Here is a 71,602-nt window from a genome sequence, read left to right as displayed (position 1 = left end):
ATCCGTCTCTATTGGTTGCTTTGATGTTTTCGGGAGGCTTGTTCCGATGTTCTCCCCTTCTGTCCTTTTTAGCTGTTGTGTTTTTCTTTTCTGAGTTTTGATGCGGATTCTCTTGCCTATCATCGTCATCCTCGTCGAAAGCAACTGCGTGATCATTTCTTATCACTGAGGTGCTAATAACTCCTGCCTTCATGTTGGATCCTTGAAATCGCAGCATCAAAAAATGGTAACAAAAAAAGATCAAAGTGATTTCACATCACTCAATCAACGCAAGATAAACTAAATACAGCATAACATATATTTTTTATCGAGACATGGCAACAACAGTTATTTGTTTAAACATATGTTAAACCCGTGTTCGTGTGCTAAGTTTGAAACATGCAACTGACAAATTCTTAAACCGCCACATCTTACTCATTTTTTGGGTTATTTGTTCTGTCTGTCTTGCTCGTTGTGCTGGTCTCCCCTTCTGTCATGCAAGATTGAGGTGTCCTTTTCAAATCATGTTTACGACATAGTCTCTTCGCAATGGGCTCGTCGTCATCATCATCGTCATCACCCTCTCTGCGATCAGATCCCTAAATTTACAACACCAAGCTATTCATTTTCAACAAGTACATAGTGGCTAGAATTCACATTAATAACACAAATTAAATGTATACAACTTCTCTTTAAGGAATATTAAAGAGAGTCTTAGCAGCCAAAGGTAAAAAAAGAAGCTGTAACATTCTCTTTATTTTTATTTTACAAATCTAAATAAAAGATTCATTACCTAGCCATCTTAACTCACTTTTTTGTACCCATCAGGACTCATTGTGTGGTCCGCGTCTTCTTTGTTAAGACCTGCGCCCATTGTGTCCTCCCTTGTGGCACCTTCCAGGACCACACCATCGTTTCCTCCGGATTCGTTAAAAGCCTGTTTAGGGCCATCAACTAGTTAGAAGACACATACAACTAAAGCCACATCCAGCACTAACACATGAAAATATGGTTATATGAAAAAACACAGCCATAACCGACAAATCAAAGTCATTAATAATTCAATGCACAACCATAGATGTCAAGTCTTCAAAAGGGTACTTGCAGTTAATTACAAGAGAAAGAGAGCTTCGAAGAGTAAATACATCGAGTTGAATAGTTGCTGCCATTGCGCTAAGCTCCTTGGCAGTCCATGCAGAAAGCCACGACTGAGGTTCTTGACAATTATCGAGGTCACCGTGCTTTAGCTTCTAGAAGTACAACACCTGCGGATATTGCATACAGAACTTATTTTTTGGGATGCAAGGGTTAGTCAGATTAAAATGCATTTTGAATTAAAAAGGTTACCAGCAAGGCAAACATGCAGCCCTCGCAAGACTTGTTATTTTTACATTGGTACTTCCTAATTGTTTGTTCTAATGATTTGAAAATATGCAATGGCTAATGAAATCTCCCAGGATCAGATACATCAAGTATTGTATCGATGTGCCACGGCGAGATGACGTGTTACACAGTCGGACACAGAAACATCTTCAGCACGAGCATGATGAAATGCCTCCTAAACTCCATCCTGTCATCTTCAGTATCCATAGCACACTGGTAAACAAAACGCCTCAGTTGTATAGTTTTTAACCGGTGAAATCTTTTTATTGACACATGGTCAACATTACCAGCATCGAACGGTAGGAAGTCATCAACTGCAACATACATGTGTATTAAATGGGGTAAAACAACCAGCTGAATAGGAATAATAAAGGTAAAATTACGGAGACTGAAACCGTTTTAACCAATAAAATGCTGTTTAACAGATAAATGTATACTCACCACCGGGCGGAATTCCGAAAAGACGTTGGAACAGCTCAACCCCAATGCGGATGACTCCATCACCTACTTTCAAGGTGCTTGTTTTAGTGTCGTAAGCCTTGGCCAACATCACCATTATGCCTTGTTTAACATTCCACTTTGGTACTAGTTTAAGGAAACCAAAACCAATTTCTTCTATCTCATCTAGCTTTGCTTGGGCTTGGTTTGTTTCCAGATCGTGGAACAAATCTGCGATGTAGCATGGTGAACACCGTGTCTCTAATAATTTCTGTCAACATAAACCAAGACCTTCAGAAACAAACCAATGCTAAAATAGAAGGAAACACAAGTTTCTGAATGATGTAATACCAGCTTTCCCATGTCTTGATGTTGATTTCTTGCAACAGTTTCAAAATTCTGTCCAGGTTCCAACTTGTGTTTTCTTCCCCGAACTCAACTAAGTAAGCGGTACAAGAACATGATGAAATATAGATAAGCACTAGATAATTAAACAAAACACAACTCAGCCCCAAAGAAAACAATGCTTTAGCTTTTTATTATCTAGATTAAAGTAGACTCAAATACAACGACAAGAAGACACACAGTAACCACATTTATTAATTAGACAATTCCTGTACCGCTAAAGACACCAGTAACATATGCGAACACATCAATATTTCCAGAATTATAAATAGGTTACAAATTCCACGAACCAGTTACAAGTGAAAAAAGCATAACAAATAATCTTAGTACAGGGAACCATGTCAACAAGAAACCTCTTAATTCACCATTTCTGACTTTCTTAATGAAACATCTTCAATTATGGAACATCTTGAAAACATTTTCAGATACGTGATGATAGGAATTGAGTTCAATGAGATCCATGGAGAGAGACGTAGAAGACATGAAATCGGTGGTTGGCTTGAACGAGTCTAGAATCTCCAACAAGTATCTTTACAAGCTAGTAATCAATTAACACATACAACATCGTGATCGATGCTTTACATTATTTTATTATGCAAGGGGGGCTCGAACTCGAGACAGGGATCGACGCTGGGAGGGCGATGCAGCGGCAAACAAGTTGCGAGGATGGTAATGTCTCCACGAGGCCGGAAGAGTCCAACCGCAGCGTGTCTTGTGGCGGAGCTACTGGAGGGCGTCGCGATGAAGGTTTCACGTGTGGATGCGTCTCCACGACGGCAACATGCAGCCGCGCCGGTTGTCACTTTGCCGGATGTGGGACCGTACTTGTTAGTGGCGGCAACTGGTTTCCCAGCGGCGTTGACTTCGTCGACGAATGCGACCGGCGAAGACGGCAATCTGGCGTGCTATGCGGCGCTGCAAGTGGAGATGGGGAGTGGGTGTGTGTCTCAACGGTAAGAACAAGTGAAAAAGGGATAAAGTAGGGTTACAGGGGTGAGCAAGTGGTATTAGGATTAACTGGGTTAATTTAGAATGTGTTTTTTTGAATAAGTGGGCTTTGTGAAGCAGTCCAATAACCTTTGGCAGATTTCATCTTAGTAACGTAGCACAATCATCATCAAGTATCACACAACTATACGATGCACACATCAAATGCCTTCCTATATATTTGGTCATGAGCTTATGAGTCGATTTTCAGCCACTTAACCGACATTACCGACAGCTAATTCCAATCTAAGCCTATCCATGAGAATGAGTATGAATGTACTGGCAACCAATCCCAGCCCTAGCTTTATATAACATTAGCACAAAATCTATTTCATTTGCATGAGTGCAATGATGTAATACCTTAAAAATTATAGCTTAAATCAAATAAATTTTAATTCCTTGATTATGAGGTTATTAGTAGGTATTTGGAAGCCAGTCGTTGGTCCGTGATTGGTTCGTTAAGGTACTCTTGGCACACGGAAGTCATCTTTCGTGGTTACAATTGTTGTTTTATTTTTATATAGGTACATTTGTTAGCATTTGTATCTTTCATGGGTACAAATGGTAATTTATTCTTTCTGTTGTTGAAATAGCTGCTTGTTGAAATAGGTGATGTTGAAGTAATCTGTTTAGTATGAAACTATGAATATGCTTGTTCTGTGAATTTAAGGTTGCTGTCTTGCTGAATAGGGAATAGGAAATAGGAAATTTTGGGTTCCTGTCTTGCTGAATTTAGTATTTTATATTTTTTATTTACATGGAACCAGTTTTATCGGTTCAACCAGTGATTTATTAGTTGAACTTGAACCAGTCACTAGTAACCTAACTGGTTTGATCACCGATTCGATTTTTACAACTATACTTTTTCAACTAACTAACAAAGTATAAATTCAAAATTTAAAATTTATGTATTCAAACTTCTAAAATTTTAAATTAAAAAATTACACACAAAAATTCAAAATTAAAAAAAAAATGGTACCAAGTTCGCCTGAAACATTACTACTGTGATTTAAATTGCCTGATAATGCTACTATAAGTGAGTGTAATTTTGATTAGTCTATTTTTTTCCTTTTTTTTTTTTTTTTGAAATATGATTAGTCTATTTCTTTTGTTCAAAGTATAGTTGCCACTTGCGATAATGTATCTAACAAATGTTGGAAAATAAAATGGATAAATTACCTCACCGTACAATACATAGTAAGAAAATGATGATACCGTTTCTCCACATCCTAATCCTTTTCTATTTCCTATACATTTCCATCAAAATCATTAATCAACTGTCACTATAATAAAATAATAATAAGCTTATCAGCTTCGTCACCTAATTACCACATAAAAGCTATCCTAGTTCCTATCTTTACAATCTTCTATAGTATATTATATATTAGAATAAATTACCATTTATATTCATAAAAGATACAGACGCTGACAAATGTACACATATAAGAATAAAACGATAATTGTAATCATGAAAAATGGTTTCCGTGTGCTAAGAGTATCCTAACAGACAAATTGCGTAACCAACATTCGGATACTCTTGGCACACGAAGGCCATCTTCTGTGATTACAATGGTCGTTTTATTCTTATATGAGTACATTTGTCAGCGTCTGTATCTTTCATAGGTACAAATAGTAATTTATTCCATATATTATAATTACTTTCCCATCAACAAAATCGCAATGCAAAAATGTTTTTCATTTTTTTTTTCAAAAATCGTTCTCTCTAGTTTGGGCCGTAAAGCAAGTAGAATGCTAAAGCCCATAACTATCCTATGGTTATGACCATTTTTTGTCATTTTTTATGACATAGTTCAAATTATACAAGAAATATAACGATCAACGAAGCCCAAACCCAGATGCTATTTGAAAAAAAAAATGCTTTTGGTGGAATACAATTTTTTTAATAGTGTGGACAAGACGAACAAAAAGATAAAAAGGAAGAAAGAATAGTTTTACAAAAAAAAAAAGCCTCTCTTTTCAAACGGCAATGGCACAATACTCCACACACAATCCCCTTTTTTGAACACAAAAAACTCCCATAACATTCCAAATGCATATCATTTGTCCCATACCTCTAATATTCATATAGTCATGTTGGATAGAATTTTTTTAATTTAATTTAAAGTTTACTCCATCATTAAAGAGAGTAAGTATAATGAACTACAAAAATTTTGAAAAAAAAAAAAAAAACCATCATTATACAAGGGAATAAGTACGATTTTGGTCTCTAAAGTTTTGTGCCAGAATTGAAATCGTCCTTTTGTAATTTTGGATTTAAAATCGTCCTTAACGTTTTTTTTCGTATTAAAATCGTCCTTTTAAATAAAATTTTTAATTTAATTCCTAAACTACCCCTATTTTAATAAAAAAATAAAATTTTAAAATAAAATAAATATAAAATAAAAAAAAAAAGAAAGAAAGGGATCAGAGAAACGGGGTGGGTGGGGACTGGGGAGAGAAAGAAAGAAAGGGGGGCCGAGAAAGGGGGTGGGGGAGGGTGGAGGGGGGGAGAGAAGGGGGACGCCATGCCGCCGCACCGCCGCCCGCTGCCCGCCGCTTCTTCTTCTTCTTTCCGCCACCGCACCGCCGCCCGTTTCTTCTTCTTCTTCTTCTTACCGCCGACCCACCGCCCGCCGCTTCTTCTTCTTCTTCTGTGAATTCTGTGAATTTCTGGATTTCTTCTTCTTTTGTTGTGGAATATTATTGTTGCTGATTTGTTGATTTGTTGCTTCTTGTTTCTGCTTGTGTTAAATTTGTACTTGAATATGTTGATTTTCTGTTTCTGCTTCTCTGTGTGGAGGTGGAGGTAGAGGTGGTGGGGGAAGGGAATACGGGGAGGGGGAGGGGACGGGTGGGGACGTGGGGTGGGAGGAAGGGGGAGACGGGGAGGGGGAGGGGACGGGGTGGGGACGCTGGGTGGGGGGAAGGGGGAGGCAGTGAGGGGGAGGGGAGGGGACGCGGGGTGGGGGTGGGGGGAAGGGGAGGGGAGGGGGACGGCGGTGACGTTGGTGGTGGTGGAGTGGCAGTGGGTGTTGATGATGATGATGATGATGGTGATGATGATGTTGATAATGGTGGTGGCGTGGCAGTTGGTGGTGGTGAAGGAGGTAATTATGTTGGTAGTGGTGAGGGTATTTTTGTCCAAAAAAAATTAAAAGGACAATTTTAATACGAAAAAAAACGTTAAAGACGATTTTAAATCCAAAATTACAAGAGCGACGATTTCGATTCTGGCACAAAACTTTAAGGACCAAAATTGTATTTATCCCTTATACAAGCTAGCTATTATATTGAGACGATCTACAGATTTAATTTATAAGACTCTTTTTCTAGATATTAATTCTCAAATATAAAACTCTATTTCAAAAATTGACCCCACAAAATCTGTAGCAGCAAGATCGAGTTTGGCATGTATAGGAAGTGTTTTGCACTATATGAAGCAAAAGAAAGAATCGTAATGTAGGAACCTGTGATGGTTTTCTTTAATGGAGTCATTGTGAGCTATTCAAGTCATGTTGCTTTCTCATTGTTTTGCATATGCTCTAATATCTTGAACTATAGCTTTCTCACCTCAATTTTTGGATTCTAAGTGAGACTTTGAGAGTATACATGGTTGTGAGAGTTATCCAAGGTATCTAGTTAAGAGAATTCTAATAGGGGTGAGCACGGTCGGTTTGGTTCGGATTTATGGTAAAATTAGAATCGAACCGATCAAAATATAATTGGTTTGGTTTGATTTGGATTTGTGTTTTTTTGTATATGTACCCGAACCAAACCAAACTAATTAAGAACGGATTGGTTCGGCTCAGGTAATTGGGTACCCGATGATTTTGAAATTCATAAAAAAATTAAATTTTTATCTTAAAAATTCAACAAGTACAATAAGCATGTGACATCAATAGAAATAATCCAAACATGTTAAACACCAAATACATTAAAAACTAAACTCATTAAAATCCAAACATATTAATTGTGAATAATATTTGTCTAATAGAAAAGTCATATATATATTTTTTTATTTTTATTTAATTAATATATGATCGGATTCGCGGGTTGGTTCGGGTTTCGCACCCCCAAAACTGATATCCGAACTAATCACTAACAAAGACCATCGGTTTGGTTCGGGTTGAACTCGATTACCCGTTGATTCCAGAATCAATTTAATTGGTTCAGTTCGGGTTCGGATAGATAATTGGGTACCCGCTACCCGTGCTCACTCCTAAATTCTAAGGTATTTAGTTGGTTCAATTGAGTGAGGGTTATTTATTCCATTTATTCATTAATTTTCAAATTTTTGCCTTTACCAATGCAAATTAAGCATTAGACATTGATGATAGAAGATCAATCTCAGATTATTGTGTCTTTTTAGGAAGTAATTTGGTTGCATAATCAAGTAGAAAATAACATGTTATGAGCAAGTCCACTGCAGAATCTAAATTTAGAAACCTGATAGCAGATGATACTAACCTTATTTGACTGTAGAATCTTCTATTTGAACTAGGACTCAAGCATTCAAGTACTCCAACTATATATTGTGATAATACAAGTGCTTGTGCAGATTTTAGCAAATTCAATTTTAATAGTTTTTTTTTTTTTTACGGTATCCATCAACCCGACAGGTCAAAGACTAATCTGTCACGGTACTGAGTTCTATTTAGAGGTTTGCCACTGGCTAATGGGTTGCTGCATACATAAGGCGGGATCCAATTTTAATAGTTGAACAAAGCATTTTGAACTTGATATTCATTTTGTCACTTAGTGATTTAGAACAACCTCCACATATCTATATTCCATGCATGGACCACCAAACTTTTATCTCTAGCAGTGTTTGATAAATTTAAGAACACTCAAAGTCACATTAAAAATGTCATTGAGCTTGGAAGGTGATGATAGAGATAAAGAAGATGAAGATTATGTTGCTATACCAGAATCTAGTAACAAATAGTTAACTCTTTCTATGTTTAGTAAGGCAGTTAGCTTAGATGATGTTAACTCTCTATATATACCCCCTGTCACAATATGAAGATCATGCTTTGTAAAATTAGATTATAATTTCTCATTTTTAATATCATCATCATTCAGATAATTTTTTGAGTTTTTAGTTTCTCTTTACACTTTTTTCTGTTTATATATTGTTCTTCTTCAGCTCAACTTCAACTTCTTCATAAGGATATTAATAAACAAAAGTGTTATAATTTGAAGAAAAGATTAAACTTTTATTCAAAAATATAATTATGGATTTTGTTTACATAAATAAATTATAGGATAATTAATTTTATACGATTTTTTTCAATGAAAATCAAATATATAATACTCTTTCTTTCATTATTTATATAAATCATCTTAAGATGTTTAATTTTATGTTCGAAAATAAATCATGTTTAAAAGAGATCTTTTATGAATTAAATTATAAAGTAAAAGTGCACATCAATCATAACAGAATATTATGTTTTACAAAAATACATATATTTTAGTATTCTACCACTATTTATTCACAAATTTAATATTGTTCATTAACACATAAATTATGATAAGATAATATACTTTTATAGTTATACATAGAATACAATACTCCAATATAATTTATGCAAAAAAAAAAAAAAAAAAACTCAATATTCTCAATATTCTTATTCTTAACAGGCCAAATATAACCGGTGCAAAAATATTCTCGCCATCCTAACAACTCGAGACCATCTTTACCTTCCAAAATTATATGAAGTGAGACCATCTTCCACAAATATAAGAATAAAATAGCTTACATCACTTATAAAAGGAGAGCTCAGCTCCTCTCCTAGGTACGATTCATTAAACTAGCCTTGGTATCTTGCCGGACTAACGGGTATCCAATCTCTCTTCACCTAAACAAATACTTTTTGATCCGTCAGGTAACCCTTTTGAACATTGGCGCCGTTTGTGGGGATCCACTAAAATCCTAACAGCATGGTGGGCATTCTCGAAGAGCAGCCTTTTGATCACCTAAAATCCGACCTCACGATCAACCCAATCAATTCAAACCTGTGACAATCCAACCCATAGAAGGGTAGCCAGCGTGGTCCAAAACCACACAACACACAGCCAATTAAGATAACACTCACGGAGAAACGACTGCTAATCTAACGGAAGCAGACTATTCACCGGCCTAGGCAAAGACATGAACCGAATAATTCAAGAGCTACGCCATCGGGTGCAGTCCTTAGAAGGCAGAGTCGTCACCAATGAATGCTACCAGTCAGAACATATCGACGAAGCGATTTTTCGAACTACCTCCCGTAAAGAATACAGATTAAAAATCCTGAATCACGATCGCGGGAGACGCAGAAACTGTAGCAGATTCTGAAAATCTGACCTCGCCAAGATGATCGCGGCCAGAGAAACTCCAAATGACCCACCAAGAGACCTAAACGGCCCACCAAAAAGGCTCAAAGCATTTTTTACGAGTAAACTCAAAACGGAATTCGACAAAACAGCTACTCTGGGGACTGATCACCCTCGAGGCCAACGAAACGGATATCCAAAGTTAACAAAACTAAAATATCAAAACGGCCCACCAAAAAGGCCCAACCATTTTTTACAAGTAAACCCAAAACGGAACTCGACAAAATGGCTATCCTGGGGACTGATCACCCCCAAGGCCAATGAAACGGATATTCACAAAACTAAAATATCAAAACGGCCCACCTAGACTCAAACCATTTTTTACGAGTAAACCCAAAACGGAACTCGACAAAACGACTATCCCGCCCCGCCCCGCCCCGCCCCACCCCACCCCGCCCCGCCCCACCCCACCTCGCCTAGTGAGGCGGTCCCAGAATTCTAGCCCGCACCGCCTAACAGCGGGCCGGCGGGTTAAGTCCGCCAAATATCCCTTTTTTTTTTACTTTTAACTATTAAATAATATATATAAAGGCATAAAAAAATCTCTTCTGTTTTTTACTTTTAACTATTATCATTTCTAAAAGTATAAACAAATTATAATTTTTATATTCACAAACATTAAAATCTTTGTAATTATAAATATGTAATAAACATAATTATAAACCAAATTTTCATCCAAAACATAATTATAAATATTGTTTCCAAAGCAAAATAAACATAATAACATAATTATAAAGAGGTAATGACCAATTCGGTACCCGAAAGATTCAAACGCTGACATTTTGGTACCCAACTATTGATATTGACAAAAAGGTACCTAAATGATTTAAAATTTTGCCAAGCGTGTCCAAGAGCTTGCCGGAACATATCTCCGGTGAGTACGATGCTTACGTGGTGGCCCGTTTTTACTGACAAGGTTAGTGTTATATTAGATGGAATTTCTAATTTTAATTATTCTTATCCTACTTGGAAAATAAACTAAACCTAATTTGAACATTAGTTTTGCCCTAAATTAATTTTGCCCTAAAACCCAATTTTGCTCTCCTCGCTCTCTCGTAGAGCATGATCCCAATCTGGAAGATGCAAGCAGCTAGGGCTCGTGGAAAAGGTGGAACCGTGAGAAAGCACTCATCCATAGCCTTCGACGTTGATGGTGGTTCTGGAGTTGGTAGTAAAATCTACGATGGGTGTTGCTTTTGTCCCCTTCCGGTGGTTCCGTTGAAGTCGAAGACAAGTAGCAATCCTGATAGATGGTTTCTACGTTGCCCTCTGTGGAAGGTAAGGTTAAAATGTTGATGTTACGTGAGGAAATGATGCATTCTTCCTGGGTTTATTTTCTCCACTTTTCAGATTTACTTTCCGATCTTCTCTGATTCATGAAATTTTTGTGCCATGCTAGAACACACAAAGACGTTGTGGGTATTTTCAATGGTTGGATGAAATTGAAGAGCAATGTGTGGAAGGAGAAGTTTCTTCAGAGAATAGCAACATGGTGGGCATAGCAGACCCAAAAAAGAAAAGCAGAATCAACCAGGAGGGTAGTGATGGACGGGAAAGGGATAGGATGATGATGGTGCTTCCTGTGGTTAATGACATGAAGGAGAAACTGAAGAGGGTTGAGTTCTTGTTGATTGTTATCTGTGTATTGCTTGGGTTAAATCTGTATTTGAGTCTGCTGTGTATGGCTAAGTATGGTCAAATTTAAGATTTTAGGAATGAAATTTTGTTTATTTGTAATGTTCTCCTAATTGTAATTGAGATGAATTAATGGATGCACTCTTATTTGTCTTTTGTGACTGAGTTATTGCTTTTGAATTGTGAGCAAGCCATATATAAGATAGGTTAGCCATTGATGAAAAAATGGCATAAACAGAAGCTGTATAAAAACACATGTCTCATAGCATGAAAACATATTCCATAAGTATCCAGAGTAACATACCTCAGACCCAAAATAACAAAAGTTTTGCCCCAAAAAACCTATCATGGCATAATGACAGTAATGTTGATAACAAGTAATACTAAATCAGGTCCAACATGGAACTAAAAACTAAACATGCCATAATGGAATTTAGTTGCATAGTATCTACATCAAGTCCAACATGGAACTAAAAACAAAATGAAAACCCAAGAAAGAAAGCTATCACTTCTTGATGCTTGCTGAAGGCTTTTTCTTCTTCAAGGATGGGGTGGGCATGAAGCCTGTGAACCTGCTCTGTGTGGCTGGGCTTGCTGCTGCCATGGTTTCCCTAGTCACAGTTGGTGGCCTAGAGGATGCTGAATATTGGGCTTGCAGAGTGGGCCTACCCAAAGGACCTTGTGACATTGACCCAGGCCCAGTACTTGGTCCTGCAGCATTGGTTGGTGTGGCTGGGATCTGACAATTAGACCAAGCATCATGGCTGGCAACCCTAGTTTGAGGTGCTGTTGAGGTTGGGGGTCTTCCTCTTCGAATGGTCCTCCATCCATGGTCTCCTCCCAGTTAGCTTCTTGCTCTCTAGCTTCATCCTCATCAATTCCTTCTTCTTGAGCTGCTGCTCCATTTGATCTCTCAGGGCAAGTCCTACTATTATGTCCAACCTTGCAGCCAGGCAATAAATAAATTAAATCAGTATCCAAATAGTTTATGTATCATTGAATAATATTATGTAAGTAGATAGTAGATAATAAACTTGTTTCACTTACTCTCTTGCAGGTTTGACATGTTATCTGGCCATATCTTCTCTTGGCATGGTATTGGCTCCCAGAGTCTTGCTCGCTGCTGTCCTTCTTCCTTTTCTTGGAAGGTCTGCCAATAGGCCTCTTGTATGGAGGAGGCAGACAAGGCAACCCTTCATGGTGCTCCCAATACTCTTGGCTTGGTATGCTGTTAATGTGAAACTGGTAAGTCCTGTTGTATGCCTCGATGGTGAGCTTGTGATGGACATAGTCTTCAGGCTTCTCATTCTGCCTCTGGATTGCTGCAATACCATGACAGCATGGTAGTCCAGTCAGCTGCCATTTTCTGCAGGAACATGTCCTCTCTCTTGTGTTCACCCTGACTCTATGTTGCCACTTTCTGACTTCAAATTCGTTATGTTCATCATCACCACACCACTATGCCTCCCAGTAGTTAGCTTGTTTTTTTTTCCTTCTCTAATCTACTCACTTGTATTGGGGCTATAAGTCCAGTGTAAGCCATCAGTGCGTCCTTGTGAGTTGCCATCGTCTTCATGATATAGAATCTGAGCTCCTCAAGCATTGTCAGTATGCTTTTCCCCCGCAGACCCACAATGGTTGAATTAAACGATTCACAGTTGTTGCTAGTCAAGCTATCAACCTTTGGCCATTCAGAAAACTTGCTTCTTGACCACTGTTCTTGCTCAAATTTATCCAAATACTCCCATGCCTGTTTATTGATCCTTTTCACATTAGCCATTGCATCCTTGAATTCTTGATCAGTAGTTGCTTTTGCACATTGCCAGAATGCTCCCTTAAGCTCCTTATCCTTCCATCGTTTGTTCAGATTTCTCCACATATGCATACAACAAAATCTGTGCTTCACACCTGGCATCACATCCTGTAATGCTGGTATCAATCCCTGCATTCATGGGTAAATTCAGCAGTTAACATTAATACACTTAAGTTACTCAAGTAGGAATATAAGAACTATAATGATTGGATACACTGCATATTACCTTTTGCTGGTCGGACATGAACACCCAGCCATTCTCATTATAGTCCCCTATGTCAGTATGTAACTCCTCGAGAAAGAATCTCCAATTTTCCCGAGTTTCTGCATCGACAACACCATATGCAATTGGAAATAGCTGGTTATTCGCGTCCTGACCTACTGCTGTTAGTAACTGCCCTCCAAAGTACCCTTTCAGAAACGTCCCATCTAACACTATGAAGGGTCTGCACCCTGCTTTAAATCCCTGCTTGCAAGCAGCCAAACATACATACAAGTTCCTAAATCTAGGCAACCCTTCCTGCTGTGGAGTTGTCCCCATGTTGGCTCTTGACCCAGGATTAGCCTTGATGATCTCATTCAGATAGTCTCTAAGTCTCAGGTATTGATCCTTTTCCGTTCCTTCAATAACATCTTTGGCCTTATCCATAGCCCTGTACATCATCCTCTCATTAACTGAGATGTCATACTCCACCTTAAACCACTCCTGTGCCTCCCTTTGTAACATGTTAGGATGGATTCTGAGTTTAGGCACAAGCTCTTCAGCAACCCAGGCACAACTCACTGACTTACTCTTGTTGCTTCTCGGACAAGTATGCTCATCCACAAATGTTTTAATCTGAAACGAGGCTGGATAGTTGGTCCTAGAACAGTAACACAACCAAGGGCAGTCGGGGTCATAGCAAATCACCCTGCACCTCTTCTTCTCATTCCTAAGATAGAAAACCTGTCTTCCAATCTGTATGTTGTACTTTTGAACCGCTGCTTTAAAGTGTTCCATGGTCTCAAACTCCATGTTCAACTCCAGAGTAATTTTCCCAAAGGGTGTGTTCGGGTTATGTTGAGGAAAAATAGGTTCATCTTCATCATCAGATCCAGAAGGGCTATACAGTTCATCAGATTCGTATTGGTACATCTCAGGTCCCATCTCTCCATCTGCTCTGTTTGGGTTAGGCACCTCTACCCTTGGTGCTTCATCATCCTTTCCAGGTACAATCCTCTGCCCAGATGGTTGAGGCCTAGGATGATTTCTCCTTGAATTTGTCCTATCCTTTCTTTGTGTTTCTGTATCTGTTAATACATCAGGTGATACTTGTCAGCCATCATGCAATATTTATCAAAAAATGCTGTAACAAAACAGAAATAATATGTTTACCTGCTGCATTTTCTGTAGCTGTTTCCTCTGCCCTCAAGTCATCCACCACTGGTTCTTCAAGGTTAACACCTTCATTGGCAACATGTGCATCATAATCATTGGATTCATAAAACCAATACTTATCCAAAAATTATATAACAAAAAAGAAATAATATTTTTACCTCCTGCATTCTGAGTAGCTGCTTCCTTTGCCCTCATCTCATCCACCAATGATTCTTCATTGTTAGCACCTTCATTGGCAACATGTGCATCATCATCATTCCTCTCATGTGTTTGTTCATTTACTGTTTCAGCTTCTAGAGGATCACCCTCAGGCTGTTCAGATTCAGCAGCTCTCCTTTCTTGTGATAAACCACTGGGTGGTGGTCTTGGATGCCTCTTTCTCACCCTCTTAACAACTTTTTCTGGAGCTGCAGGTTGCTCAGTCTCTTTATCCCCATTCCTGTGATTCACATCTTCATTCATAACACCACCCTCTCCGGCCTCCGACTCGTTAACATCAACACCCTTCTCAGTCACAACTTCATTCAAAGTCTTCTTCACAACAACTGTTAAAGCCTTACTCAACTGATTAACCTCGCCAGTTTTCTCACTCACAACTTCAGTTTCCCTCTCATCACCGGGTGGATTGACCTCAACCACACTCTCACTGCTACCAGAAGACACCACATCGTCATCAATGATTTCAGGGTTGGCATCAATAGGGTGATCAAAGTAGAGATGGACAGTGTTGTCGTTTTTAATTGCACTCTCACACATCCTCATCACTTCAGCATCTGTCCTTAGTACTCTAAGACCCTGACCTAATTCGAAACCAGGTTCTAGCCAATACGCCTCATTATATCCAGGGTAACCCAGGTCTAAAAACAACCCCTCAACAAAAAATAAATTACATGTCTCCACATTCACCCTGTGTATCTCAGTGACTAAACCCCCTTCGTATATCACATTCCCATCTCTAACCTTTTTCAAGCAACCCATGTGATGATACACAAACGTAACTAAACGATCCATCTAAGAAATAGTAGAGAGAAGATACAATGAATAAACAGGATGTCACCAGCAAACGTAAAAAACCAGAACTTAAACAAAGAACATGAAGCAGAACGTACCTCTTCGTAGGGTTGCTCCTTGCGAACAATGGTGATCCCACGATGCCACTTGAGAACCGTTACCCTTGAATCGATAATGCCTCTCGCCTTGTATCCTTCTTCTTCTCGCCAAGCTTCGAGACCAACGTCTCTCCCTCTCTACGTGACCTTTGATTTTCACTAGTGACACACTATGACACTAACTATAGTAACTCAGTAACTAGTAACTTGGTATATGCTAATTGGGTTTTAGGGCAAAATTAATTTGGGACAAAACTAATGTTCAAATTAGGTTTAGTTTATTTTCCAAGTAGGATAAGAATAATTAAAATTAGAAATTCCATCTAATATAACACTAACCTTGTCAGCAAAAACGGGCCACCACGTAAGCATCGTACTCACCGGAGATATGTTCCGGCAAGCTCTTGGACACGCTTGGCAAAATTTTAAATCATTCAGGTACCTTTTTGTCAATATCAATAGTTGGGTACCAAAATGTCAGCGTTTGAATCTTTTGGGTACCGAATTGGTCATTACCTCTAATTATAAATATTGTCTCTAAAACAAAATAAACATAATCCAAAACACTCAATTTTCATCTTCATTCTCTTGTAAGTTGGGTTGGGGGAAGTTGGATTTTGGCAAAAAAAATTGTAAAAATACACCTTGTCAAAAAAATACTAAACCCGGCGGGAAAGCCCACCCCGCCCCGCCAAAGCATGCGGTTTAAGCAATGCGAGTTAGGCGGACTTTTGCTATTTGGCGGTCCCAATTTTCCAGCCCAACTCGCCTTTTTTGGCGGGTTACGCGAGTTGGCCGGCGGGTTTAAGTCCGTTTGCCACTCCTACTCCAAGGTCCAAAAGGCCCACCAAAAGGCGCAAAAGTATTTAAAACACAAAGTATTACGACCTTAAAGGAAAAAAGTAAAAATCCCAACATACGTCGAACACACGAAAAACCAAACTCAATCAATATGGAGACAAGCTTACCCTCACACTTTCGGAGGCAACTGTTCCGAACCTAGCGTCCAAATTCTTAACGGGCCCAATATAACAAGCTCAAAAATATTCTGCCAATCTAACCGTCCGAAACCATCTTTACCTCTTAGCCACCTTTTAAAATTATATGAAGTAGGACTCTTTTCACAAAGATAAAATATTTTACACTACTTATAAAATAAGAGTTCGATATTTCAGATATAATTCATTGTATTCCAATACTTATTCTCTACCTCTCTAATTCTCTGACTTAAATATCAAAATATTTTTACAATTACTACTTCATTCCAAAAAATCAACCTTATTATTTTGCCAGATCAATAAATACTCAATCCCTTTTTACTAAAATAAATACTTTTTGAATCGTCAAGTAACTCTCAAACAATAAACAAAAGCTTAGATTTTAGTAATGTATCCTGTTATCATAAACATATCATGTAACAGTTTAAAACTTTACTCCTTATAACTATAAAATTGACCAAGGTGAAGAGTAAGATAGAAAAATATAATTTATTAAGAAAAAATAATTAACTGAAATTGACTTAAAAAATTGGTTCTGATACTTTCTTTTATGTATACATTATGTATGATTATTTTCTCAAGCGGTACTAAACTTTACTACTATCTAACTTTATATTTTTATAATATTCCAAAAATATTTATTAAAGTTTTCAATAATATTAAAATTTCCAACGCACTGTCACGGTAAATTTTAGAATGTTAGATTTAACAGTATTTGTATAGTTTTTTGGAGTGTTTGAGAATACTCTAGATGGTTTCGGAACGTTCTAGAATGTCCTAGGTCCCGAAATACCCTAGAAGGTTCTAGAAGACTCTGGAAGGTCATAAAGTATTCTAGAAGAGTGTAGATGTATATAGAAGTATAAAGAGTGGTATGGAATAATCTAGAAACATTTAGAGAGTTGTGGTAGGATAGATATTTGTAGAGAAGGTTCTAGATGATTAATCTGAACCGTTGATTAGATTTATTCCTAACCATCCATTGAGGAGGTAGATGGATATAAATAGGGGTGAGAGTTAGAGTTTGGGTGTGTGTGAATCATTTGTAACCACACTTGAACAATAAAGTGTTCTTCCACCAAAGCTTCATTTCTCTTGTGTTCTCTTGTATTCTTAGCTTTCTTGCTAAGTATTGAGGGTTAGGCTGACTTGGTCTTAGCTCAAGAGGTTGAGTAAGTCCGAGTGCCGGCACGGTAGCGTTGGAGTGTGTCCAAGGCCGTGACAATTTGGTATCCGAGCAAGGTTCGAGAGGGAGCACAAGTGATTTGTGGGTATGGCTTCTAGTATCATCATGGAGCATATTGAGTCTCAAAGGAGAAGGAATGCTATTCCTTCTCAATGGGGAGGCAAGAAGGTCCGTTCTTCAAGTGAGCCTAGAGGTAAGGACTCTAACTTCCTAGAAGAGAGAGTTTCTGTGTTGGAGAATGTTCTATCCTCTATGGATGAACGTTTCCAAAGGATAGAACATGATAAGGAGAGAACTAGATGCTTTCAAAGAAAGCATGCTCCAAATCGAAGAGAAGCTTGAGAATTCCTTAAAGCTATTTGAGGAAGTTCGAGTTTGGTTCGAGGAGGCAAAATCTCGACCAACCATTATAAGGGAGACGACAAAGATTGATCTCCCCAAGCCAAAGGAGTTCAAGGGCGTAAGGGACGCTCGCGAGGTGGAGAACTTCCTATGGCAAATGGAGAGGTACTTCGAAGGCCAAGGGGTGGTCGAAGAAGCAATAAAGGTACGCACTGCAGCTCTCTACCTTTTTGATAATGCTACTTTGTGGTGGAGGAGAAAGTGCGTAGATATGGAAAAGGGTACTTGCAACATAGCCACATGGGAAGATTTCAAAAGGGAGTTGAAAAGACAATTTTTCCCTGAGAATGTGGTTTATGAAGCAAGGAAGAAGTTGAGGGAGTTGAAGCACAAGAGTACGATTAGCGACTACGTAAAGGAGTTCACTACTCTGACGCTTCAAATCCCCAACTTAGCATCAGAGGATGCATTGTTCTTCTTCATTGATGGACTCCAACCTTGGACAAATCAAGAACTACAAAGAAGGAATGTTAAGGATGTCGATGAGGCCATCATGGTGGCCGAATCACTCATTGAGTATCATAGGGGAGACTCTAAACCTAAGTCATCCTCCAAGCCTAGTTCTACTAAAGGTGAGGGAGACAAGGGAAAGAGTTTCTCAACCAAGAAGGAAGGAAAATACTCTTCAAAGAAAGAATACGAAGAAAAGAAAAAGGCTTTCGTGCCCAAAGGAGGATGCTTCATGTGCAAGGGACCACACCAAATGAAGGATTGTTCTAAGCTAGGGACTTTGGCATCTATCACCGAGGAACGAGAAGCTCAAACTCAAGTAACTGAGTGTGTTGGATCTATCCAACACATGAATGCTGTGAAGGGTAAAGAGGCAAGCACTACAGAAAAGAAAGGCTTGATGTATGTCAAAGCCTTTATCAATAAAAAATCCGTTATGGCTATGATCGACACTGGTGCTACACACAACTTCATCACGCCTGATGAAGCAAAGAGGCTTGAGTTGAAGATCACCGAAAAGAATGGTTGGTTCAAACCCGTGAATACCAAGGGTGAACCCCTTAAGGGAGTAGCAAAAGGGGTTGAGATGACTCTTGGTTCTTGGAAGGGCCTTGTGGATTTCTCAGTAGCACCCATGGACGATTTTAAAATAGTCATCGGGCTCGATTTGCAAAGGAAAGCAAATATAATACCTATGCCATACTACGACGTAGTATGCGTCATGGAGAAAGGGTCTCCATGCATGGTCCCTACAGTCTCTAAAGTTGGCGGACCACCGATACTGTCTGCCATGCAACTCAAGAAAGGGTTCAAGAAGGGAGAGACTACATATTTGGCTCTATTACAAGAGGAGTCAACATCCGAAAGAGAAGACGTTCCTCCCAAAATCAAGGAAGTCCTTGAAGAAAATAAGGATGTGATGCCTCCCGAGTTGCCAAAATAACTACCACCTAGGAGGAAGGTGGACCACAAGATTGAATTGGAGTTAGGAGCAAAGCCGCCCGCCTCAACACCTTATAGGATGGCACCGCCAGAACTCGATGAGTTGAAGAAGCAACTCAAGGATTTGCTAGATGCTGGGTTCATCCGTCCATCGAAGGCACCTTATGGCGCACCAGTCTTGTTCCAAAAGAAGTATGATGGTTCATTGAGACTATGCATCGACTATCGAGCACTTAACAAGGTAACCATCAAGAACAAATACCACATTCCTTTGATAGCCGATTTGTTTGATCAACTTGGTAGAGCTAAGTGGTTCTCAAAGCTAGATTTGAGGTCAAGATATCACCAAGTGAGAATTGCCGATGGTGATGAACTTAAGACCACGTGTGTCACGAGGTATGGATCGTATGAGTGGTTGGTGATCCCTTTTGGCTTGACCAATGCTCTTGCGACCTTCTGTACTTTGATGAACGAGATTTTTCGACCTTACCTTGATCGGTTTGTAGTGGTCTACTTGGATGACATTGTTGTCTATAGCAATACTTTGGAGGAACATGTAGAACACTTACGAATCGTGTTCAAGATCTTGCGAGAGAATAACCTATATGTGAAGAAGGAAAAGTGTTCCTTTGCAAGAGACGAAGTCCACTTCTTGGGACACATCATTAAAGATGGAACTCTCTGCATGGATCAAGGAAAAGTGAAGGCTATCAAAGAGTGGGAACCTCCAAACAAGGTATCTAAATTGAGGTCCTTCCTTGGGTTGGCTAATTACTATCGGAGGTTTATCAAGGGATACTCCGCCAAGGCTGCACCATTAACTAATCTTCTCAAGAAGAACCACTCTTAGGAATGGTCAAAGGAGTGTCAAAAGGCTTTTGATGAGTTGAAGGCTGCTATCACAAAAGGAACAGTATTAGCACTACCCGACTACTCAAAGGTGTTTGAAGTCCACACTGATGCTTCTGACTACGCTATTGGAGGAGTTCTGATGCAAAAAGGACATCCTATTGCCTTTGAGAGTCGCAAGTTGAATGATACAGAGAGGCGATACACTGTCCAAGAGAAGGAGATGACCGCGGTGGTACATTGTTTGAGAACTTGGCGTCACTACTTGCTTGGTTCACGCTTCATCGTCAAGACAGACAATGTGGCTACAAGCTACTTCCAAACTCAAAAGAAGTTAAGCCCCAAACAAGCTAGGTGGAAAGACTTCTTGGCTGAGTTTGATTTCGAATTCGAATACAAGTCAGGCAAGACTAATGTGGTAGCAGATGCGCTGAGTCGCAAGGCTGAGTTAGCGGCCATTTCTATGGTTGAAGGAGATATTATGCATATCATCAAGGAAGGGTTGCATCACGATCTATTAGCCAAAAAGTTGGTGGAGTTGGCTAGAGAAGGTAAGACCAAAAGATTTTGGTTAGAAAACGACCTTCTCTACACTAAAGGGAGAAGACTATACGTCCCTAAATGGAAAAATCTAAGAAGAAAATTAGTGAGGGAATGCCACGACACCAAGTGGGCTGGTCACCAAGGTCAGCGAAGGACCTTGGCACTCATTGAATCTTCTTATTATTGGCCTCAAATGAGAGATGAAGTGGAGAACTATGTGAAGACTTGTCTTGTGTGCCAACAAGATAAGATTGAAAACAAGACACCAAGCGGGTTGTTGGAACCTCTGCCTCCATCAGAGCGACCGTGGGAAAGTGTCTCTCTAGATTTCATCTCTGTCTTACCGAAGTCCGAGGGGTTTGGATCTATTCTCGTGGTAGTGGATCGATTTTCGAAGTATGCTACCTTTATACCTGCCCCTACTGACTGCACTGCAGAGAAAGCAGCACGACTATTCTTCAAGAATGTGGTGAAGTACTGGGAATTGCCTAAGAGCATCATTAGTGATCGAGATCCACGCTTCACAGGACGACTATGGACAGAGCTGTTCAAACTCCTTGGGTCGGAGCTTCATTTCTCAACAAGCTTCCATCCTCAAACCGATGGGCATACTGAGAGAGTGAATGCCTTACTTGAGTGTTACTTGAGGCATTTTGTAAGCGCTAATCAGAAGGATTGGACAAAACTCCTAGACATTGCTCAATTTTCATACAATCTGTAAAGGAGTGAGTCTACAGGGAAGAGCCCATTCGAGATTGTGACTGGACAACAGCCGCTTACACCTCACTCTCTTTCTTCCTCTTACTCAGGGAAGAGCCCTGGAGCTTATCATATGATTAAGTCATGGGAAGAACAAGCAGATGTCACTCGTTCTTACCTCGACAAAGCTGCCAAGAGGATGAAGAAATGGGCAGATAAGAAGAGGAGGCATGCAAGCTATCAAGTGGGAGACAAGGTAATGATCAAACTTCTTCCACAACAATTCAAAGCCTTTCGCAAGGTTCATAAGGGCTTAATCCGCAAATACGAAGGGCCATTTGAGATCATTGGACGTGTTGGGGAGGTTGCTTACAAAGTACAATTCCCTCCCTCTATGAAGATCCACCCGGTCTTCCATGTGAGTATGCTTAAACCATATCATGGAGACCAAGATGAACCGAGTAGAGGTGACTGAAGTCGCGCTCCACCTGTGGTAATTAGATTCTTTGATAAAGAAATCGAAGAGATCTTAGCTAATCACATCGTGCGACGAAGAGGGGTGCCACCAAGTATCCAATACTTGATCAAGTGGAAAGGGCTCCCGATAACCAAAGCTAGTTGGGAAACTCGCGAAGATCTGTGGCAATTCCAAGAATACCTAGAGCGCTATCATGAACAGAACGTGACGAGGACGTCTGCGCATTAGGTGGGGGAGAATGTCACGGTAAATTTTAGAAGGTTAGATTTAACAGTGTTTGTATAGTTTTCTGGAGTGTTTGAGAATACTCTAGATGGTTTCGGAACGTTCTAGAATGTCCTAGAAGGTCCCGGAATACCCTAGAAGGTTCTAGAAGACTCTGGAAGGTCATAGAGTATTCTAGAAGAGTGTAGATGTATATAGAAGTATAAAGAGTGGTATGGAATAATCTAGAAACATTTAGAGAGTTGTGGTAGGATAGATATTTGTAGAGAAGATTCTGGATGATTAATTTGGACCGTTGATTAGATTTAATCCTAACCATCCATTGAGGAGGTGGATGGATATAAATAGGGGTGAGAGTTAGAGTTTGGGTGTGTGTGAATCATTTGTAATCACACTTGAGCAATAAAGTGTTCTTCTACCAAAGCTTCCTTTCTCTTGTGTTCTCTTGTATTCTTAGCTTTTTTGCTAAGTATTGAGAGTTAGACTGACTTGATCTTAGCTCAAGAAGTTGAGTAAATTCGAGTGCCGGCACGATAGCGTTGGAGTGTGTCCAAGGCCGTGACAGCACGTTCAAATTCCTTTTGTTATTATTCAATCAATAGTTTTTACTTTAAAATTTATAATAAAATATATGAGCCGGGTTGGAACCAATAGAAATAAATAAGGTGGCATAGTACTTCATAAAAGAGTATCGATGAAAAAGTAATGGAAGATGTAGTATGACTCCGTCAAAATTGTGGTGCCCTTATTTCCAAGTGCTACACTCTAATAAGACATAGTCACATAGAGATAGATTAGAGAGGAAGAAGAGAAGAGGCTTTTTCAATTTTCAATTCAAGGCATGCAATAGCATAGTGTATAGTATAAAGTAGTGGAACGCTGACTCAAGGAACATACATATATTGCTGTCTGTCACCCAACTACGACCCACTCACTAAGCACTCAACTATCATCACACATTATTAGATGAGAAATGTTATTAGAGTCATCCAAATTTATTATTTTTAATTTTTATTTAATTATTAATTTATTTTTTTAATTTAAATTTTTGTAGTTTAATAATTTAATAATATATTTTATTTTATATCTTAAATATTAATAATTAAATAATAACAAAAAATAATAAATTTTAATGATCTTCTGATATTTATTTTAAGGGAATCACTTAAATAAAGATGCATAAAATGTCTTTTTTAAAGATGTTTTTCAGTAATTAAAATTTAACATATATAATTGATTAAATTATGTTATTTTTGTCAAAATTAGGCTAGACAAATTGATTTAATCGAAAAAATAGTAAATCAAATTTTGAACTGATCTAAATTAATATTATTTTTTTATAAAAAATGACTACAATACTTTTATTATAGAAAATGATTAAAATATTCTTATTTTATATATATATATATATATATATATATATATATATATATTAAAAATTCTAAATCCTAACCCTATGATAAAAAAATAAAAGACTAAAATTTAGAATTCTTAAAATTAATATATATAATAGAAGTATTTTAATTATTTTCTATAATAAAGTATTATAGTCATTTTCTATAAAAAATAATATTAATTAGACCAATTTAAGATTTAATTCACTATTTTTCGATCAAATCAATTTGTTTAGTCTAATTTTAAAAAAATAATACAATTTAATTAATTATATATATTAAATTTTAATTATTAAAAAATATTTTTATAAAAAGACGTTTTTAGTGTCTTTTACGTGAGTGAGTCCTTATTTTAAAAGAGCCAAACACATATCAATAACCTCATAGTAATAAACAGCGGAAGCGCGTTCAAACTATTATGGGTTGAACTGCCATAACCTCATATTATTCATATTTTCTTTTTCCTTTGTGGTCCCTTACTTGCTCCCATACTCTTCTCTTCAACATTATCATTAATTAATTTATCAAATAAAGTCCAAGAGTTGGAAAGAAGAAAATAAGAATTCAAAAGAGAATAGTATGGTACTAGTACCATATATAAAATATAAAATTATTTTCTGAAAATGAAGTGCAGCATCGGTTGCTTATTCTAAGATGAAAAGCAAGAGCCATTAGTTACATAATCCAATATTATTTTTCTCTTATAAACATAATTATTATTCAATGATAAGGGATTAGTCATGACTCATGACCTATGGGACAACACGGTTGACGAATTCATTAACTTTCTTGCAATAATACTATTATTGTATGGATATTGGGTAGATACCTGACCTGACCAGTATCTTTAATTATGAAAACAATTGCATGCACATAATGTTAAAACAATAGACAAAATTAGGCTGAAAATTGGCGCACCAAATTATTGAAAGAACTTTGGGTTTTCCTTTTGGTGCTATCTTTTTTAAGCCCTCAATATTTAGGTTGAGAAAAATTATAAAAAATAGAGAAACAAAAATTAATATTTTTATATTTTATTTTAATAATAAATTAAAATAAATTATAAAAGTTTAATTTATTTTTTATACAAAAAATTAAAATAAAATATAATAAAAAATTAAATAAAAATAATAAAAAATAAAATATATTAATTTAATATTTTTAAATATAATATTTATATTTATATTTTATTTATCAAACATAATTTTATATTTCTATATTTTTTATTTTAATATTCCATACCTATAAACAAACATACTCTTAGATATCCAACCTATTAGCACATCATTTTAGGTTTTGTACGTGCATGAAGAGCACGCAGAAAAAGAAGAAAAGAAGAAAAGAAGAGAAAGGGGGGGGGGGGGAGGGGGGCGCTCCTGCTTACATCGTGTCATGTATAAATAGAATTTTAAATCATTGAATGTATCTTAGACGGTATATATAAATATAGATGAGATACAATGAAGGTGTAAACATTCCACATATATGCAAATGAGTAATAGTTTAAATGGCATAGTCTCCACATACTCAATTAAGAGGTTGCGAGTTCGAGTCTCATATCTATGGTAAAAAAAAAAAAAAAAAAACATCCCACATATATAGAAATTAAAGAAGGATCCTTAAAGCTAAAGGTTTTGAAAGATGAATGATGATTGAGAATCTCAATTTATTATTTTAATTATCATTTTAATAGGTAAAAAATTAAATATATGTTATTTTTTTAAAAAATAAAAATTTAAAACTTTACTTTTTTTTAATTAAGAAAATACTTAAAAGGATAAATTATAATTCATAATTATTTTTCTTGGAAGATTATCCCGTCTCTATCTTGGCTGATATTAATTGCATTCTTGGGCCAATTATTAAGTATGCAGGTATTGCTGTATTTTACAATCACAACTTGAACTTTTTAGAAGATAATAGTACAAAGCATGTTAATTTGCACTTTTTTTTGTCCAGATAAAAAGTTTAAAATACACTTGACCTGTATAATTAAAAGGGATTTAAGCTTTGGGCAATGTATATGGAAGGTGAGGTGAAACTAGAAGCTTCAATTTGGATGCAATTTGTGGGGAGTAGAAAATATCAACTAGTAGAAGAAAACAGAGAGACTAAGGAAGTGAAACCGGACACTTGCGCGTACCCAAACCCAAGACCAAGAGAGATTCACAGCTTAGTCAGCGCACGTGAGAGAGTTAAACCACCCGTTAGAGAAAAAAATAATAATAAAAAAATAAATAAAATCAGAGGATAATGGAGTAGGGAATCATCAATTAATGGTGGGGTCCATGAAAAATTAAGCTACATTTCAATCTCATTTGGGGTTTCATTTTCATTTGAATTTGCATCTGCATTTGAATTTGCATCTGCATTTGAGTTGATGAGAGAAAAGAAAGGAGATAGAAGCAAGCTGCAAGCGCTGCAAGTGGGACCCATAGCTTTGGCATTGAATAATTGACTTTGACCAAAGAGAAATAGAGAGAGAAAGAGAGAGGAAGAAAAGTCCCACTTTCCTCTCTTCTTCCTTTGTTTCCCTTATTAGCTGTTGCTGGTGGGCGTTGTTCTCCAAGACAATAAAAAGGCTTCCACCTCCAATCTTGCTTCCTCATCTACAATTCTCAATCGAGGTCTTCTCGATTTTCTTCTCTCCACACACGCACTCTTCACTCTCTTATCTGCAACAAAAACAACCTTATCAAAGTATTACATACACACTTTCTCTCTAGGTATGTTTTTTTCTCCTTCATGTTTTGACTATGTGATTGAAAAAAAAAAAAAGGGCTTTTTTTCCATTTCCTTTTGGGTGTTCTTGCTTGATCTTAGCTTGTGTAGCTTGAAATGGATGAAAATGGTTCCTGGGTTTCATTATGGGTAGATCAAAGTTTCAAACTTTGGGTTTAGGTTTGTTTTTTTGCCCCTTTTTCTGTATACCTTTTTGGGTCACTTTGTTTAATCTTTTGGAGATTCAAATCGAAGAAAAAAGTTGGTGTATAATACCACGTTGTGTCTTAGATATTTGATGTCTGATACATAAATTATACTTTCTAGGATCTGTTATTACTTATTAGTTGATATGGCATAAACCTTTTTATGTGATGTTATAGTGATGCAAAACCATGGTTGTTGTTAGATGTTGCCGGGATTGGGAAGTTTTTGTTTGTAAAGTTAGGGCTTTTAGTCCATTTTCTTTTCCTGAAATGATAATAGGGTTTGAATTTTGTGGCTTATTTAGTTTATGTTGTTGAATTATGCAGGATTTGGGGCATGTGCAGTGGTTCAAAAAGTAAGCTTTCTCCCTCGGACGAAGTCATGGAAGGTGAGTTTCAGAAGCAGAATCAGGATGGTGTCCATAACTTCTCAGCTTTGCTTGAGCTGTCTGCATCCGATGATTTCGAAGCTTTCAGAAGAGAAGTTGAAGAGAAGGGTTGTGATGTAAACGACGCAGGCTTTTGGTATGGGAGAAGAATCGGATCAAAGAAGATGGGTTTCGAGAAGAGGACCCCTCTCATGATTGCTTCACTGTTTGGAAGCACCAGGGTGCTGAAGTATATTATCGAGACAGGCATGGTTGATGTGAACAGGGCCTGTGGTTCTGATAGGGCAACGGCTCTCCACTGTGCTGTTGCTGGGGGCTCTGAATCCTCCCTCGAGATCGTCAAGCTCTTGCTCGATGCCCATGCTGATGCCGATTGCGTTGATGCTAGTGGTAATAAGCCTGTTAATCTGATTGCTCCTGCCTTCAATTCTTTGTCAAGTTCAAGGAGGAAGGCCATAGAGTTGTTTCTAAGAGGTGGGGAAAGAGATCAGCTTTTCAACCAGGAGATGGAGCAACAGATGCTCTCTTCTCTCTCGTTGAAAGAAGGATTGGAGAAAAAGGAAGGAACTGATAAGAAAGAATATCCTGTTGATGTTTCGTTGCCGGACATAAACAATGGTGTCTATGGAACTGACGAGTTCAGGATGTACAGCTTCAAGGTGAAGCCATGCTCAAGGGCTTATTCCCATGATTGGACTGAGTGCCCATTTGTTCATCCAGGGGAGAACGCAAGGAGGAGAGACCCACGCAAGTACCCTTACAGCTGTGTTCCCTGCCCAGAATTCCGCAAAGGGTCCTGCCAGAAGGGAGATTCCTGTGAGTATGCACATGGTGTTTTTGAGTCCTGGCTTCACCCTGCTCAATACAGAACAAGGCTTTGCAAGGATGAGACTGGCTGCAGCAGAAAAGTCTGCTTCTTTGCTCACAAACCCGAGGAGTTGCGTCCTGTGTATGCTTCCACTGGCTCAGCTATGCCTTCGCCAAAATCTTACTCAGCTAGTGGACTTGACATGACGGCGATGAGTCCTCTTTCGCTTAGTTCCTCATCGTTGCCTATGCCAACCGTTTCAACACCACCCATGTCACCCTTGGCAGCTTCTTCATCTCCCAAGAGTGGAAGCTTGTGGGCAAACAAAATAAACCTTACCCCACCATCATTGCAGCTCCCTGGCAGTCGCTTGAAGACTGCTTTGAGTGCCAGGGATTTCGATATGGAGATGGAACTGCTTGGTCTAGACAGCCCTGCTCGTCAACAGCAGCAGCAGCAACAACTAATTGAGGAGATTGCAAGGATATCTTCTCCATCTTTCAGGAGCAGGATTGGTGATTTAAATCCTACTAACCTTGATGACCTATTAGCAGCTGCTGACCCTTCTCTCTTGTCTCAATTGCATGGAATCTCTGCTCAACCTTCAACTCCTACGCAATTGCAATCGTCGATGCGCCAAAACATGAACAACATGAACCATCTTCGGGCAAGTTATCCATCCAATGTCACTTCCTCACCGGTGAGGAAACCTTCTGCTTTTGGGTTTGACTCTTCAGCTGCTGTGGCAGCTGCAGTGATGAATTCAAGGTCTGCTGCCTTTGCAAAGCGAAGCCAAAGCTTCATTGATCGCAGTGCTGCAAACCACCACATTGGGCTGTCTTCGCCCTCCAACCCCAGCTGCAGGGTCTCCTCTGGCCTTTCAGATTGGAATTCCCCATCTGGGAAGCTTGATTGGGGTGTGAATGGAGATGAACTGAATAAGCTGAGGAAATCAGCTTCTTTTGGATTCAGAAACAATGGGGCAGCAACTGCCTCCCCTTTGGCACAGTCAGAACATGTTGAGCCAGATGTCTCATGGGTTCATTCATTGGTTCCTTCTGAAAGTTCTGAGATATTTGGTGCTGAGAAGAAGCAGCAGTTTGATCTCAGTAAAGAAAGGCTTCCACCATGGGTGGAGCAGTTGTATATAGAGCAGGAGCAGATGGTAGCATAAGGTGCTGCCATGGGAGCGCTCCTTGGTCTTTCTGACAAGAGTTTATTTATTTATTAATTATTTATTTATTTGAACTGTTATTACTATCCAACATTAGAGTATAGTTAGGGATAGAAGAAGAGATGTTGCAAAGAACAGAGTTCAGGTTAATCCAGAGAATTGAGCATAGTGTCGCCTTCTTGATCAAGGAAGACATGGAGAAACGTTGGATGAAGGATGCTGAATTTTTTTTTATTATATTATTTAATTGGCCCTCCTTTTCTTAGTGGGTTGTTGTATTTTATTTAGCACAAGTGGACAAGGTATTTGTCATTGATATTTGATAAAGCAGGTCATTTTTTAAATATATATTGTTTTAAGTCGGCTGATAAATTCTTATAGTATTCTTTGGGCATCCTATTCTTATCTGTGTTGGCTTTCAATTTTCAACTGTTGTGGTTGTCTTTATCTGGAAATCTGATTCGTCCTAAAGCATAAATAAGTATTACTATTAATTAATCTCAGGCAAAAGGAAATCATTTCTTAAAACTGCTTCTGTAGTTGTGTGTGAAAATCAACAGGAAATGGCGCCCGCTATGATAAATAATCATAGGCTGGAAACATGATTACTTCAAATCCAACTCATTTCCATATGACCTTACCTATATTATTTTGAACGTTAAGGATTAGGATAATTCATTTTTTATTATATTATTTTGTTTAAGGAAGACAATCATGTTCTGCGTATCATTATCAAGAGTCCTAAGCAAAAATCGTGAGAAGTTGCAACAGAAAACGAAAATGGCTCTCTATCTTCCAAATTAAATTTTTAGGTTTATTTGTCAATTCGTGTAGTGTATATGCTATTAAATTTGTTTTATTTACTTTTTAACGATTTAGCATTTGCTTTTTAGTACCGAATATCGATTTTTATGTTTTACAGTATTTCGCTTCGGTTTATTTTTTGTTTATACAAAAAAGATAGTAAGATTGAGGGCATTAAGAAATTATCCTTTCCCCCAAATTAAGATATTATGTTCCCTCTGAAGTAATCATGTTCGAGTACCGTTAGAAATTTAAATGAAGACAACTCTAAATACTTAAATGTGGCTGACTAGCTCATTATTGCCTCTATAAATCAAAGAGTTTCATTTTTTATTATATGTATTTAAGTAAGGTAAATCACTTTTTCTTCCACATCATCAATTTTATAATAATAAATTCTTTTTTAGCAAGCAATGAATAAATGCCGAAATTTATATGAAGCTAGAAAGGTGCCACCCTCGAAACAATTTTTCAGAAAATAATTCGAATAGTAAATTCAAAACCATAATATATTTTGCACTACTAGATATATAAAAGCTTGCATATTAGCATATACATAATTTTCTCTGGTCGTATTTTCATTTATCTGATAGTAAAATAGTTATACATTTAGTTTGAGAAAAATTACTGAAATATTCTCTTCACGTTTAGCGCCTTATTGAGTCTAATTATAATATACAAAAATAAAATATAAGCACACACAATAATCAAATTACTCTAACACATGTAAGAATAATAAATGTTTTTTACAAGCGTAACTACTAACTAAGCAACAGACTAGAGAGTAAGAGCTACCTCGGAGAGAAGTGAGGCAGGTTGGCGGTTAGCTAGTCCAGAAATTCAACTTGGAATCCACCTGGACACGCCCACGGGAAAAATGAATCATGTAACTTGGTTATAACTGCCACCATTTACGATTTTCCATTCTTCTAGCGAGTTCTTTGGCCATGGATGCAAAATCTTCTGCCCCATTTGCCAGCTCTTCAGTACGTTCGTTGAGCAGCTATAATAAAAGAAAGTAGATACCGTTGGAAAGAAAAGTAATAAAACACAATTGGAAGAATTTCAGCCAGGTTCCAATCAATAATATGTAATAACTCCATTTTCTCATATTGGTAAATGGTCACATTTGCAATCAAGCCTATTTTACAAACAAATCAAACATAAAACTTGGTTGTAGCAATTTAAATTTTGGCCTCTTCATTAGAAGACGCAATCAGGAACCAAAAAGAATTTTATTGTCAAAACTTAAAAAGAAGAAAAGGTATTATTTAGTAGAATGTGTCATGCAGCTAGATAATGGGATTTCAACTATAATTAAGATGAATACAAATTTACTTGAAAAAGATTTTTGTTGTAATTCATATAAACCTGTCCAGAGATATATAATTCATGTAAAATAGAATAAAATAATAATGTACCGCAAGCTTTTCTTGCCGCTCTAGAAGTTTTTGCTTTGCAAGCGAAGCTGCTGCAGCGGCATCCTGAAACCATTCACCATGTCCAAGGGTCAGAACTTGTAATCTAAGAAGATGAATAAATTAGAGAATTTTCACAACTTACATTTGCCTCTGTCTTTCTATATTTGGCCTTAACTTCATCAGCTGTTCTAGCTCTTGGTTTTGAATCAGTGCCTGCATCCTCAAACAGTTTCTCTCTGTCCGTTGCTTTTCCTTTATCTGCAACCCAACCGTTCAGTGTTTAAAAGATAAACATACCGGAATGAGGAAATAAAACATTATAGAGGTGTACCTTTCTTGTCGATATCAGTTTTCTGTTTGTCAGCTGTTTTTCCTTTATCTGCAAGCCAAGCATTCAGTATTCAAAAGATAGACATAACACAATGAGGAAATACAAATGTTAAATATACCTCTTTTGTCATCATCGCTTTTCTGTATAGGTGAAAGGACTATGGGTTCATCAATATGAATATCATCTGCAAGAGAAAGTAAAAAGTTTCATAAATAAAATATAGATGGTAGCAGAAGAAGAAATTAAGGACAGACCTAAGTCAAGCTCCAAATCATCAAGTGGATCAACTGTGCCTGATGAAGGCTTTAAGAAGGGAGGATTTGAGAATAATTGATCTAGATTCTCCAAAATATTAGGATGAGCTGGTTGATTTGCATTTGGATCTGCTTTTCCCGTGAAGTTCTTGACAAAATTAGCAAATACAGAAGTTGTTCCCTGTGGCAAGGAAAGTTGAATTAAAAATCCTGTAACTGTAATGAAAGAACCAAAAGCAAAGAAAGCCTGAAAAATTTGGACCTGTCTTTCATTCTGGCTTGGAGATTGACTCACAGTAACATCAACAGCAGCTTGGAGAACTTTATCATGAAGACAAGGAAAAGACTCCGGAATCCTAAAAGTTTATGTTTTAAAATTGAGTTTACACATTACTGAGTCTGTAAATATGACTTTCTTTATAAATTTTATAGAGGCTAATCACATTCAGCAAGTTTACATGACCAAAGAAAGATACCAGAACTCATTTTGCCATGTCAACAGTGATATTGAAGCAATTTCATTCCCATTGACCTATATAAAAAGTTGAAAACAAGATAACCGTTAGTCTGATTACAAAAGCAAAAGGCAACTGGAATTTGTTCAATTGTAAAAATACAAGACCTATTCATGCAATGCATGTTCTAGGATCTTTCAGATGAAATGCTTTCCGAAAGATCCATGCACATAGAAGGCAAATGTTTAGTGCTTTTAGTGAATTTTCAATTTTTCTCCTTTAAAGCAGAAATGTTGATGTCAATTGTGGATTATTCGGTGCAGTTAGAAAGATCACATTGTATTTCAAATGTTAATAATACATTATATATCACAGGTGATGCTTAAAAGAAAATAAGAAATAAAATAGGAGAAACAGAATAAACTTGTTTATTTGGCCTACTTGTTTCCAAATAAGTGCAGTTCCTGCATGATTCACTGTACAAAAAGTTGAGTGAATGGATATCGGTTAAGTATACCAAATTCACTTTACTAAACAGACCAATCTAACAGGTTCCTGCAACAAATTCTAACAAAATAGCACTTTTCAGGAGGAATTACAAACCAGAATTATTTGTCCATTTGAAGAACATATTGTCTTTTCCATGTCATTTGTCCAATTCCATCTTAGGACTGACATTAAAGAACTCTCTCCCAACACTTCCAAAGTTGGTATGGACCTGATGAAAGTGACATTACATCCATCAAAAGCTTGTCGTAAGTTGCTGGAAGAAAAATATCAACACCAACATTTGACTGGAATTACTATTATGGATTCAGAGCAAAAAATACGATTTCTCTTAAGCAATACACATAATTAATTCATTATGCATTTTTCAATTGGCAAAACTACAGGTTTAATATTGGAAGGAGGAGGAGCCAAAAATCCCAGTCATGAAGATAATATAGAATTAACGATATTTCATATATACATGGTTTATTTGAAAACTGAAAAGTAATATTTCAAATTTTTAAGAGCCCATGTTAAATTTTCTTATTAGTTGTTAGCAAATGAAGTTCAACTTCTTTCTTTTGGGCACTTCAGCATTGGCTATTCTCATTAGAACCTGACTCAACTAGTGACCTAAGTAGGTTACATGAAGACATGTATTACACGAAGCACTTCACCTTACTTCAATGCCTCCAGTTTGATACAGTACAACAAGAACACATTCTTTCTCATGTTTCTTAATGATTGTAGTCCAGCAGCATTTCTCTACAAGGTTCACCTTCTTTATACACTTGCTGCTATCCTGCTGAAAATGATTTTATCAAGCTGTGGAAAGAAATAAATTAAAATTTGAAAAAGAATAGACAGACGAATTGCACCTCTATCACAGATTTTAAAGTGTGTAAGCTCAATTCAGTCTCATAACAAATTAAAATGAGAGAGTTGGATACTATCTCCCCGAAGTATGAAGTTTCTACGGTAGTAGCTGTTTCATCTACAACTTTTGCATCTTCGGACTGAACATTGTCCTGAATTCCAGAATCACTCTTCTGAGGTGATTTTAATGACTCTGTTTCAGTTGATAGTTCAGAAAAACCATCTGAAATAACACATCACCAGGTAAGAAATGTAATTATTTGGCAATTTTATATATGTACATGTTTCAAACCGAAATTACTTGCCTGTAACATACATTGAAACTGCATTCAATTTTGCATTTACACTCATGCTCCTACTGCAGACCATATTTCCATTTGAAGTATCTACTACAAGAAGGTTTGCATCCCTTGTTATAATGAAGAGTAGCCCCTTTTCAGAACTATCAGAATTATCAGATACAGATTGCTGTGGAATGTTTAAGCTACAAGAGTCTGAAAATTTTGCAGTCAGAGAAATAACTGCTGAAGGTGAGTCAGGTTCAGTTTTCATAAGAAACAAAACCGATGATGTATTGATATCAAGCATAGCAACCTGCAAAGTGGACTAGAACGTCTAAGTTGGAAACTCAATGCCCTCCAAATCCAAAAAGCTACCTGACAACTAAACTGACAATAAATACACCATTTCTTTCAACAAAGAAAGGAACTGGATGATCTCACCTGGCCATTTTCATATCCAACAGCAAGCTTCCCTCCATGGTTTGCGAACTGTAGGGTGCATACAACAGAAGTTTGAAGGGAAAACAGTACTGTGCAATGAGGTACATCTCCTTGATGCTTATTGTGAACTACTGTCTCAATAAATAAAAACAGGTTAAACTAGATATTAGAAACATCAATTCAATTTGTAGTGTAAACATAGACACAAAAAGAATCTTCCATTTTCATATCGCGTAAACCAAATGCACCACACTGCAGCAGGAAAGGGTACAACTTTAACGTACTCTCCTTTGTTTCCAAATGTTAAGATGTAAAGTCATACCCAATAGCTTACACATTAGGGAGAAAAGATTTATCATATGGTATCGAAACCTCTATGAACTAGTGGTTAAAAGTTCAGTACTTCTTGTTCTCATTATTCTAAACAAAGCAAATTGAATTTCAGTATATGATGGTATGGCTTGTGCATTGTCCACACTTGAAACCCAACTAACTATTGCATAATGTTGTGTTATGATGTAAAGCCATTTATTTGCCTTTACCCAATAGACTGAGCTTTTGGGAGAGATGGTTTACAAAATGTTATTGGTGCCTTTATGACAAGTAGTCTGGAATTTAGTGCGATCCTTGTTTACACCTTTTCTTCTATATAAAAAGTTTAAGCTCCAACACAAGGTAGGGTGTGCTTGTGCATTATTCATGATTCAAGCCTAATGAGACACTTGAAACAAATATGGATTTATTTTTAAGTCAAATAGAGAGCAAACCCAACCTTCAGTTCCCTTTTCAGTCACAAAATGAAAGGTTGTTTCACTTGAACTCTGTATTAGACCATATAGACGGACCTACACTCCGACAAGATAAAATTATCAGAGATAGAAGACTTTATTTTATGGAGAGAGAGAATGACAAACAATTTCAACACTTGTAAAACTTACAATACCACTTTCATCACCAACAGCCAGGTGTAAAGTATCAGGGCAAAAATCCAATGCTGACACTGATGCACTTGCACTGTCACTGTTAACATCATTTACCTATCAGTTGCAGGAATAATTTTCTGTTAAGTCTCAACAACCTATTAATATTAGTGCATCCTGTATCAATAGAAATATATGCTAGTTAATTTTGTAGTATGCTAATGGCTAACCTCACATTTTATGTTGTAAACTAGTGACAAAGCCGGATATGTGGCATCCCATATCCGAACAGATCCATCTCGGTATCCTGCTATATATATTTGAATGATATGATCGTCTTCTTTGAAAAGCTGACCTGGAACACCACCGGTCAAAGGCCACTTTATGCCCATACTTGTCTGATTTTGTACTAAATGCTGCTTTGCAGCTACAAGAACCTACACAGATATCCCTTACAATTAATACTGACAATAGAGCTGCTTTATCTTCAAAATAAGTTATCAACATTTGTAAGGAAAACATGACATCTATGTAACAGTTTACATAGGCATGGCAACTATTGATAAAGAAAGAACAAATCTTTGGACCCACTGAATATGCATTTACCTGAGACAAGTCCCTAAATGTCTTCACATCGTGATCTATCACAGCAAGCGTTGCAGTTGTCATGTAGGGTTCAAGAGTGGGTATGACCATGGGATATTGCAGTGTATGAGAAGTAGTCTTCTTTTCTTGCTTAGACATTAAAGACGACAAACAATTGTTGTCATAAAGATCCAGCTGTCCAGAATTGGTCAACACAAATATCATATTACCAGTTCCCGCTGCATGGTAATCACTAGATAACAAAACCATATCAGCAAAGGAACCATTAAGTGCAATATTAATGCGACCAGTGCACTTAATACTTTTTAAACCAGATGACCAATCAAGGCCCAAAACCTGTAAGTAAGAGAAAAGGGCGTGTCATATTGATTTATCATCTATATAAGTTGAATATATGAAAGCTTAACAAGCCACTGACAGTGCTAAACATGACAATAGTTAATTTTTTATTCTGATATGGCAAAAGTACAAAACTGATTGTGGCAATAAGCAGTTCCAACAAAGTAGTTAATTTTCAGTAGAAAACAATTAACTAGCAATGCAGAGGCTGAACAATGTCTGTTCCCCGAGTTCTTAACTGCAGCCTGTTTTCTTCCTTGCAACTCTACCACATTAGGATGACAGGAAGTATATTTATTGTGTATAACAAAAGCAATCCACCAATAGATTGAAAAGGCACAAACCAAAATAATAAAGTTGTAGTACTCATCTAGTTACTTTTGTTGTCTTTATTTCTTTCCTAGTGTGGTTCATTTGTTCTATTATTGGACAACAATTCCTTGAGTGCAACGCTTGAATTAGCTCTCTCTACAGAAAGTAACTAATGAATATGTGATCTCTTGAGTTTTTTTTGCCCGCATCCCTACTTATGTTTTTGTATCATGAAACTCCTGAATAGGAACCTTTCTTCAAGAAGGGGCTAACTCATGAAAAATGTTTGCAATAGCATCTCCACACTTAGCCCACATAAGACAGGGTTTTTTCCTCCAACTGATTTTTTGTTAAGACTAAACTGTCTAAAACACTAATCAGATAGTTTGTTATGACAGGAAATTGTGGTAATCATGGCTCTGTTTTATCATGTTCTATATACAGAAACCACAAACACACCCAAAGCTAGGATTTTCTTTTTCTTTTCCTTTTACCTCTAATAGTAACTATTAAAACATCATTGCCAAAAATAACTACTATGAGTATGAATCTTACTGTCAGAACTTCTTCAGACCCAATTTCATCACCACCATACACAAAAAGTTGGCTTCCATTATTACCAAAAGATTTATTGGCACACCAATGTAGAAAAATAATAGGAAGTCTTCTAACTGCCGATGATAATTGAAGCTTGACAACATTATTAGACAACTTTTGGGATTGATGATTTGAAGAAGAGTAAGCATTTGACAAATCCCAAAACATTATATCACCATCTACATAACCAACAACAACAACAGATCCATCATTAGATGCCCATGAAACACAGCTTATCTCTTTATCCTCTTCTTCATTATCTAATTTATTGTCAGAGGAATCATCCTTAGGGTCATTTGAATAACTAGTCACCCTTTCTATCTTCAGCTCAGTGTCCTTTTGTCCTCTGATTTGAACAATTTTATCTTCAGAAGAATCCCACAGTACTATCAAGCCATTCTCATATGCCATCAATAGTCTGCAAGATGATGGTTTTATTGAATCAATAAACAAACATACCTTACGCAAAAAGTTAAGTTCTATTGTTACAAACACATATTCTACATACACAACTTTTCATATTGGTTTTTTCTGTATTGTAATTTGTAACTGTAAATAATTAGCATAATTAACCCTTAATAGAGCCAAAATGGATACTGGATAACTGGATGGTTCAATTTACACAATAAGTATATCATCTTAGATTTTAGGCATTCAAGTTATCTAAATGCATCAAGGAAAAAATTTTAAGGTCGTAAGTCTGAATAAGATCCATAGCAATTTGACCTTTATGTTGATTGATTCAACTTATATTTTTTATATAAAAATTTTGCTTAACCATCCCTAACCAATTTACTCTGCAGACTGGAAGGACAGGGTAAATTAAGCTAGCATTTCATCCTAACCCACAAAACCCTCAAGTTAAACAGGCAGATTGGCAGACTGCCACTATTTTATTTGGCTTTTCTCCTTTCCTTTGAATGAGTGCAAACATTATTAAGAGAGTAAAAGCTTTATATTCTTCTTGCTTTCTATGTTCACTGGGTCTCTACCTTTATCTTGAACTATATGTACACTGAATTTAGTGTCCATGTTGTAAACACCAAAAAGATATACCAAGCAGTTTGACTCACTTTAAACTAAAGAATCCTCATTTATAATTCATTTCCAAACAACAAAACGGTCAAGAAAACTTAGTTGTCCCCTGAAAACATGAATTAAATATACTGCATTCAAATTTTGTAGAAGAAATTTCGTGATAATTCAATTTTGTTTCGTCACTTCCGTGGTTAAAGCCTATTCGCAAATTATTTAAACTCTAAAATCACCACGACTCAAAGTCAGAATAAACCTGAAAAAATGAGAACACAATAGAATGATCACTAGCACAGCCTTCGAAAGCAAGATTACCTAATATTCGTGTCATGCAAATTCCATTAAGATACAAGGAAATCAATTAGAGAAACTCTTAAAATAATTTCTAGTGTTACCTGTTTCCATTGGAATAAGGCGGATGAAGAACCCTGATCACTGAAATTTGATCAAGTGATATTCCAACTGCATCTGCAAAGGTGAGTATCATTTGAAATATGTTAGATGTTAGAGAAATGAACAATAACTCATGGAACATTTTTTTTTTTTTAAGTTTTGTGCTCTAATATAATGTAAGCATTACTACCTAACACCCTTCACAAGTCATTCTATTCCCCTCCAAAATGAAGTACAAATATTCTAGTAGCTTCTTTTTCTTTTTCTTCTCTCTTTTTCTTTTTTCTTTTCATGAGCCACCTTCCCTATACTGACTTCATTGTAGAAAACTTACCAGATATAACATTTGTAGGAACATAATAAGGCAATATATCAATTTTTCTGCTTTCAGCGTCAAACTTCAACACGTATACCATCCCATGCTCACTCCCAATATACCTAAATATCATAAGAAGTGGGGAATAACTAATAAACCCATGTGCATTATTTATCAGAAAGTGTTATATGCAAATGCTGATTCCAAATCACATGAACAAGTATTTACATGTAACTGGTGCCATAAATAACAGAGAAAGCAGTTATAGTGGACTCCCACTGCAAAGCAGAAGCAATTTGCCTGCTTTCCAAATCCCAAATCTGCCATGATCAGAAACGTAATGGGAAAATTAGTAAATAAAACAGCGGTAAGGGGGAAGAATAAGAGGGAAACAAGAAATCGACAAGAAATAAAGTATAAAGAAAGCTCAGATGAAAAATCAAAAAGCAGTCAAAAGCAGACATGGAAAATGCCTGATCATAGACAGTTTTTAAGAACTTTAGTAGCCTTAGAAGGTACCTGAATCTCATTACGACTTGAGACACTAGCAAGAAAACCTTGATTATCCAAGAACTGAGAGAGATCAAGAAATATTAGATACCATAATATTCATGAAAGCCTCAATAAATATTTCACTTTGTAGCTTCTATAGTTCAATCATGGGCACCTCCAAACATACATAGAGCACAGTTCTGTACACACATCATGTGATACTCATGATCACATGACTCTAGACACGGATACGGACATGGACACGGACACTCAAAATTAGAAACAAGACACATTATCCCGGTCATAATATAATATACAAGAGATTGAATGTTTTTGATAAAATAAATAAATAGAATAGAATAGTCTCTAAAATTGAAAATTGACCGAAAATTATGAACCTCTAAATTCTTGAAGGCTGTATGCTTAGACGAGTAAAGAATTCCTTCAATATTGTCTCCTCCAAACACCTTTATCCTGCCATCACTGCAAGGGTGAAGAAAATTCCTCAGTGAACTAATAAAGCCACTAAATCTCTCCATGGGAAACTTGTTAAGTCCACAACATGATAAAATGCTAGTGTAATATTGCTATTCCAATACATATGCTACTCCTCAATCATCAAACAGAAAGAATAACGATATTGCGTATGTATTCCTTTTAAACAAAATTGAAGGAAAAAGTATTCAACGTATCCTCAGGTAGTACATAACAAACCTGCCTAACCAATGAAAATTAATATAGCTAGTTACAAAAGCATGCATACTATACATGATCTTCCTTAAAATTAATGTTATCTGATTCACGAATTGGTCAATACTATTATGTTACTACTTTGGTAAATAACTCACAGTGTTCCCACAGCCAATAGACGCTGGACGCGATCAAATGCAAGGATAGACGCCGTAGATGGAACTCCGAAGTGAAGAACAACTCGCGGATCGAAATCCGCTGATTTAGAAATTCCTTTTCCCGCTTCCTGCTGCAGAAAGAACAGAAACACGGCATCGATTTCAAAAAAAACTCGCATAATCATATCAATGCATAGCTCAACAAAGAAACTTCGCACATTCAAAATGCACAATCGATGAAAACAAGTAATCGAAGAATTCGCCAGGGAAAAAAATAGAAAAAAAGCATTGATCCATGGCGGAAACGGAGGCACGCACTACCTGCGCATGAGGAGATTGCTGTGGTGGAGGTTTCTGAAAGAATCTAGAAAACATTGCTGTTGATGTTGATGTTGATGATGACGATGAATGAATAGAAATGAGCTCTCGCTTCTTTCTGTGCTGAAGATTTTGTGTATTCGGGTTTTTTCGGTTTCTGCGCGGGTTTCAGGTACCGTGTTACTCACCAGTATGATGCGTCGTGCAAGGGCGCTTGTTCGTATGATGTGATAAAAAAGATGGACGGTGATGCGGGGCTGCAGGGAACACTTCGACTGTTCGACCGTACGATTTGAAGCTGCAAGGGAGCTATGAAGATGTGTTCGAAAAAGCAAAAAACTGAAAAAGGAAGATGTAGGGCCCGTGGAAGTTATTCATTGCTCTATTCCATCGACTTCTTCTCTTTCAAAATTAAAACGTATTAACATATTTTTCCATAAAGAATAATTATAATTGACCAGTAGTTATTGATTTACCGATAAGCAGCTGATTCTAAACTAAATTCTCCTCTTTTTCCCTGAAAATTTTACTAGTTTTACTTGTTCGGTTGATAGAGTTAACAACCATACATGATAAAAGATCTATCAAAATCATAATAAACTTATATGTATGTTACAATTTAGGTATAGAAATGCTATAGTATCATTAAAATATAAGTAAAATTCTACATCCAAACAAAATTCTTATCTAAGTCTATCCAAGTTGTTGTAATAATTTTTCGGAAAATTCTCCTGTGCTGAGTGAAGATCTATCCCCACCCGCTGACGATGCATGTCGCTCAAACGCGTGTCCAAAGATGATGCCAACGAAAATTATCGTGGCCCCCTCAGTTGACAGTATCTGTGTAAAACTGTAAATTGTCGGTACTTAGCAAATGGTTTAGAGATGATAATTAATGCAGTTAAGGATAATATAATTATTGTAATTAATAATATTTTATATGAAATGGACGGGACTGTAAAACCTTTTTTGTTTGGTAAAGCTGGGCTAACCAAAGTGATTAGTAGTTGACATGTAGATGTGGTAGTATAAATGTGGTGGACACAATATATTTGATAATAGGTATACATGATGCATGTCCCATTACTTTTATTATCCGAGTCCAATGGTAGAATTAATTTAAGTTAACTTGTATGTTAAATTTTATAGGTTTTGAAATGTTTAGATAAGTTTAAGGGGATATTTTTTGTCTTTTAATTTGATTTTTAATAAAAGATAGGATAATCTTACAATTTGTAATTTGTTTGTCTTTTTTTTTAATTAAAAACATTAAAAAAAATAAGGGATGATAACGCTATCCTAAAACTCAAATAATAAAATGGGATTAAAAAAAATGAATGATTAAAATAGTTGATTTTAATATTATACAAAAAAATATAATATATTATTTTGGACTTTAATAAACAATAATATTAAAATAATTATTTAATATCTTAATAATTTAAAAACGTGGAGAATAAAATTATGAATAATTTTTTTAATGATATTATAGCAGTTGTCATTTTCGTGCGTTAAATTAATCATTTGAGATTTGCTTGATATATATTGGATCAATATATGTAATTATACTAAATTATATATATTGTTGTGGAATAAATAAATAAAGAAAATAAAAAAAAATGTTGTATCAATATGTGTAGTAATTCCTGTTATTAATTATTTTAATTTTAGACTCACTTATATTTAAATTTAGTATATTTTTTATTAGTCATGATTATTATTATAAATATAATTAAATATGTATTAATAAAAAAATTAAATATTTTAGTAAATAACAATATAATTTTTTTTAAGATTATATAATATTTATTAATATTATTTTTCGATAAATACATATAATATGTAATATATAATAATATAATGAATATAAACTAATGAGTTGGTTAATAAAAAAAATATTTATTTTAATTTAAAAATAAAATTAAAACTGTGTTTTTATGAAAAAATACTAAAATGTTATATTCTTATTAAGTAATAACTAGATTATCAATTGTTGAGTAAAATTTTTATTTGACTATGTTTAAAATGTTAGTGAAAAAGAATATCTATTCACGATATGAGCTAAATTTTTCTTAATTCTGTCGGATTATTACTGTATATAGTAGTAAAAATCGCTGAAAATAGACATCAAATAAATACAACCGGACTAATACAATTATATTCCTTTTAATTATTTTAATTAATTAAGTGGAACCATAATAAGGACTAAAATTAGTTTCTCTTAATGAAAAAGAGAGAGACACGTTATGTTTTTATTTATTGTTTATAATACAAAAATTAATCTAAAATTACTTTTTAATACAAGTGGGTTATAAATAGAAATTGAGATGAATTTTCTACTAGAAATTGTTTAAAGTGATACTGAACAGTAGCTAAATAGTAAATGATATAGATTTGACCTTAATAATGAATAATAACGATGGAGCCATGCTACTGTGCAAGTACTAAATCAAATAAATTTTCTAACCAAGTTTAATATTAAAGTACTTTATGTTGGTAATACATAAGAATAAAACAACCGTTAAAAAATATCAAATAACATATAATATGTGAAATACCTTTAGTCAACATTTTATTTTATGTGTCAATAAAAAAATTAAGCACTATATTTTTTAGTTTTACGGTCATTTTTTTTGTATCAATACCGGGTAATTATAAAGAACCTATTTTAGATGTGATATATTTTTTTATTTTATTTGGAGAATAAGATGTATTTATTTGTAGAGTTAATTTCTCAATATCTTTAATTATATTATTAGAGTGCTAAATGGTTAAATAAGTTATAAGAAGTAAAGGTTGTGTACTTAGCGTGCGTACCTTACTGATATAGCACCTACTCGTCCCATCACATCTGCGTCACTTCATATTACTTCTGTATTTCTTTAGGTAGACGCGTGTTTCCACCACCTTGGGACACGCAGCATCAGCACTTGCTGAAGAATTTGCCTTCAGCACCATAGCAACTCCCTAATTTTTCAAATTACGCAATCTTTATTCTTCTTCATTTATTTCTCCTTCTCCTTCTTCTTCTTTTTCTTCTTCTTCTTCTAAATTTGCACACACAAATTTTTCTTCTTTTCTTCTTCTTCTTCTCCTCTTTCTTCTCCTCCTCCTAGAGATTATCAATTCAATCCAATTCAATTTAAAACAACCACGTCCATTCAATTCAATTCATAATGAACCGAACATGTTATTAAGGTGACACAATTATATAGTACTAAATGAACGGAATATTATCCATTATATAAAATCAAATTCAAAATAACTTTCTGCATAATAAACCGAACACCTTATTAGTACTAAATGAACGGAACATTATCCATTATATAAAATCAAATTCAAAACACCTGTGTCTACAATTTAGAGATTATCAATTCAATTTAGAACACCTGCATCTATTCAATTCAATTCAATTCAATTCATAATGAACCAAACATGTTATTAAGGTGAAACAATTGTATAGTACTAAATGAACGGAACATTATCTATTATATAAAATCAAATTCAAAACAACTTTTTGCATAATGAACCGAACATCTAAGGTGAAACAATTGTATAGTACTAAATGAACGGAACATTATCCATTATATAAAATTAAATTTAAAACACTTGTATGTACAATTTAGATATTATCAATTCAATTTAATTCAGAACACCTGCGTCCATTCAATTTAATTCAATTCAATTTAGCATTTGCATTCCATTCAATTCGATTGAAAAATAATCCATTAGCAAAATGTTGGTATTGTTGGTGATGATGATAACGAAAGAGGAGAAGAAGAAGAAGAGGAGGAGGAGAAGCAGAAGAACAATCTGCGTGCGCGAAGGAGGAGGAGGAGGAGGAGGAGGAGGAGGAGGAAGAAGAGGTATGCGTGAATTTGAAAGAAGAAGAAGATGACGTATGCGTGTATTTGAAAGAAGAAGAAGAAGTGCAGGGGAGAAGAAGAAGAAGCGCGGGAGAGGAGAAGAAGAAAAAGTGCGTGTAATGATGCTCTTTTAATGAGAGTAATTTTTGTTGGTGTTGGACCTACTTGGATAAACTTAGATGAAAAAATACTTGGATGTGTAACAATCCTGTTAAAATATATTATTTTTTACTATTATTTTTAATTATTTAATAATGAAATTTTATATCTAAGTCATTTAATCAATTAAGTCCAACCAAGTTTCTATAACCTAATTCAGCTCCATGCGCCATTACTTCTAGGGTCATTATATGGTACAGATTCAAATTGATACAGATTTACAGATTTTCTGCCCAAATGACCATGAGATCGACACGTTGCTCTGCTTTGCAGAGCTTGTCTACCGGTTGATGGTAGGGTTGGCTGAGCCACCAGTTGAAGCTTTTTGGTTGCACTGTCTGTTAGTGGACTTGTTAAGGTGGGCTATTGGTGCACGAAATTGTGATCTCCAGGCTTGAACAAATCCTGGTAATGGCTCCAAAGCTTGGTGCTCTGATCTTAATTCATAATTGTCACAACTTCGATACAACTAACCAGCAAGTGCACTGGGTCGTCCAAGTAATACCTTACGTGAGTAAAGGTCGAATCCCACGGAGATTGTTGGTATGAAGCAAGCTATGGTCACCTTGTAAATCTCAGTCAGGCAGATATAAAGTGATAATGGTGTTTTCGAATAATAATTAATAAAATAGGGATAGAGGCACTTATGTAAATCATTGGTGAGAATTTCAGATAAGCGAATGGAGATGCTTTTCGTTCCTCTGAACCTCTGCTTTCCTGCTATCTTCATCCAGTCAGTCTTACTCCTTTCCATGGCTGGCTTTATGTGATACATCACCATTGTCAATGGCTACTTTCGGTCATCTCTCGGGAAAATGATCCAATGCCCTGTCACGGCACGGCTAATCGTCTGGAGGCATCACCCTTGTCAATGGCTTCATCTTATCCTCTCAGTGAATAATATGCTCACGCACCCTGTCACGGCACGGCTATTCATCTGTCGGTTCTCGATCATGCTGGAATAGGATTTACTATCCTTTTGCGTCTGTCACTAATGCCCTGCAATCGCGAGTTTGGAGCTCGTCACAGTCATTCAATCATTGAATCCTACTCGGAATACCACAGACAAGGTTTAGACTTTCCGGATTCTCTTGAATGCCGCCATCATTCTAGCTTACGCCACGAAGATTCTGGTTAGGAGATCTAAGAGATATTCATTCAATCTAGTGTAGAACGGAAGTGGTTGTCAGGCAAGCGTTCATAGGGAATGATGATGATTGTCACGTTCATCACATTCAGGTTGAAGTGCGAATGAATATCTTAGAAGCGAAATAAGATGAATTGAATAGAAAACAGTAGTACTTTGCATTAATCTTTGAGGAACAGTAGAGCTCCACACCTTAATCTATGGAGTGTAGAGACTCTACCGTTGAAAATACATAAGTGAAAGGTCCAGGCATGGCCGAGATGGCCAGCTCCCAAAACGTGATCACAGGATCAGAATACAATCCAGGATGCCTAATACAATAGTAAGAGGTCCTATTTATAATAAACTAGCTACTAGGGTTTACATGAGTAAGTATTTGATGTATAAATCCACTTCCGGAGCCCACTTGGTGTGTGTTTGGGCTGAGCTTAAGTGTTGCACGTGCAGAGGCCATTTGTGGAGTTGAACGCCAGTTTTTGTGCCAGTTTGGGCTTTCAACTCTGGTTTTGGATCCTTTTCTGGCGCTGGACGCCAGATTTGGGTAGAAAGCTGGCGTTGAACGCCAGTTTACGTCGTCTATTCTTGGCCAAAGTATGGACTATTATATATTTCTGGAAAGCCCTGGATGTCTACTTTCCAACGCAATTGGAAGCGCGCCATTTCGAGTTCTGTAGCTCCAGAAAATCCACTTTGAGTGCAGGAAGGTCAGAATCCAACAGCATCAGCAGTTCTTTTTCAACCTCTGAATCTGATTTCTGCTCAAGTCCCTCAATTTCAGCCAGAAAATACCTGAAATCACAGAAAAATACACAAACTCATAGTAAAGTCCAGAAATGTGAATTTAACACAAAATCTATTAAAAACATCCCTAAAAGTAACTAGATCCTACTAAAAACATACTAAAAACAATGTCAAAAAGCGTATAAATTATCCGCTCATCACAACACCAAACTTAAATTGTTGCTTGTCCCCAAGCAACTGAAAATCAAAATAGGATAAAAAGAATAGAATATACTATAAATTCCAAACTATCAATGAAACAGAGCTTCAATCATATGAGCGGGACTTATAGCTTTTTGCCTCTTGAATAGTTTTGGCATCTCACTTTATCCATTGAGGTTCAGAATGATTGGCATCTATAGGAACTTCAGATTTCGAATAGTGTTATTGACTCTCTTAGTTCAGTATGATGATTCTTGAACACAGCTTCTTTATGAGTCTTGGCCGTGGCCCTAAGCACTTTGTTTTCCAGTATTACCACCGGATACATAAATGCCACAGACACATAATTGGGTGAACCCTTTCAGATTGTGACTCAGCTTTGCTAAAGTCCCCAATTAGAGGTGTCCAGGGTTCTTAAGCACACTCTTTTTTTGCTTTGGACCTTGACTTTAACCGCTCAGTCTCAAGTTTTCACTTGACACCTACACGCCACAAGCACATGGTTTAGGGACAGCTTGGTTTAGCCGCTTAGACCAGGATTTTATTCCTTTAGGCCCTCCTATCCACTGATGCTCAAAGCCTTGGGATCCTTTTTATTTCCCTTGCCTTTTGGTTTTAAGGGTTATTGGCTTTTTGCTTTTGCCTCTTGGTTTTAAGAGCTTTGGCTTTTTCTGCTTGCTTTTTCTTTTTCTTTCTATTTTTTTTCGCCTAATTTTTTTTTTATGCAAGCTTTGTTCTTTGCTGCTTTTTCTTGCTTCAAGAATCATTTTTATGATTTTTCAGATTATCAAATAACATGTCTCCTAGTCATCATTCTTTCAAGAGCCAACATATTTAACATTCTTAAACAACAACTTCAAAAGACATATGCACTGTTCAAGCATACATTCAGAAAACAAGAAGCATTGTCACCACATCAATATAATTAAGCTAAGTTCAAGGATAAATTCGAAACTCATGTACTTCTTGTTCTTTTGAATTAAAACATTTTTCTTTTAAGAGAGGTGATGAATTCATAGGACATTTATAACTTTAAGACAAAGTTACTAACTACTAATGATCATGTAATGAAGACACAAACATAGATAAGCACATAACATAGAAAACGAAAAACAGAAGAAATAAGAACAAGGAATGAATCCACCTTAGTGATGGTGGCGTTTCCTTCTTGAGGAACCAATGATGTCCTTGAGTTCTTCTATGTCTCTTCCTTGTCTTTGTTGCTCCTCCTTCATTGCTTTTTAGATCTTCTCTGATTTCATGAAGGATGATGGAGTGCTCTTGATGTTCCACCCTTAGTTGCTTCCAATAATTGTGTGGAAAAAAATGTATCCCCTGAGGTATCTCAGGGATCTCTTGATTTGCAGTCAAATGTTCTACCACTGAGCTATAGACCCTTGATGGAAGCTTTTGTCTTCCCTTTCCTCTTTCTAGAGGTTTCTCTGGCCTTAGGTGCCATCAATGGTTATGGAAAAAATAAAAAAAGCTATGCTTTTACCACACCAAACTTAGAATGTTGCTCGCCCTCGAGCAAAAGAAGAAAGAATAGAAGAATAAGAAGAAGATATGGAGGAGATGGATGGGAGTGTGTATTCGGCCATATGGGTGGGATTGGGTGGGAGAGAGAGAGATGTTGAATTTTGAAGGTAGTGGGTGTATGGATGTGAGTGGTAAATGGAAAACAGAAGGGAAGAGTGTTTATTGGGAATAAAGGATGATTGAGAAGAGAGAAGAGAGTGAGTGGAGGTGGGTGGGGATCCTGTGGGGTCCACAGATCCTGAGGTGATCCTGTGAGGTCCACAGATCTTGAGGTGTCAAGGCATTTACATCCCTGCACCAATTTAGGCATGCAAAATGCCCTTGCACACAACTCTGGGCGTTCAGCGCCAGGTTGGTGCCCATTTTGGGCGTTCAACGCCCATTTGCTGCCATTTCTGGCGTTGAACGCCAGAACCATGCTTGTTCTGGGCGTTCAGCGCCAGGATGCTGCCCATTCTGGGCGTTCAGCGCCAGAACCATGCTCTGTTCTGGCGTTTGAACGCCAGACAGATGCTCTTCCAGGGTGTGATTTTTCTTCTGCTGTTTTTGATTCCGTTTTTGATTTTTTTTGTTTGTTTTGTGACTCCACATGATTATGAACCTATAAAGACATATTACTAAGAAAAATATAGTTAGATAAATAAAAATTGGGTTGCCTCCCAACAAGCGCTTCTTTAATGTCAATAGCTTGACAGTGGGCTCTCATGGAGCTTCACAGATGTGCAGAGCTTTGTTGAGACTCTCCAACACCAAACTTAGAGTTTGGATATGGGAGTTCAACACCAAACTTAGAGTTTGGTTGTGGCCTCCCAACACCAAACTTAGAGTTTGACTGTGGGGGCTCTGGTTGACTCTGCTTTGAGAGAAGCTTTTTCTGCTTCCTCTCCATGGTTGCAGAGGGAGATCCTTGAGTTTTAAACACAAGGGAGTTCTCATTCTATTGAAGGACTATTTCATCTCTGTCAACATCAATCACAGCTCTTGCTGTGGCCAGGAAAGGTCTTCATAGGATGATGGATTCATCCTCTTCCTTTCCAGTATCCAGGACTATGAAATCAGCAGGGATGTAAAGGCCTTCAACCTTTACTAACACGTCCTCTACTTGTCCATATGCCTGTTTTCTTGAATTGTCTGCCATCTCTAATGAGATTTTAGCAGCTTGCACCCCATAGATTCCCAGTTTCTCTATTACAGAGAGGGGCATGAGGTTTATTCCTGAACCAAGGTCACACAGAGCCTTAAAGATCATGGTGCCTATGGTGCAGGGTATTATGAACTTTCCAGGATCTTGTCTCTTCTGAGGCAATGTCAGTTGATCCAGATCACTTAGTTCATTGATGAACAAGGGAGGTTCAACTTCCCAAGTATCAATGCCAAATAATTTGGCATTCAGCTTCATGATTGCACCAAGAAACTTGGCAGTTTGCTCTTCAGTAACATCCTCATTCTCTTCAGAAGAGGAATACTCATCAGAGCTCATGAAGGGCATAAGGAGGTTCAATGGAATCTCTATGGTCTCTAGATGAGCCTCAGAGTCCTTTGGTTCCTCAGAGGGAAGCTCCTTATTAATCACTGGACGTCTCAGGAGGTCTTCCTCCTTGGGATTCACGTCTTCTCCTCTCCTCACAGGTTCGGCCATGGTGCTTATGTCAATGGCCTTGCACTCTCCTTTTGGATTCTCTTCTGTATTGCTTGGGAGAGTACTAGGAGGGATTTCAGTGATCCTTTTACTCAGCTGGCCCACTTGTGCTTCCAGATTTCTAATGGAAGACCTTGTTTCATTCATGAAACTTACAGTGGCCTTAGATAGATCAGAGACTAAGTTTGTTAAATTAGAAGTATTCTGTTCAGAGTTCTCTGTCTGTTGCTGAGTGGATGATGGAAAAGGCTTGCTATTGCTAAACCTGTTTCTTCCACCATTATTAAAGCCTTGTTAAGGCTTTTGATCCTTCCATGAGAAATTTGGATGATTTCTCCATGATGAGTTATAGGTGTTTCCATAAGGTTCACCTAGATAATTTACCTCTGCTATTGCAGGGTTTTCAGGATCATAAGCTTCTTCTTCAGGAGAAGCCTCTTGAATACTGTTGGATGCAGCTTGCATTCCATTCAGACTCTGAGAAATCATATTGACTTGCTGAGTCAATATTTTATTCTGAGCCAATATGGCATTCAGAGTATCAACTTCAAGAACTCCCTTCTTCATAGGCGTCCCATTACTCACAGGATTCCTTTCAAAAGTGTACATGAACTGGTTATTAGCAACCATGTCAATGAGTTCTTGAGCTTCTGCAGGCGTTTTCTTTAGGTGAATAGATCCACCTGCAGAAGTGTCCAGTGACATCTTTGATAGCTCAGATAAACCATCATAGAATATATCCAGGATGGTCCATTCTGAAAGCATGTCAGAAGGACACTTTTTGATCAACTGTTTGTATCTTTCCCAAGCTTCATAGAGGGATTCACCTTCTTTCTGTCTGAAGGTTTGAACATCAGCTCTAAGCTTGCTCAGCTTTTGAGGAGGAAAGTACTTGGCTAAGAAAGCCGTGACCAGCTTATCCCAAGAGTTCAGGCTGTCTTTGGGTTAAGAATCCAACCATAATCTAGCTCTGTCTCTTACAGCAAAAGGGAAAAGCATGAGCCTGTAGACTTCAGGATCTACTCCATTAGTCTTAACAGTATCACATATCTGCAAGAATTCAGTTAAGAACTGAAAGGGATCTTCAGATGGAAGTCCATGAAACTTGCAGTTCTGCTGCATCAGAGAAACTAATTGAGGTTTCAGCTCAAAGTTGTTTGCTCCAATGGCAGGAATGGAGATGCTTCTTCCATGTAAATTGGAATTAGGTGCAGTGAAGTCACCAAGCATCTTCCTTATATTATTATTATTTTCGGATGCCATCTCCTTTTCCTGTTCGAAAATTTCTGAAAGGTTATCTCTGGATTGTTGTATTTTAGCTTCTCTTAATTTTTTCTTCAGAGTCCTTTCAGGTTCTGGATCTGCTTTAACACGAATGTTCTTGTCCTTGCTCCTGCTCATATGACAAAGAAGATGGCACAGAAAAAATAGTAATAATAATATGGATCCTTTATACCACAGTATAGGGATCCTTGTGTTAGTAGAAGAAAAGAAGGAAAGAAAATCTGAACTCAGAGAGAGAGGGGGTTCGGATTTTTGGAAAGTTGAAGGAAAGATGTTAGTATATCAATAAACAAATAGAAGAAGATGAGAGGGGGAAGTGAATTTTCGAAAACAATTTTTGAAAAAGAGTAAGTGATTTTTGAAAATAGTTTTTGAAAAAGGTTAGTATTTTTTTTGAAAAATTTTTAAAATAAAAAATAAAAATAATTAGTTAATAAAAAAGAAATTTTTGAAAAAGAGGGAAGATATTTTCGAAAATTAGAGAGAGAGAGTTAGTTAGGTAGTTTTGAAACAGTTAAGAAAAAAACAATAAGTTAGTTAGTTAGTTGAAACAAATTTGAAAAGATAAGAAGTTGGGAAGTTAGAGAAGATATTTTGAAATCAAATTTTGAAAAAGATAAGATAAGAAGATATTTTTGAAAAGATATGATAGAAATTAGTTTTTGAAAAAGATTTGATTTTTAAAATCACAATTAATGACTTGATTCATAAGAAATCACAAGATATGATTCTAGAACTTAAAGTTTGAATCTTTCTTAACAAGTAAGTAACAAACTTCAAATTTTTGAATCAAAACATTAATTGATTATGTTATTTTCGAAAATTATGATATAAAATAAGAAAAAGGTTTTTGAAAATTATTTTTTTGGAATTTTCGAAAATAACCATGAATTTTGAAAAAGATTTTGAATTTTGAAAAAGATTTTGAAAAAGATAAGATTTTCAAATTGAAAATTTGATTTGACTCATAAGAAACAACTTGATTTTAAAATTTTTTGAAAAAGTCAATCCAAATTTTCGAATTTGATGAGAGAAAAAAAAGGAAAGATATTTTTTTATTTTTAAAATTTTTATGAAAAACATGAAAATTATGCAATGCATGAAATTTTTAGATCAAAACATGTGATGCATGCAAGAATGCTATGAATATCAAGATGAACACCAAGAACACTATGAATGTCAAGATGAACATCAAGAACATAATTTTGAAAAATTTTAATGCAAAGAAAACATGCAAGACACCAAACTTAGAATTCTTTAATGCTTAGACACTAAGAATTCAAGAATGCATATGAAAAACAATAAAAGACACAAAACAAAAAATCATCAAGATCAAACAAGAAGACTTACCAAGAACAACTTGAAGATCATGAAGAACACTATTAATGCATGATATTTTCGAAAAAATGCAAGATGCATATGCAATTGACACCAAACTTATAACATGACTCAAGACTCAAACAAGAAACACAAAAATATTTTTGATTTTTATGATTTTCTAATTTTTTTTGTATTTTTATTTAAATTTTTTTCGAAAATTATTGTGAAAAATAAAAATAAGGATTTCAAAATTTTTAATATGAATTCCAGGAATCTTGCCATGTTAGTCTTAACGCTCCAATCAAAGGGTCAGGCATGGCTTAATAGCCAGCCAAGCTTTAGCATATAATTACATGGACTGGAGTGATTAGTTGAATGCCAATCCCAAAGTAGTTTGGGTATGGCTTTACAGTCAGATAGGCTTCAACATGCTTCATGAAACACTAGAATTCATTCTTAAAAATTCTGAAGAAAAATAATATTTTTGAAAACATTTTTTTTTCGAAAACAAGTGAGAAAATTTTGAAATATTTTTGAAAAATTTTTGAAAAGAAAACAAAAAGAAAATTACCTAATCTGAGCAACAAGATGAACCGTCAGTTGTCCAAACTCGAACAATCCCCGGCAACGGCGCCAAAAACTTGGTGCACGAAATTGTGATCTCCAGGCTTGAACAAATCCTGGTAATGGCTCCAAAGCTTGGTGCTCTGATCTTAATTCATAATTGTCACAACTTCGATACAACTAACCAGCAAGTGCACTGGGTCGTCCAAGTAATACCTTACGTGAGTAAAGGTCAAATCCCACGGAGATTGTTGGTATGAAGCAAGCTATGGTCACCTTGTAAATCTCAGTCAGGCAGATATAAAGTGATAATGGTGTTTTCGAATAATAATTAATAAAATAGGGATAGAGGCACTTATGTAAATCATTGGTGAGAATTTCAGATAAGCGAATGGAGATGCTTTTCGTTCCTCTGAACCTCTGCTTTCCTGCTATCTTCATCCAGTCAGTCTTACTCCTTTCCATGGCTGGCTTTATGTGATACATCACCATTGTCAATGGCTACTTTCGGTCATCTCTCGGGAAAATGATCCAATGCCCGTCACGGCACGGCTAATCGTCTGGAGGCATCACCCTTGTCAATGGCTTCATCTTATCCTCTCAGTGAATAATATGCTCACGCACCCTGTCACGGCACGGCTATTCATCTGTCGGTTCTCGATCATGCTGGAATAGGATTTACTATCCTTTTGCATCTGTCACTAACGCCCTGCAATCGCGAGTTTGGAGCTCGTCACAGTCATTCAATCATTGAATCCTACTCGGAATACCACAGACAAGGTTTAGACTTTCCGGATTCTCTTGAATGCCGCCATCATTCTAGCTTACGCCACGAAGATTCTGGTTAGGAGATCTAAGAGATATTCATTCAATCTAGTGTAGAACGGAAGTGGTTGTCAGGCACGCGTTCATAGGGAATGATGATGATTGTCACGTTCATCACATTCAGGTTGAAGTGCGAATGAATATCTTAGAAGCGAAATAAGATGAATTGAATAGAAAACAGTAGTACTTTGCATTAATCTTTGAGGAACAGTAGAGCTCCACACCTTAATCTATGGAGTGTAGAGACTCTACCGTTGAAAATACATAAGTGAAAGGTCCAGGCATGGCCGAGATGGCCAGCCCCCAAAACGTGATCACAGGATCAGAATACAATCCAGGATGCCTAATACAATAGTAAGAGGTCCTATTTATAATAAACTAGCTACTAGGGTTTACATGAGTAAGTATTTGATGTATAAATCCACTTCCGGAGCCCACTTGGTGTGTGTTTGGGCTGAGCTTAAGTGTTGCACGTGCAGAGGCCATTTGTGGAGTTGAACGCCAGTTTTTGTGCCAGTTTGGGCTTTCAACTCTGGTTTTGGATCCTTTTCTGGCGCTGGACGCCAGATTTGGGTAGAAAGCTGGCGTTGAACGCCAGTTTACGTCATCTATTCTTGGCCAAAGTATGGACTATTATATATTTCTGGAAAGCCCTGGATGTCTACTTTCCAACGCAATTGGAAGCGCGCCATTTCGAGTTCTGTAGCTCCAGAAAATCCACTTTGAGTGCAGGAAGGTCAGAATCCAACAGCATCAGCAGTTCTTTTTCAACCTCTGAATCTGATTTCTGCTCAAGTCCCTCAATTTCAGCCAGAAAATACCTGAAATCACAGAAAAATACACAAACTCATAGTAAAGTCCAGAAATGTGAATTTAACACAAAATCTATTAAAAACATCCCTAAAAGTAACTAGATCCTACTAAAAACATACTAAAAACAATGTCAAAAAGCGTATAAATTATCCGCTCATCACAACACCAAACTTAAATTGTTGCTTGTCCCCAAGCAACTGAAAATCAAAATAGGATAAAAAGAATAGAATATACTATAAATTCCAAACTATCAATGAAACAGAGCTTCAATCATATGAGCGGGACTTATAGCTTTTTGCCTCTTGAATAGTTTTGGCATCTCACTTTATCCATTGAGGTTCAGAATGATTGGCATCTATAGGAACTTCAGATTTCGAATAGTGTTATTGACTCTCTTAGTTCAGTATGATGATTCTTGAACACAGCTTCTTTATGAGTCTTGGCCGTGGCCCTAAGCACTTTGTTTTCCAGTATTACCACCGGATACATAAATGCCACAGACACATAATTGGGTGAACCCTTTCAGATTGTGACTCAGCTTTGCTAAAGTCCCCAATTAGAGGTGTCCAGGGTTCTTAAGCACACTCTTTTTTTGCTTTGGACCTTGACTTTAACCGCTCAGTCTCAAGTTTTCACTTGACACCTACACGCCACAAGCACATGGTTTAGGGACAGCTTGGTTTAGCCGCTTAGACCAGGATTTTATTCCTTTAGGCCCTCCTATCCACTGATGCTCAAAGCCTTGGGATCCTTTTTATTTCCCTTGCCTTTTGGTTTTAAGGGTTATTGGCTTTTTGCTTTTGCCTCTTGGTTTTAAGAGCTTTGGCTTTTTCTGCTTGCTTTTTCTTTTTCTTTCTATTTTTTTTCGCCTAATTTTTTTTTTTATGCAAGCTTTGTTCTTTGCTGCTTTTTCTTGCTTCAAGAATCATTTTTATGATTTTTCAGATTATCAAATAACATGTCTCCTAGTCATCATTCTTTCAAGAGCCAACATATTTAACATTCTTAAACAACAACTTCAAAAGACATATGCACTGTTCAAGCATACATTCAGAAAACAAGAAGCATTGTCACCACATCAATATAATTAAGCTAAGTTCAAGGATAAATTCGAAACTCATGTACTTCTTGTTCTTTTGAATTAAAACATTTTTCTTTTAAGAGAGGTGATGAATTCATAGGACATTTATAACTTTAAGACAAAGTTACTAACTACTAATGATCATGTAATGAAGACACAAACATAGATAAGCACATAACATAGAAAACGAAAAACAGAAGAAATAAGAACAAGGAATGAATCCACCTTAGTGATGTATAAATCCACTTCCGGGGCCCACTTGGTGTGTGTTTGGGCTGAGCTTAAGTGTTGCACGTGCAGAGGCCATTTGTGGAGTTGAACGCCAGTTTTTGTGCCAGTTTGGGCGTTCAACTCTGGTTTTGGATTCTTTTCTGGCGCTGGACGCCAGATTTGGGTAGAAAGCTGGCGTTGAACGCCAGTTTACGTCGTCTATTCTTGGCCAAAGTATGGACTATTATATATTGCTGGAAAGCCCTGGATGTCTACTTTCCAACGCAATTGGAAGCGCGCCATTTCAAGTTTTGTAGCTCCAGAAAATCCACTTTGAGTGCAGGAAGGTCAGAATCCAACAGCATCAGCAGTCCTTTTTCAACCTCTGAATCTGATTTCTGCTCAAGTCCCTCAATTTCAGCCAGAAAATACCTGAAATCACAGAAAAACACACAAACTCATAGTAAAGTCCAGAAATGTGAATTTAACACAAAATCTATTAAAAACATCCCTAAAAGTAACTAGATCCTACTAAAAACATACTAAAAACAATGTCAAAAAGCGTATAAATTATCCGCTCATCAGCTATGCCAAGAAAAATATTTGGGTATCCAATAGAAGATGGATTTTGTTTTTATTTGTATTGAAAATGGAAGGTAGGAAAAAAAACACAGAGGCGTACCCTGATGCATCAAAGGAAAGCGAAGCAGTGACGAGGATGTTATGCCCAAAAATGATGCCCTAGGTTCGAGGTACAGGGAGACAGTGCTGCTACAGAGGCAGAGGTCGAATGCTCGAAACCAACTTCGGTGTAGGTTGCTGGTTCCTCTCCTATCCGGCGCTGATTGCGGTTGTGCATGAGACGTCACCGCTGCGGGCGGGGGCCAAAGCCGGTGCTGCACTACTTCCCGGGTCGGGGCAGGTATGAAGTAGGCTGGTTTTTCATCTGTTGGGTTATACTCTGTTGAAAACGGTGTCTTGCTTTAGAGGTTTGAAGCATAAGGTGTATTGAAGTGAACTCAATCCATTAATCTATTGAGAACGACCGTTGCATTGTGCGTGGCTTTGGTTTCGGATAGAAGCATGAGGTACGTGGTTTATCAAGTTTTGTTGTTTATGCTATTGCCTTGGTGCTTTCCTCCTTTTGAATTTCTACGACTGGAATGTCAACTTGTCTCGTTCTACCTGAATACTGAGTTGTTGGTGTTATAGAGTTTTGGGATTGATTTACAATTGCTACTTGTCGCATGAAATTTCTCGTTCCTGTTTGTGTTTTTATGTTTGACATTCAGGTGTTCCTTCCTCACCGTAGCTAGTCATTGCATAGAACACATGAAGTGAGTCATCTACACATTGCCGTGCTTCAATGTTGTCTTTAAGGTACCCTTTTATGGATTTGCCAACATTGTAAGAACAAAAATGAGATTACGGAGAAGAAGAAGTTAATTGTGATAGAGAATAGGGTTCATACAAAATTGTTTGACATGTTTGTGGATGTGTACTGGGCGGTCGTAGATCGTGCAAGTAACAATTGAATAGTCTTTAGTAGTCATAGTTAAAAAGATGGAAAGTTTCAGTGTATTAGTATGCAGTGTCTTTCTCACACCCAGTGTCTTTATAGCGTGAGAGTTGGCTTAAAAGACTAGCTATAACGTTTACATGTTCCATTGGTTGAGTAACGTGAGTTATGTCTTACGTTGTGCTAGTTTTGTTTGTATGGCGTTAGGCTATTATTTTTTTTAATTTTTGATAAGTTAATAGTAAGTAAAATATATTATGTAAGAGGAGGTGCTGATCTAGTTGTATTCAATGTAGGTGCCTACACCAGTGGTCCCTGTCATAAGAAAGACTATTTTCTTTTCTTTTTTGGCAAAGAAAATATTTCCTATACTAATGTTGCGATAGAGCATGGCTCCCATTCCCTTTTTTTTTGTTCTTGTTATGATCTCAATTAAAAACAGTTATTGTTGTTATTCTTTATTGTTTTGACCATGTGGATAACTTTGCTGCATTGCTCAAATAATCCATTCATTCAGGCTGAACAAATTGGACAGAAAGCGAGTGTTGAGGGTTGGATGAAATTGATAAAGCTTATTCATGTCCACACCCTGTCCCGAGGTTGGACGCGACTATATGTAAGTATGTTGGTGTTGTGGCATTATTGATGAGTTTACTGGTTATTCAGTGTGCGTTAAAATAAGTAGTATCATTTATAAGCGGAGACTTGCTGTGTATATAATTATTTAAATATATGCTGGTTGTTACTCTGTATTCGATTAGAGATTGTCACACCGTGTTTCCCGTCTGGGAGTGCTGCTTGCATTCGATCGATGTGTAGTAAATATAGCGTGAGGAACACTCACTGTTGTATGAAGTTTGGTTTTGCTATTTAAGTATGCTTAGCCTGTTTTAAGTACTTATTCCGATGCGGGTGTTTAATTAAGTCGCATAGTAAGTCATGATAAGTTACTTGCCAACTAACCATCTTCCAGGTGAATGGCTTCATTTGTTGTCAAAGATGGATTCGAACTTACAGTTCACCGTTGGGGAGGACGATTCGGGCGGGCTTAGTGAGGAGGAGTATTTCCGTATCACTTCTTCGAGTGGGGATGACGAGGATGACTCCTATGAGAATGACTTAGAGACGGCTGAAATGGGTGACGAAACCCACGGGAATGGGGTCGGCCCAGGCCAGGAGACATGTGTGGGTGATGCTCCCAGTTTTAGGTCCACGGAGGATTTCCTGGACAAAGTGTTTAGTACCGAGGAAGAGGCTTATGCGTCATACAAACAGTTTGCCAGGCTTAGGGGGTTTGGTGTAAGGAAGGGTGACGTGACTCGAATGAACGGTATTTTGGTAAGACGAGACTTTTTTTGTCACTGTCAAGGTACAAGGCATGAGAAACACTACAATCGTCCAGAAAGAGTAAGGGAGGATAAGCCGGAGAGTCGCACGATTTGTTCAGCGAAGCTGAAAATTTACTATGGTTTGCAAGATCAGGTGTGGAAAGTCTGGAGGATAGACGACAACCATAACCACCCTCTTGCTACAACCATGTTTACTCATCTTCTTCCCAGTCACCGGAATCTAAGTGAGAGTGATAAGGCTCAAGTTGATAGTCTAAAAAAGTTTGGGATTGCGACATCGAAGATTATGGCGTACATGGCTGGGCAGTCAGGGGGTACGGGATGCTTCAGTTTACGAAGAGGGACCTGTATAATTACATTCACAGCCAAAGGATAGCACAAATTAACGACGGAGACGCGGAAACAGCAATAAGTTATTTGGAAGGCAAGGCCAACGCGGACATGATGACTGTCGCCAGATATACGAAAACAACATGGGATCAACTTGGCAGCCTTTTCTGGGTGGATGGGCAGATGATGGCGGATTACCAGCTGTTCGGTGACGTCCTTGCATTTGATGCAACATACAGGTCAAACAAGTACAAGAAGCCTCTAGTGGTGTTCTCTGGATCAAATCATCACAAGAAGACAGCAATTTTCAGATTCTCGTTGCTGGAGGACGAGGAGGTCCGTGCATATAGATGGGTGTTGCTGAATATGCTTGATGTCATGGAAAACAAGAAGCCTTCCGTTGTGGTCACCGACGGGGATAAAGCCATGCGAGCAGCAATTGCGGATGTACTTCCTTCAGCTAGGCATCGCCTATGCGGGTGGCACTTGGAAAAAAACTGTGTCTTAAGGGTGAAGGAGCCCGAATTTTGGAAGGTCTTCAAAAAGGCTATTTATGCAAACTTCGATGTTGCCAAGTTTGAGGAGTACTGGAGCACGGCCGTGGAAAGCTTAGGATTATCAAAAGCACCTATGAATTAAGACAAAGTTGGGCAAAGGCATATCTACGGGGCACCTTTTGCACCGGCTACAGGACAACTTCCAGGTGTGAGGGCATAAATGCATTCGTCAAAGGGTTCCTGAAGTCCACAAATAGCCTTCTTGAATTGGTTCAGATCCTGGATAGGGTGGTGAAAGATTACCGCAACAACGAGGTCACGGCTCAATTTTATTCATCGTACTACACGCCTGTACTAACTACAGGCCTTGATAAGATCGAGCTGTTTGCTGCGAAGTTATACACCAGGGCAATTTTCAAGGAGGTTAGGAAACAGATAAAGGGGGTTGGGAGTTTATTGTTTCTGGGAAAGACAGCATTAGCACGACGTCCGTCTACAAGTTCTCAAGCGTCGGGAACCGTCGTAAGGTTCGTAAGGTGCTTTACGATCCAAGCGAACCGAAGATTGAATGTGATTGCATGATATGGAACAGTGAAGGCATTCCTTGCTGCCATATATTTTGCGTGATGAAGTATGAGGGTTGGGACGAAATCCCACCTGGTTTGATACTGAGGCGTTGGTGTAAAGATGCCAAGGAATGGACAGCTAACGCAACATGTAATTCATCGGGACACAACAGTCATTTATTGAGGTACGGCGCTCTATGCAGTGCCATAAGTGTCGTCGCGAAACTAGCTTCTGATGATGCAGCTGACTTCTTTTTAGCGAGGGATGCACTTACCTCTTTGGCACGGAGGCTATAGGTGCGAAGGGGCAATATGGTTGACCAAGAAGAAAGGGTGAGGAAACAAGACGTCGTGAGGGATCCGCCTGTCACCCGGACAAAGGGGGCCCCAAAACACGGTAGGGAGACGGGGTCCTCGACAAATGCGGTGCCTGGGGGGAAGAGGCGTTGCTGCACTTCTTGTGGGATTCCCGGTCACACGAAGAAGACGTGCATGTCCCAACGGGAGATGAGCCAAGCTGGCATCCGAGAAGGGACATCAGCCACGGTCGGGGATCCATCATCAAGCGAGCCCAGTGGGAATCGTTCGGGGCGTAGTTGCTCGGAGGTATGTTTCATGCTTTAGGTTATTTTTTACATGTGAATTACCTATGCAAGGTGAGATACAGTGGTTTGGAAAATTCGATGGGAATATGACAAGCCAATGGTTACTGAATAACTAGATTCATATTATCTGCTAGAATACATTTATGCACGCATGTTGAATATAGTCTGTGTTGTAAACTTGGCACATTGTATGTAATTTACTTTTTTTTTGTTGGTTTCGGTCCCACGTAACATGTTGCTTATGTTTATTGAATTGCCTTTTGCTTCGCAACGTATAGTTTATTCTTCCATAGCCCTCTTATGTGAATAAGTTGTTTATCTACTTGCAGGCTGCACATGGCGTCTCTCAACCTGGTAATCCCGGCGGTGCATATCCATACATACCGAGACCCCCCGAACCAAATGCAACCAACTCGAGTCTACCCCGGCTGAACCCAGGGGTTGGCAGTGGGAACTTCTTCCTCGGGGGGCAGCACATAGAACAGTTCTTTGCCGCTCCCAGCTGCTCAACCAAGCACGGGTTAGTTCCTACTCAAGCAGCTGCGACAGTTTCCTCACCTGAACGAGCTCCCGCAATCACTCCTACGCAGTTTAATACACCGGGTTCTGATACATTCCAACAGTGGATTCTAGAGGTATGCATGTTTCATATTTTCAGTCATTGTGCTGCCGATGTCAGCTGAATCCATGTTAAGACTACGATGGTTAAGGCTGAGATTATGACTGTTAAATCTTATTTTAGAATGCAATGGGCAAATAGTGGTCCGGGAACAGGTCCGGAGGGAACTTTTTATAGGTTGAGCAACAAGACTCTGCGGGAGAAAGGGACTCGGGATGGCTACAACCGCGCAGGTTTCGACAAGTTTTCATTATCTCACGTTGTTGCTTTGAGAGAATTATGTTCAAGATTACAGGATGTTCCCTGGAGTACACATCTGGGTGTACTCCGTACGTTCAGATGGTTGCTTCGTATTATTTTTACTTATATTTTACGCATGGTTTCGGAACTTGTAGTATCAATATGTTTCCCGAACATGAAGTCCATCTTGTGTTCAACTATAGTTTAATGGTTCTTTTATGGTCCTGGGATTTGTTAACATGAATTTATAAGCGGAAGTTAATTAAAGCTGTAATCTGTGATTGTCATAAGTCATGCTGAATTGTTCCAACTCTTTTCTCTATAATTGTAGGCACGTTGATTGTTAAAGTTGATCAGTAGTTTGTGTTGTGCAAAAGGTTAGGCACAACTCATAGTCTACATGTGGTTGCGGGCCAAGGCATGCTGACTTGTGCCAAGTATGTCTCCATAAATGTAGACACGTCGATTGTTAATTTAGATGAATGGTTGAGGGCCAGCTTGAATTAACGCAGCTTGTGAATTATGTTGTTAGTTGCTTAGTGGTTTATTGATGCATCTAAACTTGTTCCACACCCTATTATTCCTTTTATAGGGTGATCAAAATTATTGAAGTTGGGCCCAAAACCATTCAACGATGAACTCAGCTAAAGTAACCATAATTCATACTGCAAACATATATATATATCGATGACACCAATGTTAAAGTTTACAGCCAACTAACTGCCTGTACACTGTGCAAGACGGTCAAAAAAATATTGTTTGCACCGTTTGTGAGTATGCAGTGTCACATTCCTAATAGTTATAATGAGAGTGTAGTTTCTAACCAGGATACTGGTTTTAAACCTGAGAAATGCTAACCGCATCTGGGCTGAAAACTCCTATCATTCTTACTATGCGTATCAAGTGCCTTGGGCTCCCACGCGGAACAAGGGTGGACGCTACTGCTGGTCTAACAAAATACAAAAAGATACAAAAAATGATGCACATGTAAACAGTTCCTTAGGTGTCAATGTCCATCATCACCGGTCGTATGTTCCGGTCAGAGGAGCACGCAAACAAAAAAATAATTTCCTGAGTCCCCTCAACATCAGACGTATATGTTCTTCACACTGTATAATCCTATCACTTCCGTCCACATTGCGAAGACGCAAGCTCCTTTCTCCAGAAAGTCATGGCCTTTTCCACGACATCGATTGCCTTTGCATTATGTGATCTCAATACAAGGTCAATGGCTATTCGCATCCGAGTTTGCTCGATTAACAACACTGTCATATCACATTTTAAGTATTTTCATCGTTATCAAATTACATTTAACTAACTCATGATCCATGTTCGTGAAACACACATCGTCACACTGTGTATAGCCCATAGAGCTCCCCTAATCATCCATTGCAAGACCCATACACCGCAGTCCATCCTAACACAAACAAAAGAATAATTTGTTTAGAGACTGATATAATAGCAATGCCATACACAAAAGACGTTGCACAAAGATAATGCTACACAACGATTATTAAGAACATTATGACAAGAGAACTCACGATAGCCGATGTTGCTGAGGCACCACAGGCTCCTCGAAAGGGTACGACGAGAAGCGTGGTCTTTCAGCAGTGGTCTTGGATAGCTACTTGGGTCCAATTGTTAGCGACTCCAGATGCAACGCCTGATTAAGAAACAAGTCGGAGGAAATCATTTACGATTAAATTCCGAAAAAAAAATCAGGCCTACATATAACTTAGTAGACGCAGCCAGTATAGGTAATTAAGTCAGGTCCAGGGGTCCGACTTGGATCAAACCAGTTCCACCTACAAACGGTGGCTCCACAGGTTCCATGCTATTTATAATATATGACAATGTGCATTTCTCTTAACATTTCACACTTTTATGAATTAATATAGCAACACTAACAAGACTAGCAAAGACGAAGGAAATAATTCAGCCATCACAATCACAAGAACATAGTTTAGCCGTGTATAATATGGTACATACTACGTAGTTCAGAACTAACAAGCATATCATGGTAAGAGGTATTAACCTAAGTAACATGTATTAAAAGTGAAGGATCTGGTACCCAGTGACTACACTTACCACTTGCGTCATACCAAGTTTTCTTGACTCGGTCTCCGTTGTACACTTGAAGGAATCGAAGTACATCAGCCTCTGTCAGAGTACGTCCACGACCATCAAGTACTAGGTCCATCTGTCCACATCAGTTGAAAGATCTATTGGTCGCAACGGGGGCAACAAATGTTTATTAGGGAGTATAACTTACGACCTAATAAATCACGTCTTCCAACAGATATGGAAATCGTTTACAAACCTCGGTAACCTTGTTGACCTTGCACCTCATATGCTTGCTCACAACTGCGTCCATGTTAGCCTGCATCATACGTGTTCCTTGGAGGGCATCTTGCTGAGGTCCAAGCAACATGGGTCCCAACTCAGTTAACGAAACTTATCCTAAACTTTATTGACTTTACCACACGCTTAAGAAAGACTTAACCACACCCATGTATATGGTCGCTGCTACATGTGTCGTGACTCACCATGATCATAGTCAGCATAAACCACTGGTGCTGACTGGAGGTCTTCGACAACATCGTTGCCACGATAGTAATAACCTGCAAATTAAGCAAGCAACTTACAAGTGATGATATGGGACATTCGGCCAAATGATAATTGTAAGACAACAACTAATGCATTAAGTTAAATGTAAACACTCACGTCATCTATGACTCTTTCATTTAGGCCAAACGTTAATAATGTTGTTCTATCCGCAACACAGTGACTAGGGGTGTAAGTTACCGAACCGGACCAAAAAATACCACAAAACCGAACCAAAAATTACAACAACCAATTGAAAAACTGAAAAAAATCGGTTTTTTTTTTGTTTTTTTGAACTAAATCGATCGGTTCGATTCGATTTTCGGTTGGTTTAGTAAAAACCAAACCGAACCAAACCGAACTGAATAGGATGCTGCATAAGTGATTCTTTTTACTGATTTAACCTAGGTATAAAAGCCTAGACTCTGAATACCCTCATAGCCTCACTCTCTCTTCCTTTCACTCACGCGGCGCAGTCACCCACTCACCCTCAGTGGTGCTCACTGCTCACTCCTCACACAGACACGAGACACCCACATACCCACAGGCCATAGCTCACTTCCATCTTCCATTCTTCCTCCTCCACGCGGCCATGTCTGGGAGAATGAGAGCCTGAGAGAGCCAGAGAGCCAGAGAGCGTCGTCCATTCATCTCCGTCGCAGGCTCGTAGGCGTAGCAAAGATCAGCATCGTCGTGTAGCCAGCAGCATCGTCCAGTTCGCGTCCTCGTGTAGTCTGGAGTCCACGCCGTCATCCAGTCATAAGCCGTCGGAACAAACCCTAAGTCGTGGCAAGAAACCCTAAGCAGAGCAGCACTCCAGTCGCCGAGCCCTCTCCTGCAAAAAGCACCTGAACAATGTCTTCTTCGGAGGTTAGATCTGATTTTCAAATTTTTATAATTGATTTTGTCTCTGAGGGCTCTTATTGGTTTGTGCTTAATTTGTCCCTGATTGTTGTTGCTGTTACTGATTAAAATTATTGTTGTTGCTGTTAGCCTGTTACTGATTAAAATTATTGTTGTTGCTAGTTTGTGCTTAATTAGAAAGATGAGTTTCATTGAAATTTTTTTCTGCAGAATTTTATTGTTGTTGCTTAATTATTGTTCTTGCTTTTTATCTTGTTTACCAAACCCTGGTCTCTGTTTTATCCAATAAAAAGTTAACAATGTTTCCCATAAAGAAGAAAATCAAGAATCAGTAAAAATTATGGAACGTACAACAAGCAAATAGGGGAGAGTTTCATTAGTTAGTGTTCTGTTTCAATAACAAAAAGTAGTTAGTCTTATAGCTATATATATATAAGGTCTATGGTGTAGTCAATGGATATAATTCTATCCTATCAATTCTAGTCATAAAATATTACGCAATCACTTCTTTTCTGCACTTATATCTCAGCTAGCCTAACATCTTGCTGCAGAATTTATCTTAGTTCTTTACTGCATTAATCTAATCAACTCATATAATTTGTTGTGGCTGCATATAATATGCTTTAATGCATATAATATGTTTTATAATCTGTTTTAATCATCTGAAACCAGATGACCTTTGTTGGAGTTAAATTATTTTGGATTAGAGGCATGATCGGCAGACTGTGTCAAACCAGATTACCTTGCTTGTCAACTTTGTGCTCCTGCCGGTTTTGTATTTTGAAGCAGAACAATGATTTTTTGTACTGTTTTCCACTTGATAATTTTTTCAAAGAAGTTTTTTCTTTTTATATCTTCTTTCTTTTATTTTTGTTAGAAAATTGCATCAAGGATCAACAAGTCATAATTATTATTTTCTTCATTATGGCTGCATATTTATGTGTGCCGTTAATTTGTATTTCTTTGTGCATATATGTGTGCTGTTAATTTGTTATCTTGTAGTTCCTTTTATGGTTTATGTTTATAATTTATAATCTATATTATGTTTATGTTTATAATTCATATTGATTTTTTTGTTTTATTTTGGAAGAAATTGCACCAACCGGGGAAGATGACGATGAGTCTGGTGTGGATTCATATTAAGTATGGTGGCTGTTTAGTTTTCATTTATTTTAAAGTGACTGTTTCGGTTTAAAGTGTGTTTATTTTTGTTGTTTTACTAGACATTTTTAATTGTATTTGTTTTATGTTTAATTAAGTTGAATTTGTATTGAATTGGGATGTGATATACTCTTGTTATTCTAGTTTATTGACAGTTTTAAAGTTCATTTTATGGTAATTTAAATTCTGATTATTAGGAATAAAAAAATCGAAAAAACTGACCGAACCAAATCGCTATTGGTTCGGTTCGGTTCGGTTCGGTTGTTCAAACAGCAGCCAACCGAATGGTTGGTCTCATTGTAGAACCGATCAGGTCGGTTCGGTTGGTTTTTGGTTCAAAACCGAACCGATTACACCCTTAACAGTGACCAACGTCAGCCAGAATTTCACTGAAATGACATGCTTTCAAGGGTCACAACATACTCGCTGATCCAGTTTTGCGTAATCAAAAGACAAATGTGTAACAAAGCAGACAGAGGGTGGAGCTAATTGTTGCCTAATAACGTTGGAGTCTCCAAATCTTTTTCGCAAACATTTTCTATGCCATAATAAATGAAGCAATGCACCCTAGAAAGAATTGCTAAAAACATTTGATATACATCTTTGGAAGATCCTTGCTAAAGATGTACGTTGCAATAGCAAGCTCAACCCCTGCGAGGTCCATGCTCCGTATTGGTACGTAGGCTAGGTTGAAAGCCTACATCAAATAGTGAAATACCACAACCAGTCTCATGTCAGTCATGAAGGAGGTGAACGGTAAATAATTAAAAAAAAAGGAAACTTAACCTTGGGGATCTTGTCCGCATTGATGCATAAAAGAGCCGACTCGTCCACAACTCAATCGCTACCAACAAGGGCGAGGTAATTGTAGTGCTTCTGTAGGCAGTTAGAGTGCCGCGGCGACTTGCTACGTGGATGACGAGGACGTCGACTCTGCCCTCCTCGTTCGCCGGTTAGATCAACTTGGCAGGAATTAGACGGGCACTACTTGCATAAGTATAAAAAGGAAAAATATGGTCAAAGAAATAGTTGCTTTACCATTTTAATTAACTGATAACGGTCTTAGGCCTTACCAAGTTAGGGGGTATTTTTGGCTGCGTCTTGGCTCGGGCGGATCGTCGATTGCGAGGGGATTTCTTAGACCTCTTGGATCTGAAAGGCATGTGATCCATGCTAAAGTTTGCACCCACCGTCGGCACATAGGTCGGATCATGGTGTTGCGACGGGTTCGTCTCCTGAGAAATAAGATCGTCTTGCTGCAAATCCTCTGGACGTAGTCGCCGCTTTGACGGGATCCCATTCCAACACGGGCATCTGAGTCCATTTTTTCGGTCACACTGTTGCTCCCTGTCCTGAATCTTCGCCAACATAGTCAACGCCTTCCGAAAGTCTGCCACGACCTGATTGTGTTGGCATATGCATTCTATGAGCCTTTGAATTTCTTTATTTAGGCCGGACACGCTGGTGACAACACTCAGTGCAATTGGGCTGCAATCCTGTTTCGACAACAACTTCAGGACATCGATAACTAAACAGGTTTCAATGCAGCTGTTCATAGAATTTACCAAACTAATTACTAGACTGGTCACATCTATATCTTTACGTTTGCAACACGGGCGCAGGAGGATCTAGTACCGGCAAGGGACTACCCTCGATTGACATTGGTTCGCTGAGGTAAGCTACGGACATAACGATTGACGATGTCAATCTGCTGATATAAAAAATAACATATTTACAATTGGAATGATAAATACCGATAGCGGAACAGTCTCAAACCTGTTCAAATGGGTTGGGGTTTCTCGCCTTGCACATGAACGCCTCGACTCGGACTGCATGGGCGACCAAGGACGGACACTAACGGGCGGTTCGGAGAAACCAAACCTTGATGGCGACCTTGTTATTGTGTTGCTTGTTGCACGCCTGCAAACAACATGTAAGTGAGCGGTTTAGGGTAAAAAAAATTCGAATTTCATTAGCGACAAATGCGCCTGGCGCCCAACCAAAATTATATCCAACTTAAACTTTCTGCTTTTTTGGTTTTCTATTTTGGTCGGCCCGTTAAAGGTTGTTATCGTCTACTTACCATGCTCATACAAGGGCCAACACTGGTTCAGCATTCGTGATGCTGTATCAGGTCTACAATGATAGTTTTCTATGAAGCCCATTTATATTACTTATTTGTCGGCCCATGAATGCACCCGAAACAAAAGCTAAGTTGGTCCTACCGGAAATGCCCTTTTTTTTAAATGCTTTCAAAATCCTGTACAACCCTGGCCCTACAATTTTCACACTTTTTTGCCATAGGTAAACCGTGTTTAATTTGCATCAGGTTGAACAAAAACTTTTTTTTTCTCCATCAGTTCTGCGAATAGTGGTTCGCTGATGTGGCTTAAGCGAGTGGAGATACAGGACATCAGATTGCACTGGAGGACCTAGACGTCAACCGTGGGGGTGACGTCCCCCGTAGAGATGAAGTGGAATACCGTGAAGAACTTCAACAGAATCTAATGCGCATCCACAAATGCAACTCTTCAGGAACGTGTAATGATACAAAGTTTCGAATGCTAACCTTCGTGAAGAACAACTTGAGCCTCCACCTCTTTTTGATGACGCGGGGGTATGCTTTAAATCTCCATCTTCCCGCTACGATGACATGTGTCCCCGACGAATGATTTCAGGAAGTGGAGCTTATCCCTGCCTGTTAGCCGTCAGAGATTCGCTAAAGATACCACACCATGTGACCTTTAAATGAAAAATCAGTGTAATCCGTACCCGAATGCCGATCATGTAATCTTCATCGATCACATTGACATGTCCTTCCAAAATAAAGGAGAATACCAAAGAACCGTGGGGTTTCTGGAACACGAAATGCCTTTGGGGGCAGTTAGGTTGACTCTGTTAGTCATGGCTGATTCTTTGCAAAGAGACGAATGTCACTCAATAGTCCAACTTCACATGCATTGTGGTTGGTGTGGCGAGACAGTGGAACTGTATCTCCTATGCCAGCCATGTGACTCAGTTCTATGATCCCCTCAGCCAACCCATTTTCCCGTCAACACCTCAACTGCAGTATCATAAAACTAGGTGCATCGCATAAAGGCTGATGCAAATAACCAAAAAATGTCACGGGTCCATTGCAGGGACATTGTGGTCTTTTACAGCTGAATTATTCTACAAACCATGCCCGTACAAGAGCTTCCCGCCAAGATCTGTCAATCACGTCACGTCCGACCTAATCCCAGCCTCGGGCACGCAACCGCAGGGGCCTGCTCTCCCTACCAATAGTGCACGCTGTTATAGATTCATAGGGATGTGACTCTGCCGAACAGGGGTCGTGGACGACGTTATGGATAAGGGTACACTAAAGGCGGTACTGATGTGGTACGTTCAAGGATTTCACTCTTCGAAAGTTGCTGTACCGTTACAACTTCGACGGCATAGTACGAATAGAAGCCTTCCCTTTGCATCTTTGGTATCAAACGGGGGCCACCTCGGGAATTTGTATTAACTGGATTTAATGATTTAACCCGTCATCATGAATCCATTTTATCCGGAGGATTCGAGTAGTTAACTCTTTAAAAAAACAAGTTGATAATAGTTAGCATATATCTTCCTAGTAGTAATTAGTACTAGAACACCCATCGTCTGAGGCAGTGAAATGGTATTTCTGTTAGCGTAATTCCTCAAATAATTATAATTTAGTATAATGAAATTATGACTACTCAAATTTCATTTTGAGTTGAATAATATAAATTGACACTTAAATAATTTTATAATTTGGTAATGTAATTAAAAATTGTAATCATTAAAAAATAAAATACAGTTTAATAATTTCATGTAATAGTTAAACAAATAAGCTGAATTAAGTTCAGTAAAAACATTAGTTATCAAAGGAAATTAATAATCCCACCTGCTGATAATAAATATGTTTAAAAAATTGTTTATTATGATTATTTACTAATAATAAATTTGTGTAACTATTTATTTTCCAACTAATCGCCACGTGGCGGGTTCTTAGTCAAACAACAAAGATCCCGACTCAACGGGGCTCTCTCATCGTCCAGGGCATGCAGGGAATCTCGTAATGACTTGACGTTAGGAACTTTTATTTATTCACACGAAAAATATCTTCCTCATAGGGGAGAAAATGTCTTAAAAGATGTTGTAAATTATGGCGTCACGGAGAGAATGTTCGTTTTTTTTATACCAGTTATTTTACTTTTTACACTAAAGATTTGTGAAACACCAACGGAAATTAAAAAATGTATTCCTCCGATAAGTAAAGAACATGTTTTAACAACAACAGACGTCGAATAGCGCAGAATGTTCACACGAAGCCACACTAAACGAAGCACAAGATATAAGTACAGATCTCGAGATTTTTGAGTACGTATATCAAAAGCTAATAATGATAGTGATCTAGCCGCCGCTCGCGGAGCATAAGCTGGCTAGTTATGTACATACATACAGAATACAGACAGATGAAACAGCTTGTACAAATTTTCTCTCAAGCAAGCCGCTACAACAGATCACCTAAACAGGAAAAATCACAAAATTTACTCAGAAACCATCGGCCGAATACGCACAAATCTAGATTGGAAACTGGAGTGTCTGCTTCGAGTTCTTACAAGGTTTTCTTAGATAGAAACCAGGAAGTCGACGAGAGCTTTGTGTGCCCGTGAACAGCCCATCAATGGGGGTCCGTAGGTCAAGACATTGCTATCGTAAGGCGATGATAAGTAGTAACATCACATTTTCTCGTCTTTTTTCTCAAGTCGGGCCTCTTTCTTCTTTTCTGCTGTGAATGAGTTGAATGCTCATTACTAGAGCATATAAACGTTGGGCATTATGCCCGGTTTCGGAGAACCAAATTGACTTGACTCCGATTTAGTTATTCTGGTGAAATGCTTCTTTGGTAGAAAGTACGGTCCATCCTGAAACAAATGTCGCGCAAAAAACTCATCGGAGATAAAACTTCATACCCGGGTGTTCTCTCCTTGCTCTAGTAGGAACAACAATTTTCAATCCAACACTTCATGTATGTTACTGAGTTGCTCTCATTCAAACTTCAATCCCTATACTGTCAGTGCGGAGTTCACACCCACAAACTAGCCGGGAAGTGAGCCAGGTCGTACCAAGTAATAAATCAGGTGAGTGAGGGTCGATCCCACGAGGATTGATGGATTAAGCAATAATAGTTAAGTCATTTGCTTAATTACACAAACAGAAAAGAGCTTTTCGGTCTCAGTTGCATTAAATAGTAAATTCAGAAAATTAAACAAGCAAGCAGTGAATTTAAGAGGATTATATGCCAATTAATTCCCATTAGAAGGTGAAGTTCAATTCTAGTTATATGCCGCGAAAA

At 37.7% G+C, this 71,602-nt stretch overlaps 6 protein-coding genes and 1 non-coding gene across 9 annotated transcripts; 4 read left to right on the top strand and 3 right to left on the bottom strand.

Moving 5' to 3' along the window:
- The first annotated feature begins 10,647 nt into the window (after positions 1–10,647).
- On the top strand, positions 10,648–11,272 carry LOC110264464 (uncharacterized). The gene is made up of 2 exons (XM_021106660.2): positions 10,648–10,845; positions 10,967–11,272. Exons 1-2 carry the CDS (start codon positions 10,648–10,650, stop codon positions 11,270–11,272), a joined length of 504 nt encoding a protein of 167 aa, XP_020962319.2.
- A 545-nt stretch (positions 11,273–11,817) lies between these two features.
- LOC107610288 (uncharacterized) lies at positions 11,818–15,555 on the bottom strand. The gene is given in 6 exon segments (XM_088494424.1): positions 11,818–12,144; positions 12,250–12,690; positions 12,692–13,144; positions 13,242–14,305; positions 14,552–15,404; positions 15,503–15,555. Coding segments are annotated over 5 exon segments (3,138 nt in total). The 5' UTR covers positions 15,503–15,555.
- Positions 15,556–26,032: 10,477 nt separating this feature from the next.
- Positions 26,033–29,338, top strand: CZF1 (zinc finger (CCCH-type) family protein). Its single transcript, XM_016310537.3, has 2 exons — positions 26,033–26,394; positions 26,923–29,338. Exon 2 carries the CDS (start codon positions 26,933–26,935, stop codon positions 28,964–28,966), a length of 2,034 nt encoding a protein of 677 aa, XP_016166023.1. The 5' UTR covers positions 26,033–26,394; positions 26,923–26,932; the 3' UTR covers positions 28,967–29,338.
- Positions 29,339–30,315: 977 nt separating this feature from the next.
- Positions 30,316–40,912, bottom strand: LOC107609763 (transducin family protein / WD-40 repeat family protein). Of its 3 annotated transcripts, none has more exons than XM_088492855.1 (25): positions 40,498–40,912; positions 40,177–40,307; positions 39,727–39,811; positions 39,356–39,409; positions 39,065–39,156; positions 38,855–38,958; positions 38,523–38,595; positions 37,051–37,510; positions 35,845–36,180; positions 35,469–35,675; positions 35,257–35,355; positions 35,091–35,163; positions 34,319–34,449; positions 33,902–34,190; positions 33,599–33,819; positions 33,398–33,522; positions 32,835–32,949; positions 32,235–32,308; positions 32,039–32,132; positions 31,777–31,957; positions 31,641–31,706; positions 31,523–31,570; positions 31,334–31,449; positions 31,192–31,254; positions 30,316–30,773 (listed from the first exon to the last, which is right to left on the bottom strand). In XM_088492855.1, exons 1-25 carry the CDS (start codon positions 40,549–40,551, stop codon positions 30,666–30,668), a joined length of 3,399 nt encoding a protein of 1,132 aa, XP_088348981.1. In that variant the 5' UTR covers positions 40,552–40,912; the 3' UTR covers positions 30,316–30,665. The 3 variants fall into 3 exon arrangements, with proteins under 3 accessions (XP_088348981.1, XP_088348982.1, XP_088348983.1); XM_088492856.1 differs by having other exon boundaries at positions 32,253–32,308; XM_088492857.1 differs by having other exon boundaries at positions 32,253–32,308; positions 33,599–33,789.
- Positions 40,913–50,545: 9,633 nt separating this feature from the next.
- LOC148550312 (small nucleolar RNA R71) lies at positions 50,546–50,653 on the top strand. The gene has a single exon (XR_015893278.1). It is a non-coding gene; the product is annotated as a small nucleolar RNA R71 (small nucleolar RNA).
- An 8,614-nt stretch (positions 50,654–59,267) lies between these two features.
- Positions 59,268–60,441, top strand: LOC107606661 (protein FAR1-RELATED SEQUENCE 5-like). The gene is made up of 3 exons (XM_016308701.1): positions 59,268–59,656; positions 59,773–60,105; positions 60,171–60,441. Exons 1-3 carry the CDS (start codon positions 59,268–59,270, stop codon positions 60,439–60,441), a joined length of 993 nt encoding a protein of 330 aa, XP_016164187.1.
- A 6,633-nt stretch (positions 60,442–67,074) lies between these two features.
- On the bottom strand, positions 67,075–67,793 carry LOC110264848 (uncharacterized). Its single transcript, XM_088493152.1, has 2 exons — positions 67,311–67,793; positions 67,075–67,221 (listed from the first exon to the last, which is right to left on the bottom strand). The coding sequence occupies exons 1-2, from the start codon at positions 67,791–67,793 to the stop codon at positions 67,075–67,077; spliced, it is 630 nt and encodes a 209-aa protein (XP_088349278.1).
- Between the last annotated feature and the right edge of the window lie 3,809 nt (positions 67,794–71,602).

The sequence above is a fragment of the Arachis ipaensis genome, chromosome B7 (assembly GCF_059453495.1).
Source record: "Arachis ipaensis isolate K30076 ecotype BB chromosome B7, ASM5945349v1, whole genome shotgun sequence".
NCBI lineage: Eukaryota > Viridiplantae > Streptophyta > Magnoliopsida > Fabales > Fabaceae > Arachis > Arachis ipaensis.
The sequence above is the reverse complement of the archived record's forward strand: the minus strand, read 5'-3'. Positions and strand labels throughout refer to the sequence as shown.

Bases quoted from the DNA above. Each gene is read 5' to 3' on its own strand.
- LOC110264464 (XM_021106660.2), top strand. From the start codon at position 10,648: ATGCAAGCAGCTAGGGCTCGTGGAAAAGGTGGAACCGTGAGAAAGCAC. The intron at 10,846-10,966 runs GTAAGGTTAAAA...GTGCCATGCTAG, and splicing joins TACGTTGCCCTCTGTGGAAG to AACACACAAAGACGTTGTGG.
- CZF1 (XM_016310537.3), top strand. From the start codon at position 26,933: ATGTGCAGTGGTTCAAAAAGTAAGCTTTCTCCCTCGGACGAAGTCATG.
- LOC107609763 (XM_088492855.1), bottom strand. From the start codon at position 40,551: ATGTTTTCTAGATTCTTTCAGAAACCTCCACCACAGCAATCTCCTCAT. The intron at 33,820-33,901 runs GCAAGTAATTTC...GTGTTATTTCAG, and splicing joins AGTTTCAATGTATGTTACAG to ATGGTTTTTCTGAACTATCA. The intron at 32,133-32,234 runs GTAAACTTGCTG...ATAAACTTTTAG, and splicing joins TGGTATCTTTCTTTGGTCAT to GATTCCGGAGTCTTTTCCTT.
- LOC107606661 (XM_016308701.1), top strand. From the start codon at position 59,268: ATGGCGGATTACCAGCTGTTCGGTGACGTCCTTGCATTTGATGCAACA. The intron at 59,657-59,772 runs GTTTGAGGAGTA...CACCGGCTACAG, and splicing joins GCAAACTTCGATGTTGCCAA to GACAACTTCCAGGTGTGAGG. The intron at 60,106-60,170 runs GTTCGTAAGGTG...GATATGGAACAG, and splicing joins GCGTCGGGAACCGTCGTAAG to TGAAGGCATTCCTTGCTGCC.
- LOC110264848 (XM_088493152.1), bottom strand. From the start codon at position 67,793: ATGAACAGCTGCATTGAAACCTGTTTAGTTATCGATGTCCTGAAGTTG. The intron at 67,222-67,310 runs GTAAGGCCTAAG...TTATGCAAGTAG, and splicing joins CAAAAATACCCCCTAACTTG to TGCCCGTCTAATTCCTGCCA.